Source organism: Pongo pygmaeus, chromosome X, assembly GCF_028885625.2.
Source record: "Pongo pygmaeus isolate AG05252 chromosome X, NHGRI_mPonPyg2-v2.0_pri, whole genome shotgun sequence".
In the NCBI taxonomy this organism is placed as follows: domain Eukaryota; kingdom Metazoa; phylum Chordata; class Mammalia; order Primates; family Hominidae; genus Pongo; species Pongo pygmaeus.
In genome coordinates this window covers 81,407,760-81,479,848 of record NC_072396.2, presented here as the reverse complement: position 1 = coordinate 81,479,848, position 72,089 = coordinate 81,407,760, and the positions used below count along the sequence as shown (strand labels likewise).

The 72,089-nt window shown below is 39.3% G+C and overlaps 1 protein-coding gene and 1 long non-coding RNA gene across 3 annotated transcripts; both read left to right on the top strand.

Annotated features, from left to right (window-relative positions):
- The first annotated feature begins 27,729 nt into the window (after nt 1–27,729).
- On the top strand, nt 27,730–28,981 carry LOC129024314 (uncharacterized). Its single transcript, XR_008497072.1, has 3 exons — nt 27,730–27,750; nt 27,923–28,092; nt 28,901–28,981. It is a non-coding gene; the product is annotated as an uncharacterized LOC129024314 (long non-coding RNA).
- Nucleotides 28,982–33,625: 4,644 nt separating this feature from the next.
- Nucleotides 33,626–70,977, top strand: TAF9B (TATA-box binding protein associated factor 9b). 2 transcript variants are annotated; one of them, XM_054471260.2, is made up of 8 exons: nt 33,626–33,642; nt 61,212–61,337; nt 61,975–62,056; nt 62,646–62,782; nt 62,861–62,995; nt 63,757–63,832; nt 67,293–67,403; nt 68,951–70,977. In XM_054471260.2, exons 2-8 carry the CDS (start codon nt 61,287–61,289, stop codon nt 69,112–69,114), a joined length of 756 nt encoding a protein of 251 aa, XP_054327235.1. In that variant the 5' UTR covers nt 33,626–33,642; nt 61,212–61,286; the 3' UTR covers nt 69,115–70,977. The 2 variants fall into 2 exon arrangements, with proteins under 2 accessions (XP_054327235.1, XP_054327234.1); XM_054471259.2 differs by lacking the exon at nt 33,626–33,642 and adding an exon at nt 59,899–59,944.
- Nucleotides 70,978–72,089: the final 1,112 nt, after the last annotated feature.

The following is a 72,089-nucleotide window of genomic DNA, read 5'->3' as shown; positions in this document are numbered from 1 at the left end:
ATGTAACATAATAAAGTCATTGAAAATGGGTGCATTAGCTAGGTGCAGTGGCTCATGCCTGTAATTCCAGCACTGTGGGAGGCCAAGGTGGGCGAGTTGCTTGAGCTCAGGAGTTTGAGACCAGCCTGGGTAAGATGGCAAGACCCTGTCTCTACTAAAAATATGAAAAATTAGCCGGGTGTGGTGGTGTGTGCCTGTGGTCCCAGCTACCATGGAGGCTGAGGTGGGAGGATCACTTGAACCCTAGGGATGAAGGTTGCAGTGAGCTGACATCATACCACTGCACTCCAGCCTAAGTGACAGAGTGAGACCCTGTCTTAAATAAATAAATAAATAAATAGAAAATGGGTGCATTCCATGGAATACTATGCAGCCATAAAAAGGAATGAGATCATGTCCTTTGCAGGGACATGGATGAAGTTGGAAGCCATTATCCTCAGCAAACTAACGCAGGAACAGAAAACCAAACATGCATGTTCTCATTTATAAGTGGGAGCTGAACAATGAGAACACATGGACACAAGGAGGGGAACAAGACACACTGGGGTGTGTCGGGAGAGAGAGGGTGGGGTGGGGTGGAGAGCATCAGGAAAAATAGCTAATGCATGCAGTGCTTAATACCTAGGTGATGGGTTGATAGGTGCAAAAAACCACCATGGCACATGTTTACCTATGTAACAAATCTGCACATCCTGCACATGTATCCCAGAACTTAAAATAAAATAAAATGGGTGCATTAACATAGAAAGATCAACTCCTTCTCTGTCCTGAAAAAAAAACCCCACAAGATGAAACACAAAACAGAGCTTCATATCTGAAGGCAAAATTCAGACATAGTTGTTGAGTACAGTACTGAGGACAAGAAGACTACTTGGTATATCTCTTGGGATGAATCAACATTTGTGAATAATTAGCAATATACTGTGTTGCAACAGTGGTGTCTAGATGACTAGATACCAGGAAACCAGTTTAAACTGTCTAGACCAGTTTAAAGCTGGACATCTACAATAAGACAACCTCTAATTAGGTTGGGTAGTCAAATTTCATCTTTTTAACTCATAGGGATGGATGCATGCTTATTTTGTTTACACATGACTTCTGAGAGTATTGCAGGAGTTTTAATCAAAGAAAGCAAATAATAAAAATAGTAGCAGTAGTAAGAATAATAACATACATTGCTCTCTTATGACATGCTAGGTACTGTTCTAAACATTATTCATGCATTAGCTCATTTAATCCTTACTATAACCATATGAAGTTATTTCATAAATGTTCATTATGTTATCATATATTGAGCATCTATTCTGTGATTTGCTTGTTCTGTGATTGTGTGGAATGTACAGTATCTTTCCTTTGCCATCCACCTGCCTGCCCTGAAGTTGCAAAGTAAGTTTTTCTTCTAAGGAAGGGCATTTAGAAATAAAACAAATAAGGCAATCAATGTAGGTATTTCCCAAGTTCTGGCTTGTACCCTGTGCATAGTCCTCCACCCTAACTCTTGGGCCTGCTATTATCATCTTGTGGTCAAAACAAAGAATTGACTTCAGATTTTTTTCCAATCATTCCCTAACCTAATTCACTCAGTACCCTATTGTTTTCTATATTTATTTTTATTACTCAGTTAATTCTACCACAGACAAGATTTTTCTCACATACCATCTTAATTGTTTGGTCTTTCAACTCTTGCATAATTCCCACAGAAAATTTCTGTCTAATCTGTGAAGCTCAGGAGAGAAAAAAACCTTTTCTTTTTTGGGGGGGAAGGATAAGGATATTTAATAGCAGCAATATAAGTAAATTTGTTTTTGCCTCTGCATATACTCTTTTTTTTTTTTTTTTTTGCTATTAGAGCATACTTCTTTTTTTTCTTTTTTTTTTTTCTTTTATTATTATTATTATTATTATTATACTTTAGGTTTTATGGTACATGTGCGCAATGTGCAGGTAAGTTACATATGTATACATGTGCCATGCTGGTGCGCTGCACCCACCAACTTGTCATCTAGCATTAGGTATATCTCCCAATGCTATCCCTCCCCCCCTCCCCCCACCCCACAACAGTCCCTGAAGTGTGATGTTCCCCTTCCTGTGTCCATGTGTTCTCATTGTTCAATTCCCATCTTTTTTTTTTTTTTAATTCAGGCTGCTCTCGGATCTGTTAATGAGTCTGGGTGCAAGTGGAGGGTCCAGTTTGCAACTTGGGGTTATGAAACTAACCACTTCAAACACAGTTGTGTGTTCTGAGCCTCTTATGGTTGTTACTCTAAAAATGTAATGACGATTGTAAACTTTCAAATATTTATCCTAACATACATGATAAATTGCAAACTTGGGTTTCAGACATATTTCCTATGAGCTAAGTATAAGAAATTTACTAATAAAAATTTTCTAATAGAGCAAAGTTGAGTCCCTGCAAATAATGATTCTCAAAGCACTCTTACCTGTTCCAAATGAAAGTGAACTAATGCTAGATTTTGAGGAGGCTATTTTGAAGCTTGAAGGCAAGGTCACTTTGTTGGCAAATAGGCAGACTGAAGGAATTATAAGTAGTGACCGATACAGACTGGAGAGTCTGGCTGGATATGGGGTGGTGTTTGTTTAGAATGAAGTTCTTACCTTAAAAACTAGGCCATGGATGGTTGTAGATCAACTAGGGTAAATGTAACTCCATCACCACTGTGAAGATAATCTGTGTTTACAATGGATCTCACACATATTTAAAAGCTAAGTAAGCAGTGCTAATCGTATACATTCAACTGACAAAAAAAGAGAAGCACAATTGAAATTTGGATAACTTTAACCCATTTTATGTGCATGCAAAATAGTGATTTAATAATTCATTACACTTTATTTGCATACCAAATTAATCCAGCTTTAAGAAATGAAATTTTACTATTTTACCATTGCACATTCTTCACGCTGTAATAGTGCAGACTTCCCTTCAACTAGTTTATTTTAAATAGTATAGATATGAAAAGCCTCAAAGAAACCATGAGTCATGAAATTTATTCATTCAGTCACCAAGAAAAATTTTCCTGGGGTGGGCACCTATCTGCTACAATGAATAGAGTGACTGCTGCCAAACTAATGCCTTCCTGAGCAAACAGTCACAAGTACCTAGGTGTGTTCTACCACCTTAAGAAACTCCTTCAGGCTACAGACTCTGAAATGTCCTCCAAAAAAAAGGTAAAAAGATTGATACTGCCAAGCACAGGCCACTCAGGGTGACCAGAGGTATCGGAAATAATATTTTCAATTAAAAATAATAATTTTTGTAAAGTGCATAATACCAGACAAATGCCACCATGCAAATTCATACAAAAGTCAATTTTACAAATAGCTTTTCATCACGTTACACCTTCCCATCCCCCTATCCAACACAGAAGGTTACATATTATAATACTTAGACTTAAAAATTTTAGCTGCTAGTTATAAAATAAATAAAACTGATCATTAAATGCAAATCAAAACCACAATGAGGTACCATCTCACACCAGTCAGAATGGCTATTATTTTATTGTTTTTGTTTCTTAAATTTTATTTTTCCATAAGTTATTGTGGTACAGGTGGTATTTGGTCACATCAGTAAATTTTTTAGTGGTGATTTGTGAGATTTTGGTGCATCCATCACCTAAGCTGTATACACTGCACCATACTTGTAGTCTTTTATCCCTCAGCCCTTCCCAATCTTTCCCCCCAAGCCCCCAAAGTCTGTCATATCATTCTTATGCCTTTGCATCCTCATAGCTTAGTTCCCACATATCAGTGAGAACATACAATGTTTGGTTTTCCATTCCTGAGTAATTTCACTTAGAATAATAGTCTCCAATCTCATCCAGGTCACAGCAAATGCTGCTAATTCATTCCTTTTTATGGTTGAGTAGTATTCCATCTTATATATATATCTACCACAGTTCTTTATCCACTCATTGATTGGTGGACATTTGGGTTGGTTTCACGATTTTGCAATTGTGAATTGTGCTGCTATAAACATGCATGTGCAAGCATCTTTTTCGTATAACGACTTCTTTTCCTCTGGGTAGATACCCAGTAATGGGATTGCTGGATCAAATGGTAGTTCTACTTTTAGTTTTTTAAGGAATCTCTGCACTATTTTCCATAGCAGCTGTACTAGTTTTCATTCCCACCAGCAGTATAGAAGTGTTCCCTGATGACTGCATCCATGCCAACGTTTACTGTTCTTTGATTCTTTGATTATGGCCATTCTTGCAGGAATAAGGTGATATTGCATTGTGGTTTTGATTTGCACTTCCCTGATAATTAGTGATGTTGAGCATTTTTTCATATGTTTGTTGGCCATTTGTATATCTTCTTTTGAGTATTGTCCATGTCTTTAGCTCACTTTTTGATGGGATTGTTTGGTTTTTTTCTTACTGATTCGTTTGAGTTAATTGTAGATTCTGGTTATTATTCCTTTGTCAGATGTATAGATTATGAAGATTTTCTCCCACTCTGTGGGTTGTCTGTTAACTCTGCTCACTCTTCCTTTTGCTGTGCAAAAGCTCTTTAGTTTAATTAGGTCCCAGCTATTTATCTTTGTTTTTATTCCATTTGCTTTTGGGTTTTTGGTCATGAAATCCTTGCCTAAGCCAATGTCCAGAAGGGTTCTTCCAATGTTATCTTCTAGAATTGTTATAGTTTCAGGTCTTAGGTTTAAGTCCTTAATCCATCTTGAGTTGATTTTTGTATAAGGTGAGAGATGAGGATCCAGTTTCATTCTCCTACATGTGGCTAGCCAATTATCCCAGCACCATTTGGTTGAAAAGGTAGTCCTTTCCCCACTTTATGTTTTTTGTTTGCTTTGTCAAAGATCAGTTGGCTGTATTTGGGTTTATTTTTGGGTTCTCTATTCTGTTCCAGTGGTCTATGCACTTATTTTTATGCCAGTACCATGTTGTTTTGGTGACTATGGCCTTATAGTATAGTTTGAAATCAGGTAGTGTGGTGCCTCCAGATTTGTTCTTTTTGCTTAGTCTTGCTTTTGCTATGAGGGCTCTTTTTTAGTTCCTTATGAATTTTAGAATTTTTTTTCTAATTCTGTGAAGAATGATTATGGTATTTTGATGGGGATTGCATTGGATTTGTAGAATGCTCTTGGCAGTATGGTCATTTTCACAATATTGATTCTACCCATCCATGAGCATGGGATATGTTTCCATTTATTTGTGTCTATGAATTCTTTCAGCAGTGTTTTGTAGTTTTCCTTGCAGAGGTCTTTTGACTCCTTTGTTAGGTATATTCCTAAGTATTTTATTTTTTCCAGCTATTGTAAAAGAAGCAGAGTTCTTGATTTGATTCTCCACTTGGTCGCTGCTGGTATATAGAAGAGCTACTGATTTGTGTACATTAATCTTGTATCTGGAAACTTTGCTGAATTCTTTTATCAGTTCTAGGATCTTTCTGGAGGAGTCCTTAGGGTTTTTAAGGCACACAATCATATTGTCAGCAAATAGGGACAGTTCATCTTCTTATTTACTGATTTGGATGCCCTTTGTTTCTTTCTCTTGTCTGATTGCTCTGGCTAGGACTTCCAGTATTATGTTGAAGAGGAGTGGTGAGAGTGGGCATCCTTGTCTTGTTCCAGTTCTCAGTGGGAATGCTTTCGATGTTTCACCATTCAGTATCATGTTGGCTGTGGGTTTGTCATAGATGGCTTTTATTACATTAAGGTATGTCCCTTGTATGCCGATTTTGCTGAGAGTTTTAATCATAAAGGGATGCCGGATTTTGTTGAATGCTTTTTCTGCATCTATTGAGATGATCATGTGATTTTTGTTTTTAATTCTGTTTATGTGGTGTATCACATTTATTGACTTGTGTATGTTAAACCATCCCTGCATCCCTGGTATGAAACCTACTTGATCGTGGTGGATTATCTTTTTGATATGTTGTTGGGTTCGGTTAGCTAGTATTTTGTTAAGGATTTTAGCATCGTAGAATGAATTAGGGAGGGTTTCTTCTTTCTCTGTCATGGTATAGTGTCAAAAGGATTGGCACCAATTCTTTGAATGTCTGGTCGAATTCTGCCGCGAATCCATCCAGTCCTGGACTTCTTTTTTGTTGGTAATTTTTATTTTTTTATTATTTTTTATTATACTTTAAGTTTTAGGGTACATGTGCACAATGTACAGGTTTGTTACATATGTATACATGTGCCATGTTGGTGTGCTGCACCCGTTAACTCATCATTTATATTAGGTACATCTCCTAATGCTTTCCCCCTCCAACCCCACGACAGGCCCCAGTGTGTGATGTTCCCCACCCTGTGTCCAAGTGTCCTCATTGTTCAATTCCCACCTATGAGTGAGAACATGTGGTGTTTGGTTTTCTATCCTTGTGACAGTTTGTTCAGAATGATGGTTTCCAGCTTCATCCATGTCCCTACAAAGGACATGAACTCATCCTTTTTTATGGCTGCATGTTGGTAATTTTTAAATTACCATTTCAATCTCACTGCTTGTTATTGAGATTAGATACATGTTCAGGGTATCTAATTCTTCCTGATTTAAGGTAGGAGGGTTGTATTTTTCCAGAAATTTATCCACTTCTTTCAGGTTTTCTAGTTTATGTGTGTAAAGGTGTTCATAGTAGCCTTGAACGATCTTTTGTATTTCAGTGGTGTCAATTGTAATATCTCCTGTTTCGTTTCCTAGTGAGGTTATTTGGATTTTCTCTCTTATTTTCTTGGTTAATCTTGCTAATGGTCTATCGATTTTATTTATCTTTTCAAAGAACCAGCTTTTTGTTTCATTTATCTTTTGTAATTTTTTTTGTTTTAATTTCATTTAGTTCTGCTCTGATCTTGGTTATTTCTTCTCCTGGGTTTTGATTTGGTTTGTTCCTGTTTCTCTGCTTCCTTGAGGTGTGACCTTAGATTGTCAGTTTGTGTTATTTCAGTCTTTTTGATGTAGGCATTTATGGCTATGAACTTTCCTCTTGGCACTGCCTTCGCTATATCTCGTAGGTTTTGGTTGGTTGTGTCCTTATTGTCGTTCAGTTTAAAGAATTTTTTAATTTCCATCTTTATTTCGTTTGTGACCCAATGCTCATTTAGGAGCAGGTTACTTAATTTCCATGTATTTGCATGGCTTCGAAGATTCCTTTAGAAGTTGATTTCCAGTTTTATTCCACTGTGGTCTGAAAGACTGCTTGATATAATTTCAATTTTCTTAAATTTATTGAGACTCGTTTTATGGCCCATCGTATGGTCTATCTTGGAGAAGATTTCATGTGATGTTGAGTAGAATGTGTATTCTGTGGTTGTTGGATGAAATGTTCTGTATATATCTGTTAAGTCCATTTGTTCCAAGGTATAGTTTAAATCTATTGTTTCTTTGTTGACTTTCTGTCTTGATAACCTGTCTAGTGCTGTCAGTGGAGTACTGAAGTCCCCCACTATTATTGTGTTGCTATCTATCTCATTTCTTAGGTCTATTAGTAATTGTTTTATAAATTTGGGAGGTCCATTGTTAGGTGTATGTATGTTTAGGATTGTGATATTTACCTGTTGGACAAGGCCTTTTACTATTATACAATGTCCCTCTTTGTCTCTTTTAACTGCTGTTGCTTTAAAGTTTTTTTTTTTCTGATATAAGAATAGCTATCCCTGCTTGATTTGGGTGTCCATTTGCATGAAATGTCTTCTTCCACTACTTTATTATAAGTTTATGTGAGTCCTTATGTGTTAGGTGAGTCTTCTGAAGGCAGCAGATAGTTGGTTGGTGAGTTCTTATCCATTCTGCAGTTCTGTATCTTTTAAGTGGAGCATTTAGGCCATTTACATTCCATGTTATTATTGAAATCTGAGGTATCATTGCATTCATCATGCTCTTTGTTGCCTCTGTACTTTGCTTTTTTTGTTTTGTTTTTTTAACTTGTACTTTTCTTCTATAGGTCCTGTGTGATTTATGCTTTAAAGAGGTTCTGTTTTGATGTGTTTCCAGGATTTGTTTCAAGATTTAGAGCTCCTTTTAGCAGTTCTTGTAGTGGTCATTTGATAGTGGCAAATTCTCTCAGCCATTGTTTGTCTGAAAAAGACTCTATCTTTCCTTCATATTTGATGCTTAGTTTTGCTGGATACAGAATTTTTGGCTGATAATTGTTTTGTTTGAGGAGACTGAAGATAGGGCCCCAAACCCTTCTAGCTTGCAGGGTTTCTGCAGAGAAGTGTGCTGTTAATCTGATAGGTCTTCCTTTATAGGTTACCTGGTGCTTCTGTCTTACAGCTCTTAAGATTCTTTCCTTCGTCTTAACTTTGGATAACCTAATGACAATGTGCCTAGCTGATGATCTTTCTGCAACTAATTTCCCAAGTGTTCTTTGTGCTTCTTGTATTTGGATGTTTAGATCTCTAGCAAGACTGGGAAGTTTTCCTTGATTATTCTCCCAAATATGTTTTGCAAGCTTTTAGAATTCTCTTCTTCATCAGGAACACTGATTATTCTTAGGTTTGGTCATTTAACATAATCCAAGACTTCTTGGAGGCTTTGTTCATATTTTCTTATTCTTTTTTCTTTGTCTTTGTTGGATTAGGTTGATTTGAAGACCTTGTCTTCAAGCTCTGAATTTCTTTCTTCTACTTGTTCAATTCTATTGCTGAGAGTTTCCAGAGCATTTTGCATTTCTATAAGTCTGTCAATGTTTTCTGCATTTTTCTTTTTTTTTTTTTTTTTTTTTTTGAGATGGCGTCCCTATCTGTCGCCCAGGCTGGAGTGCAGTGGTGCGATTTCGGCTCACTGCAAGGTCCACCTCCTGGGTTCACGCCATTCTCCTGCCTCAGCCTCCTGAGTAGCTGGGACTACAGGCGCCCGCCACCACAACCGGCTAATTTTTTGTATTTTTAGTAGAGACGGGGTTTCACTGTGTTAGCCAGGATGGTCTCGACCCTCCTGACCTTGTGATCTACCTGCCTCAGCCTCCCAAAGTGCTGGGATTACAGGCATGAGCCACCGTGCCTGGCCTTTTTCTTTAAGTTATCTATTTCCTTGGATATTTCTCTCCACTTCTTGTATTGTTTCTTTTTTGGATTTCCTTGTATTGGACTTCGCCTTTCTCATCTGCCTCCCTCATTAGCTTAATAACCAAGCTCCTGAATTCTTTTTTAGGTAAATCAGGAATTTCTTCTTGGTTTGCATCCATTGCTGGTGAAATAGTGTGATTTTTGGGGGTGTTGACGAGCCTTGTTTTGTCATATTACTAGGGTTGGTTTTCTGGTTCCTTCTCATTTGGGTGGGCTCTGTCAGAGGGAAGGTCTAGGGCTGAAGGCTGTTAAGATTTTCTTTGTCCCACTTGTGTTTCCTTGATGTAGTATTCTCCCCCATTTTCCTACGGATGTGGATTCCTGTGAGCCGAACTGCAGTAATTGTTGTCTCTCTTCTGGGTCTAGCCACCCAGCAAGTCTACCTGGCTCTGGGCTGGTACTGGGGGTTGTCTGCAGAGTCCTGTGATATGAACTGTCTATGGGTCTCTCAGCTGTGGATGCCCTTGCCTGTTCCTGTGGACATTGTGGGGAGGGGGTGCAGTGGACTTCATGAGGGTTCTTAGCTTTGGTGTTTAATACTCTATTTTTGTGCTGGTTGGCCTCTTGCTGGGAAGTGGCACTTTCCAGAGAGCAGTCAGCTGTGGTAGTATGGAGAGGGACCTGTGGTGGGTGGGACCCTAAAACTCCCAAGATTGTATGCCCTTTGTCTTCTGCTACCAGGGTGGTTAGGGAAGGACCATCAGGTAGGGGCAGGGCTAGGTGTGTCTCAGCTCAGATTCTCCTTCGGTGGGTCTTGCTGCAGCTGCTGTGGGGGATGGGGGGTGAGATTCCCAGGTCACTGCAGTTGTGTACCTAGGAGGATTATGGCTGCCTCTGCTGAGTCATACAGGTTGTTAGAGAAGTGGGGAAAGCCAGTGGTCACAGGCCTCACCCAGCTCTCACTCAAACTGCAGTGCCCATCTCACTCCTACCGTGCTCCACCCCCAACAGCCCGGGGTCTGTTTCCAGGCGGTGGGCAAGCCAGGCTTGAAAACTTGCCCCAGGCTTCCCTCCTCTCAGCTGCAAAAGAAAACGGCTTGGTTTTTCCCCTGCCTGTGAAGTCTGCATACCGTATTTGCACCTTCCCTGGAGTTGTGGCCAGGAGGCTTCTCTCCTCCTTCAAATTGTTATACAGTTCAGCTAGAGATTTTCTTCTCCTTGTGGAGTTTTATGCACTGTTCCTCTGGCTGCCCTCCCCATGGATCCCTGCGGTGCCAGGCAGGAATGGCCTGCTTGGGGACCCAGGGAGCTCCCAGGGCCTTTCTGCTGCCTCCTCTACCCCTGTATTTTGCTCCACTCTCTAAATTGACTCAGCTCCAGGTAGGGTCAGAAACTTCTCCCACAAACAGAGCTTCAGTTTCTCCAGTGGGGGGTGTGTGTTCAGGAGAGGAGGCTCTGCCTGTCCCACTTCTGCAGTTGGGGCACTCACAGTATTTGGTGTGTCTCCCGAGTCCTGCAGGAGCAGTCTGCTTCCTTCAGAGGGTCTGTGGGTCCTCTGCTGGTTTGTTTTTGCAGTTGATCTGAAGCTAAATTTCACAGTGCGAGCATCCGTACGCTGCTCTGTCCGAAGCTGCAATCTAGTCCTGCCTCCCGTCCACCACGATGATCCAGAATGGCTATTATTAAAAAGTCAAAAAATAACAGATGCTGGCAAGGTTGTGGAGAAAAAGGAATGCTTATACACTGTTGGTGAGAGTGTAAATTAGTTCAGCCATTGTGGAAGACAGTGTGGTGATTCGTCAAAGAGCTAACGACAGAAATATCATTTGACCCAGCAATCCCATTACTGGGTATATACCCAAAGGAATATAAATCATTCCATCATAAAGACATGTGCACACGTATGTTCACTGCAGCACTATTCACAATAGCAAAGACATGGAATCAACCTAAATGCCCATCAATGATAGACTGGATTTTTAAAATGTGGTACATATACACCATGGAATATTATGCAGCCAAAAAAAAAACAAAACAAAAAACAAGATTATGTCCTTTGCAGGGACATGGATGGAGCTGGAGGCCATTATCTTTAGCAAACTAATGCAGGAACAGAAAAACAAATACTACATGATCTCACGTATAAGTGGGAGCTAAATGATGAGAACACAGGGCCACATTGAGGGAAACTACACATTGGCGCCTTTTGGAGGATAAAGTGTGGGAGGAGGGAGAGGATAAGGAAGAATAATAGATACTAGGCTTAATAACTGGATGATGAAATAATCTGTACAACAAACCGCCATGACACAAGTTTACCTATGTAATAAACTTGCACTTGTACCCCTAAACTTAAAAGTTAAAAAAAGAAATAAAACTTTATACAACATATAACCAATTACATTCAAGTTTTTCACTTTAAGCCTCTAAATAAAGATGACAAATTCTAGGAAAAAAAAGTTGAGGATATTGTGTTTGTTAAAGTACAGTACAGACAACTGTACAATCTCTGACTTACTTGTTGCCTAGTTGTTTGGTGGGCATAGGAATTTCTCCTTCTTCCCCACTTGGGTTTTTTTTTTTTTTTTTCTACTGTGCCTCTCTCAGCTTGCTGTCTTTCAGATTGTACATAACTCTGCAGTCCAGAAGCTATTAGGAGTGGCTGGGTGTGCTCTTGCTATGTCTTCCACTGTATCCCTGACCCCATCTTGGTTCTATCTTTGAGCACATTTCTAAGCTCATCTTACTACTACTATAGCCTCCAACTTATAACTAGCTCCTATAATGAAATTCCCAGGAGAGCCAAAGTCTTAAATTTCCATTGCAATGTAAATACATTACTTGTGTACCCAAAGGCCTACCATCATGGGAAACTTTATTTTTCCCTAAAATGATCTAAGTGGAAAATGAAAAGGAGGATATGGAAGAGTCTTTTCTTCCTTGAGTCTAAACTTACCTAATAGGAAGTCTGCAAACTAAAGAAAATGGACCAGTTGATATTTAAGGTCCCCCTCAGCTCTAATCTACTTGTGATGCAGTGAATTTTGTGGCTTGGCCTGCGACCTACCACTATTTGGAAAACTATTTCTGTAGAAAAATGCATTCAGTTGGGAAAAAAATTACAGAACTTTAGAACTCAGAGTAGGTGTAAGTTGGGGTTTATATGTTTAGATAGCATATTTGAATTGAATTATAAGAAATAAGATATGATTAAAAAGAAACTTTCATATATATGTTATTATATTTTCCATTTTTACCACGGTTAGATATTGCCAATTCAATGTTATAGGAGATTTAGTATGATCACACATCTCAGAACCATGTAGAGTCCCTGAAATAATAGCAGATCTTGTTTGACTATCAGAAACCTAAAATAACAAAAATTCAAGTAGCATACTTAAAAATTATAATCTGTAAGTTATGATGCAGTCTTTCTCTAAGTCTTACTTGATGCTGAGCATATTGTTCTCCTCATATTAGGTGCTTAAATACTGTGATTAAACAATGGACCATTAATTTTATTTTTAACAATGTCACACTTGATCTTTACTTATTGAATTGCTAAAGGAGATTATCAAAGTTTTAACCAGGTAAAGCTTGAAATTAAAACTGTACTAGAGAATGTGTATGTTTTAGACTGACAAATTAAAAAGAATACTTAAATATGCACTTTAATTACTTACTACAGGTTTCCCAATGTTGAAACAACATGACTTTCCATTTTCTGCTTTGCTCTAAAAGTTAAAAAAGAGCAACCCAAAACAAAATATTACATTGGCAAAAACAAGAGAAAGGAGCTAGCTGTCTGTTATGCAACTACAAATACATAATCACCAAGAGTTCTACCAAACACCTAATAGCAATTAACATTAAAATATTTAAAATGCGAGGGTAGTCTAAAGGATATACTATTAAACAAATTTTAACAAAAGTCCCCAGTTTCAATAAAATCATGTTAACTGGTTAGGACTGTAGAATAATTCACAATCTTTTTACTAGCAGGCAACTAGAAAAAATTATGTGGTATACATATTTTGCATGAAAGTCATTTCTTCACGATTTTAAGAAGCAGCTTAGCTGGAGAACCAGAGTATGTAGGGATAAGTACATGGAGGTTAAAGTTCCTTTCAGTTGAGAACTGAAGCTACAGAACACCAAAATTTGTTGTTGTGGTTGCTATTCTCTAGCCTTTAAATGAGATCCTAATAACTAAAGGATATTTTGGTTTTCTGAATGTAAACCAAATTAACATCCAAAGTATAGATGAAAAAGATGGCTGACTGAGGCAGCTGAGATGTGCCTCTTCCATGAAGAGGAACCAAAATATTGAGTAAATTTTGATACTTTAAACAGATCTTTTGAGAGCAAACACTGAAATTTAATAGAGAGGCAATAGAAGACAGTGGTTGAAGAGGGAGGAAGCAGGGCTGCCTGCTCAGTGTTACTGGGTACCGGGAATGGATCCCAGACCCAGACTGGGCTCAAGGAAGCGGCGGTTTAAGGAACCCCAGGCACCACATTCCTGCTGTAGACCTCTGAGATCCTAGCTACAGGAGTTTCAATGACCTCCATAGACCTTTGGACTGGCAGGGGGAGTTGCCTGGAGAATAGGTAGAGGCACTGCTCGAACCCACGTGGAGACAAAAAGGCTTCAGTATGCTGGGCTCCTGCAGCAAAATTGACTGGGTGCCCACTCCCAAGGCTGTGCATCCTGCTCTAAGCAGCTGCAACTCCCGCTGTCTGGTGGGCCAGGAGAGAGTAGAGCCTAGGCACCGTCATACACCCAAGATAGGCCCCACCGCCATTGCCCATTGGCGCAGGACCAAAGTGCATCCCAACCACACTCCCGCACCCCCATCCCCCCGGCCATGTTTGCCGGTCCCTCCCAAGATTGCCTGCCTGGCTGTTCCTGCAGGGGATGCCCACAGCATAGCCTCCATTGCTTATTGCTCCCCACCCCCAGTGTTTTGTTTGTGGCCTGGGTCCCTCCCCCGTCACAGCCAGTGATTGACCTGGAGGGTCCAGGTGACAAATCCACTGGCCTGGCCCCAGTTCTCCAGGACTTGATCACACCACCCAGGGGTATGGGGATAAGATTTGTAGCCTGACCCTGAGTAAGGGAGGAGACTCCACTGTTACAACATAGAGAAGAGTGGTGCATGAGTTGGTATAGTGCCACAGGAGCTGGGCACCACTTCCTTTCTAATACTGGACTGGAAAGATTCTGGTCTGTTAGCCAAGGTTTCTGCCACAGGGCATTTCATGGTCCAGAATGCCTGGAATGGCATAGCAATCTGGGCATGGGAAGCCGGATGCCAGAGCTGCCGGGTCAGGGGTGTGGGAGGTGGGTGGTCCCCACAGCTGCCTGCTGAGCTCAAAACCTTTGGCTGTCCCTCTTCCCCTGAGTGGCTCTGTGACACAACCAGGGGATGCCCCCGTCCCTCCTTGGAGGGTTGTCCTGATGGCCTGAGAGTGGTCCTCAGACTCCCTTAAAGGTTGGCTCTTGCACCCACATTGGAAAGCCTGGTCATGGGCTCACCTGACCTAGCCCCACCCAGCTTTGCCCCATCCAGGTGCATTGGTGAAAGAGCATGTGATGGGACCCCTGGGAGCCTTATGCCCTGCCCATCACCAGGAACACCTGGGTACTTCCCTCAGTAGACAAAAGCCAAGTGAAAATTCCACTGCTATGGCTGCAACTGCCTCTCACCTGCAAGTGCCACCTACTGGCCAGGAGGTCAAACTGCATGGCCCATCACAACTTGTACAGAGCTCAGCCAGATAGTACCTTCAACCGCCGTCTACTGGCCTGCAGGGTAAACTGCACAGCCCAATATAATTTCTGCTGACAGAAATGCACAGCGCTGGGAAACAAGATAAGCCTCCTGAGGTACTTAACTCTGGTCTCTTCAGGAGAGAGTGAGCCTGACCACATGTACAGCACACTCCTACTACAACCTAAAAACAACTAGCATTTCAGAAAACCACTACACTAAGGCTATCTATAACCAAGGAATTCATAAAGAGCCTTGGCCCCCTGAAAGCACATAGAAACAAAACCAATGGGCCTTACCTAACATAAGGAGGGAAAAAAAAAGTCTCACCCTGACAAAAGTGAATTCAAAAGCAAGTGACAGCTTCTATAGATGACAAGAAAACAGCACAAGAACTCTAGCACCATGAAGAAATGTAATACAATCAGGACCACACTAGCTCTCTAGCAATGGATCCTAAAAAAAATGAAAACTTTGAAATGATAGAAAAAGAATTCAAGATATGAGTTATAAGAAAGCTCAATGAGATCCAAGAGAAAGTTGAAAATGAACACATAGAAAGCAGAAAAAACAATTCAGGAGATGAAAGATGAGACAGATGTAACAAAAACAACAGGAAACAGAAATTTTAGAAGTGAAAATTTCACTGAAGGAATTTCAAAACACATAAAAGCTTTAACAACAGACTAGACCAAGCAGAAGAAATAATTTCAGAGTTTGAAAGCCAGTCTTTTGAAGTAACCCACTTGGACAAAAACAAAAAAGAATTTTAAACAATGAACAAAGCCTTTGAGAAACATGGGATTATGTAAAGCTACAAAACCTATGACTTATAGGCATTTCTGAAAGAAGAGATGAAAAAGTGAGAAGTTTGTAAAATATATTTGAGGGAATAATTCAGGAAAATTCCCCTAATCTTCCTAAGGAGGTACACATCCAGACACAAGAAATGCAGAGGACACTGGAAGGTACTATACAAAACAAGCATGTGTTAGGCCGTTCTTGTATTGCTATAAAGAAATATCTGAGACTGGGTATTTTTTTTTATTATTATACTTTAAGTTTTAGGGTACATGTGCACAACATGCATGTTTGTTACATACGTATACATGTGCCATGTTGGTGTGCTGCACCCATTAACTCATCATTTAGCATTAGGTATACCTCCTAATGCTATCCCTCCTCACTCCCCCCACCCCACAACAGCCCCTGGTGTATGATGTTCCCCTTCCTGTGTCCATGTGTTCTCATTGGTCAATTCCCACCTATGAGTGAGAACATGCGGTGTTTGGTTTTTTGTCCTTGCGATAGTTTGCTGAGAAGGATGGTTTCCAGCTTCATCCATGTCCCTATAAAGGACACAAACTCGTCATTTTTCATGACTGCATAGTATTCCATGGTGTATATGTGCCACATTTTCTTAATCCAGTCTATCATTGTTGGACATTTGGGTTGGTTCCAAGTCTTTACTATTGTGAATAGTGCCGCAACAAACATACATGTGCATGTGTCTTTATAGCAGCATGATTTATAATCCTTTCAGTACATACCCAGTAATGGGATGGCTGGGTCAAATGGTATTTCTAGTTCTAGATCCCAGAGGAATTGCCACACTGACTTCCACAGTGGCTGAACTAGTTTGCAGTCCCACCAACAGTGTAAAAGTGTTCCTACTTCTCCACATCCTCTCCAGCACCTGTTGTTTCCTGACTTCTTAATGATTGCTATTCTAACTGGTGTGAGATGATATCTCATTGTGGTTTTGATTTGCATTTCTCTGATGGCCAGTGATGATGAGCATTTTTTCATGTGTCTTTTGGCTGCATAAATGTCTTCTTTTGAGAAGGGTCTGTTCATATCCTTTGCCCACTTTTTGATGGGGTTGTTTTTTTCTTGTAAATTTGTTGGAGTTCATTGTAGATTCTGGATATTAGCCCTTTGTCAGATGAGTATGTTACAAAAATCTTTTCCCATTCTGTAGGTTGCCTGTTCACTCTGATGGTAGTTTCTTTTGCTGTGCAGAAGCTCTTTAGTTTAATTAGATCCCATTTGTCAATGCCTATGTCCTGAATGGTAATGTCTAGGTTTTCTTCTAGGGTTTTTATGGTTTTAGGTCTAACATGTAAGTCTTTAATCCATCTTGAATTAATTTTTGTATAAGATTTTAAAAAGGGATCCAGTTTCAGCTTTCTACATATGACTAGCCAGTTTTCCCAGTACCATTTATTAAATAGGGAATCCTTTCCCCATTGCTGGTTTTTGTCAGGTTTGTCAAAGATCAGATAGTTGTAGATATGCGGCGTTATTTCTGAGGGCTCTGTTCTGTTCCATTGGTCTATATCTCTGTTTTGGTACCAGTACCATGCTGTTTTGGATACTGTAGCCTTGTAGTATAGTTTAAAGTCAGGTAGCGTGATGCCTCCAGCTTTGTCCTTTTGGCTTAGGATTGACTTGGCAATGGGGGCTCTTTTTTGGTTCCATATGAACTTTAAAGTAGTTTTTTCCAATTCTGTGAAGAAAGTCATTGGTAGCTTGATGGGGATGTTGTTGAATCTATAAATTACCTTGGGCAGTATGGCCATTTTCATGATACTGATTCTTCCTACCCATGAGCATGGAATGATCATCCATTTGTTTGTATCCTCTTTGATTTCATTGAGCAGTGGTTTGTAGTTCTCCTTGAAGAGGTCCTTCACATCCCTTGTAAGTTGGATTCCTAGGTATCTTATTCTATTTGAAGCATTTGTGAATGGGAGTTCACTCACAATTTGCCTCTCTGTCTGTTATTGGTGTATAAGAATGCTTGTGATTTTTGCACATTGATTTTGTATCCTGAGACTTTGCTGAAGTTGCTTATCAGCTTAAGGAGATTTTGGGCTGAGACAATGGGGTTTTCTAGATATATAATCATATCATCTGCAAACAGGGACAATTTGACTTCCTCTTTTCCTAATTGAATACCCTTTATTTCCTTCTCCTGCCTAATTGCCCTGGCCAGAACTTCCAACACTATGTTGAATAGGAGTGGTGAGAGAGGGCATCCCTGTCTTGTGCCAGTTTTCAAAGGGAATGCTTCCAGTTTTTGCCCATTCAGTATGATATTGGCTGTGGGTTTGTCATAGATAGCTCTCATTATTTTGAGATATGTCCCATCAATACCTAATTTATTGAGAGTTTTTAGCATGAAGGGTTGTTGAATTTTGTCAAAGGCCTTTTCTGCATCTATTGAGATAATCATGTGGTTTTTGTCTTTGGTTCTGTTTATATGCTGGATTACATTTATTGATTTGCATATGTTGAACCAGCCTTCCATCCCAGGGATGAAGCCCACTTGATCATGTTGGATAAGCTTTTTGATGTGCTGCTGGATTCTGTTTGCCAGTATTTTATTGAGGATTTTTGCATCAATGTTCATCAAGGATATTGGTCTAAAATTCTCTTTTTTGGTTGTGTCTCTGCCAGGCTATGGTATCAGGGTGATGCTGGCCTCATAAAATGAGTTAGGGAGGATTCCCTCTTTTTCTATTGATTGGAATAGTTTCAGAAGGAATGGTACAAGCTATTCCTTGTACTTCTGGTAGAATTCGGCTGTGAATCCATCTGGTCCTGGACTTTTTTTGGCTGATAAACTATTAATTATTGCCTCAATTTCAGAGCCTGTTATTGGTCTATTCAGAGATTCAACTTCTTCCTGGTTCAGTCTTGGCAGAGTGTATGTGCCGAGGAGTTTATCCATTTCTTGTAGATTTTCTAGTTTAATTGCATAGGGCTATTTATAGTATTCTCTGATGGTACTTTGTATTTCTATGGGATTGGTGATGATATCCCCTTCGTCATTTTTTATTGCATCTATTTGATTCCTCTCTCTTTTCTTCTTTATTTGTCTTGCTAGCAGTCTATCAATTTTGTTGATCTTTCAAAAAACCAGCTCCTGGATTCATTGATTTTTTGAAGGGTTTTCTGTGTCTCTATTTCCTTCAGTTCTGTTCTGATCTTAGTTATTTCTTGCCTTCTGCTAGCTTTTGAATGTGTTTGCTCTTGCTTCTCTAGTTCTTTTTATTGTGATGTTAGGGTGTCAATTTTGGATCTTTCCTGCTTTCTCTTGTGGGCATTTAGTGCTATAAATTTCCCTCTGCACACTGCTTGGAATGTGTCCCAGAGATTGTGGTATGTTATGTCTTTGTTCTTGTTGGGTTCAAGGAACATCTTTATTTCTGCCTTCGTTTCGTTATGTACCCAGTCGTCATTCAGGAGCAGGTTGTTCAGTTTCCATGTAGTTGAGCGGTTTTGAGTGAGTTTCTTAATCCTGAGTTCTAGTTTGATTGCACTGTGGTCTGAGAGATAGTTTGTTATAATTTCTGTTCTTTTACATTTGCTGAGGAGTGCTTTACTTCCAACTATGTGGTCAATTTTGGAATAGGTGTGCTGAAAAGAATGTATATTCTGTTGATTTGGGGTGAAGAGTTCTCTAGATGTCTATTAGGTCTGCTTGGTGCAGAGCTGAGTTCAATTACTGGATATCCTTGTTAACTTTCTGTCTCGTTGATCTGTCTAATGTTGACAGTGGAGTGTTAAAGTCTCCCATTATTATTGTGTGGGAGTCTAAGTTTCTTTGTAGGTCACTAAGGAGTTGCTTTATGAATCTGGGTGCTCCTGTATTGGGTGCATATATATTTAGGATAGTTAGCTCTTCTTGTTGAATTGATCCATTTACCATTATGTAATGGCCTTCTTTGTCTCTTTTGATCTTTGTTGGTTTAAAGTCTGTTTTATCCGAGACTAGGATTGCAACCCTTGCCTTTTTGTTTTCCATTTGCTTGGTAGATCTTCCTCCATCCCTTTATTTTGAGCCTATGTGTGTCTCTGTGCGTCAGATGGGTTTCTTGAATACAGCATACTGATGGGTCTTGACTCTTAATCCAATTTGCCAGTCTCTGTCTTTTAATTGGAGCATTTAGCTCATTTACATTTAAGGTTAGTATTGTTATGTGTGAATTTGACCCTGTCATTATGATGTTAGCTGGTTATTTTGCTCATTAGTTGATGCAGTTTCTTCCTAGCCTTCATGGTCTTTACAATTTGGCATGTTTTTGCAGTGGCTGGTACCGGTTGTTCCTTTCCATGTTTAGTGCTTCCTTCAGGAGCTCTTTTAGGGCAGGCCTGGTGGTGACAAAATCTCTCAGCATTTGCTTGTCTGTAAAGGATTTTATTTCTCCTTCACTTATGAAGCTTAGTTTGGCTGGATATGAAATTCTGGGTTGAAAATTCTTTTCTTGAAGAATGTTGAGTATTGGCCCGCACTCTCTTCTGGCTTGTAGAGTTTCTGCTGAGAGATCAGCTGTTAGTCTGATGGGCTTCCCTTTGTGGGTAACCCGACCTTTCTCTCTGGCTGCCCTTAACATTTTTTCCTTCATTTCAACTTTGGTGAATCTGACAATTATGTGTCCTGGAGTTGCTCTTCTCGAGTATTATCTTTGTGGCATTCTCTGTATTTCCTGAATTTGAATGTTGGCCTGCCTTGCTAGATTGGGGAAGTTCTCCTGGAGAATATCCTGCAGAGTGTTTTCCAACTTGGTTCCATTCTCCCTGTCACTTTCAGGTACACCAGTCAGACGTAGATTTGGTCTTTTCACATAGTCCCATATTTCTTGGAGGCTTTGTTCCTTTCTTTTTATTCTTTTTACTCTAAACTTCTCTTCACACTGCATTTCATTCATTTCGTCTTTCATCACTGATACCTTTTCTTCCAGTTGATCGCATCGGTTACTGAGGCTTGTGCATTCATCACGTAGTTCTCGTGCTGTGGTTTTCAGCTCCATCAGGTCCTTTAAGGACCTCTCTGCATTGGTTATTCTAGTTGGACATTCATCTAATTTTTTTTATAGTTTTTAACTTCTTTGCCATGGGTTTGAACTTCCTCCTTTAGCTCGGAGTAGTTTGATCTTCTGAAGCCTTCTTCTCTCATCAAAGTCATTTTCCATCCAGCTTTGTTCCATTGCTGGTGAGGAGCCGCGTTCCTTTGGAGGAGGAGAGGCGCTCTGATTTTTAGAGTTTCCAGTTTTTCTGCTCTGTTTTTTCCCCATCTTTGTGGTTTTATCTACCTTTGATCTTTGATGATGATGACGTACAGATGGGTTTTTGGTGTGGATGTCCTTTCTGTTTGTTAGTTTTCCTTCTAACAGTCAGGACCCTCAGCTGCAGGTCTGTTGGAGTTACTGGAGGTCCACTCCAGACCCTGTTTGCCTGGGTATCAGCAGCAGTGGCTGCAGAACAGCGGATATTGGTGAACAGCAAATGTTGCTGCCTGATCATTCCTCTGGAAGTTTTGTCTCAGACGAGTACCCAGCCATGCGAGGTGTCAGTCCACCCCTACTGGGGGATGCCTCCCAGTTAGGCTACTCGGGGGTCAGGGACCCACTTGAGGAGGCAGAGACTGGGTAATTTATAAAGAGAGGAGTTTTAACTGGCTTACTATTCTGCAGGATTTACAGGCAGCATGGTTCTGGTATATGCTAGGCTTCTAGGTTGGCCTAAGGAAGCTTACAATGGCAGGAGGTGAAGGTGGAGCAGGCACATCAGATGGCAAAAGCAGGAGCAAATAAGAGAGTGGGTAGGGGAGATGCCACACACTTTTAAATGAACAAATGTGAGAACTCACTCACTGTGGTGGTTAATACTGAGTGTCAATTTGATTGGATTGAAGGATGCAAAGTATTGATCCTGGGCATGTCTGTGAGGGTGCTGCCAAAGGAGATTAACATTTGAGTCAGTGGTCTGGGAAAGGCAGACCCACCCTTAATCTTGGTGGGGGGCAGCATCTAATCAGCTGCCAGCGTGGCCAGAATATGAAGCAGCCAGAAAAACGTGAGAAGGTTAGACTGGCTCAGCCTCCCAGACTACATCTTTCTCCCATGCTGGATGCTTCCTGCCCTCGAACATCAGACTCTAAGTTCTTCAGCTTTGGGACTCAGACTGGCTTCCTTGCCCCTCAGCTTGCAGATGGCCTATTGTGGGACCTTGTGATCGTGTGAGTTAATACTACTTAATAAACTCATATATATATGTATATATTAGTATATATATTAGTATATATATGTGTATATATATATAAGTATATATATATGATGTGTATATATATATAAGTATATATATATATATTCTAATAGTTCTGTACCTCTAGAGAACTCTGATTAATATAGATTTTGTTACCAGGAGTGGTTCTAGAGCATCAGAATCTTAAGGATGGAGTTCTTTCATTGATTTGGGGGTTTCTGGAGTTGGCTGCTTAATATGATTAGACCCCAAAATGCAAAGGACTCTACTTCTAATAGTATGGAGAACACTGAGAGGCCATGGCATGAACTGTTTAGAGAGTTATGCAAAATAATGCATTTGACACTCCTGATTCACCACTCATGAGAGGTAAGGAGTTTAGTGACTCTATACATAATACCTTTGACTGTATGTGGAGAACCAAGGAACATAGTGAAGTTGGCTGGTTGCTCCTAAGTTCACTGGACAAAGTGATTAAAGAAAATGATGAATTCAGGGATTCTAACTCCTGGCTTCAGAAGCAGTTACTGAGCCTCCAGTTTGTTCAGATTGCCCTGAGTGAGAGTATTATCTTCTGTAGAGAAAGAGCTAAAATTGTGGAAAAACAGATACAAGCTCCTATCATGTGAGTGGCTGACCTGAAATGAAAGGTGCATGCACAGCCTTGCCATGTGTCTACTGTTAAAGTGAGGGTATTGATTGGAATCGAATAAGACCATGTAACTTGGAACAGGGACTGTGATGAAGCTGGGGACACTGAGCTTATAAACTCTGATGAACCTTTTTTGCCAGAAGGAACAGCTTCTGCACCCCTAGTCATGGCAACACCCCCTCCCCAACCCATGCTGCCATCAGCCTTTCCATCTTTGTCTGAGATAAACCCTTCGCTGCCTGAGGCAACAGTGATGGCCTCCCCTAATGTGGTTGCCAGACAAGATAATGTTTATTTTCCTCAGGAGCCACCCCCAAAATTCCTGTTTGCTTCTAGACCTATAACTAAAATCCCGGCAGGCCCCTAGAGGTGAGGTTGAGAGTGTGACCCATTTGGAGGTGCACTACACTCAAAAAAAACTGCTTGAGTTTTCTAATCTATTTAAGTGGAAATCTGGATAACAGGAATGGGAATGGATATTAAGGGTGTGGGATAATGATGGAAGGAACATAGAGTTGGATGAGGCTGAATGTATTAATTTGGGACCAGTAAGTAGGGATTCTGCATTTAATGTTGTAGCTCAGGGAGATAGAAAAGGTTCTAATAGTTTATTTGCTTTGTTAGCTGAAATATGGATTAAAAGATGGCCCACTGTGAGAGAGCTGAAAATGCCTGATCTCCCTTGGTTTAATGTAGAGGATAGGATCCAAAATCTTAGGGATATTGGGATGGCGGAGTGGATTCGTCACTTTAGACCTACTCATCACAGCTGGGAGGGTCCAGAAGATATATTCTTGACCAATGCCTTGCGAAATAGATTTGTGAGGGCAGCACCTGCATCTTTGAAGAGCCCTGTAATTGCTTTTCTCTGTATGTCAGATCTAGCAGTGGGAACTGCAGTCACTCAACTACAAAATTTAAGTACAATGGGAATAATTGGATCCTGAGGTGGCAGGGGCCAAGTGGAGGCACTCAGCTATCAAAGGCAAGGTAGCTGTGGGTACCGTAATGGACAGCAGAGGCAAAGCAGCAATCAGAATAGTTTGACTCATGTAGAGCTCTGGCATTGGCTAATTAATCATGGTGTTCCTAGAAGTGAGATTGATAGGAAGCCTATTACATTCATACTTAATTTATATAAGCAGAAAACTTCCAGGTCGAATGGACAAAAGACTAATTTTTAAGTATTACAATATGTAACCTTCTATATTGGATAGGGGGATGGGAAGGTGTAACGTGATGAAAACCTATTTGTAAAATTGACTTTTGTATGAATTTGCATGGTGGCATTTGTCTGGTATTATGCACTTTACAAAAATTATTTTTAATTGAAAATATTATTTCCGATACCTCTGGTCACCCTGAGTGGCCTGTGCTTGGAAGTATCAATCTTTTTACCTTTTTTTGGAGGACATTTCAGAGTCTGTAGCCTGAAGGAGTTTCTTAAGGTGGTAGAACACACCTAGGTACTTGTGACTGTTTGCTCAGGAAGGCATTAGTTTGGGAGCAGTCACTCTATTCACTGTAGCAGATAGGTGCCCACCCCAGGAAAATTTTTCTTGGTGACTGAATGAATAAATTTCATGACTCATGGTTTCTTTGAGGCTTTTCATATCTATACTATTTAAAATAAACTAGTTGAAGGGAAGTCTGCACTATTACAGCGTGAAGAATGTGCAATGGTAAAATAGTAAAATTTCATTTCTTAAAGCTGGATTAATTTGGTATGCAAATAAAGTGTAATGAATTATTAAATCACTATTTTGCATGCACATAAAATGGGTTAAAGTTATCCAAATTTCAATTGTGCTTCTCTTTTTTTGTCAGTTGAATGTATACGATTAGCACTGCTTACTTAGCTTTTAAATATGTGTGAGATCCATTGTAAACACAGATTATCTTCACAGTGGTGATGGAGTTACATTTACTCTAGTTGATCTACAACCATCCATGGCCTAGTTTTTAAGGTAAGAACTTCATTCTAAACAAACACCACCCCATATCCAGCCAGACTCTCCAGTCTGTATCGGTCACTACTTATAATTCCTTCAGTCTGCCTATTTGCCAACAAAGTGACCTTGCCTTCAAGCTTCAAAATAGCCTCCTCAAAATCTAGCATTAGTTCACTTTCATTTGGAACAGGTAAGAGTGCTTTGAGAATCATTATTTGCAGGGACTCAACTTTGCTCTATTAGAAAATTTTTATTAGTAAATTTCTTATACTTAGCTCATAGGAAATATGTCTGAAACCCAAGTTTGCAATTTATCATGTATGTTAGGATAAATATTTGAAAGTTTACAATTGTCATTACATTTTTAGAGTAACAACCATAAGAGGCTCAGAACACACAACTGTGTTTGAAGTGGTTAGTTTCATAACCCCAAGTTGCAAACTGGACCCTCCACTTGCACCCAGACTCATTAACAGATCCAAGAGCAGCCCGAATTTACAGTGGAAAGTAAGGATTTTACTATCAAAAGCACCTGATCATGTTTTTATAATTTAAAAATACTCTTCCTACAGTGTCTTAAATTGTATAGAATGATACATGCCTCATCCAACTTATTTCCCTAGCACTTTGTATTATTCATAATAATCTTTCCCTTCTATATACCAAGCATCAAGGAAAATTGAGAAATGTTTGTAAGAATTTCAATAATTACCTCTCTCACCACTTCTATTCAACATAGTGTTGGAAGTTCTGGCCAGGGCAATTAGGCAAGAGAAGGAAATCAAGGGTATTCAATTAGGAAAAGAGGAAGTCAAATTGTCCCTGTTTGCAGATGACATGGTAGTATATCTAGAAAACCCCAGTGTCTCAGCCCAAAATCTCCTTAAGCTGATAAGCAACTTCAGCAAAGTCTCAGGATACAAAATCAATGTACAAAAATCACAAGCATTCTTATACATCAATAACAGACAAACAGAGAGCCAAATCATGAGTGAACTCCCATTCACAATTGCTTCAAAGAGAATAAAATACCTAGAAATCCAACTTACAAGGGATGTGAAGGACCTCTTCAAGGAGAACTACAAACCACTGCTCAAGGAAATAAAAGAGGATACAAACAAATGGAAGAACATTCCATGCTCATGGGTAGGAAGAATCAATATCATGAAAATGGCCATCCTTCCCAAGGTAATTTACAGATTCAATGCCATCCCCATCAAGTTACCAATGACTTTCTTCACAGAATTGGAAAAAACTACTTTAAAGTTCATATGGAACCAAAAAAGAGCCCGCATCGCCAAGTCAATCCTAAGCCAAAAGAACAAAGCTGGAGGCATCACACTACCTGACTTCAAGCTATACTACAAGGCTACAATAACCAAAACAGCATGGTACTGGTACCAAAACAGAGATATAGATCAATGGAACAGAACAGAGCCGTCAGAAATAATGCCACATATCTACAACTATCTGATCTTTGACAAACCTGAGAAAAACAAAAAATGGGGAAAGGATTCCCTATTTAATAAATGGTGCTGGGAAAACTGGCTAGCCATATGTAGAAAGCTGAAACTGGATCCCTTCCTTACACCTTATACAAAAATCAATTCAAGATGGATTAAAGACTTAAATGTTAGACCTAAAACCATAAAAACCCTAGAAGAAAACCTAGGCATTACCATTCAGGACATAGGCATGGGCAAGGACTTCATGTCTAAAACACCAAAAGCAATGGCAACAAAAGCCAAAATTGACAAATGGGATCTAATTAAACTAAAGAGCTTCTGCACAGCAAAGGAAACTACCATCAGAGTGAACAGGCAACCTACAAAATGGGAGAACATTTTCGCAACCTACTTATCTGACAAAGGGCTAATATCCAGAATCTACAGTGAACTCCAACAAATTTACAAGAAAAAAACAAACAACCCCATCAAAAAGTGGGCAAAGGACATGAACAGACACTTCTCAAAAGAAGACATTTATGCAGCCAAAAAACACATGAAAAAATGCTCACCATCACTGGCCATCAGAGAAATGCAAATCAAAACAACAATGAGATACCATCTCACACCAGTTAGAATGGCAATCATTAAAAAGTCAGGAAACAGCAGGTGCTGGAGAGGATGTGGAGAAATAGGAACACTTTTACACTGTTGGTGGGACTGTAAACTAGTTCAACTCTTGTGGAAGTCAGTGTGGCGATCCCTCAGGGATCTAGAACTAGAAATTCCATTTGACCCAGCCATCCCATTACTGGGTATATACCCAAAGGACTATAAATCATGCTGCTATAAAGACACATGCACACGTATGTTTATTGCAGCATTATTCACAATAGCAAAGACTTGGAACCAAGCCAAATGTCCAACAATGATAGACTGGATTAAGAAAATGTGGCACATATAAACCATGGAATACTATGCAGCCATAAAAAATGATGAGTTCATGTCCTTTGTAGGGACATGGATGAAATTGGAAATCATCATTCTCAGTAAACTATCGCAAGAACAAAAAAACCAAACACCGCATATTCTCACTCATAGGTGGGAATTGAACAATGAGAACACATGGACACAGGAAGGGGAACATCACACTTCGGGGACTGTTGTGGGGTGGGGGGAGGGGGGAGGGATAGCATTGGGAGAAATACCTAATGCTAGATGACGAGTTGGTGGGTGCAGCGCACCAGCATGGCACATGTATACATATGTAACTTACCTGCACATTGCGCACATGTACCATAGAGCCTAAAGTATAATAAAAATAAGAATAATAATAATAAAAAGAAAAAATAAATAAATAAATAAATAAATAAATAAAAAAGAATTTCAATAATTAATAAAAGTTGGAGTATCAATTTCTACATCTTAATTATTTATAATTGTCGTTACCAATAAATTTACCTCTGAATTTGCTTAAGTTCCAATTTTTTTCATTGTATACAATTTGGAAAACATAATAACACATAGAATCTAAGAATGTCTTGTAGAGTGTATAAACAAAATATAAGCAGAATAATTTTAGAGTAACATATAGCTTTAAATATATATACATATGCATACATGTATTTAGCATATATATATATGTATTCCACGTAAAAACAGCCCCTCATAACTTTTTAAAAACATTTTTAGGGCTTCAATGATAATCGTTCCAAAATAAACAGCTTCCTTTTGGAATTGGATGAAGTATACAGTTTTATTTTTAAAAAGCACTTGTTTGTGGATGATTATTAATGTTATGATGAATTTTTATTGTTAACTGTAGCATTTTATGATATTCTAATATTTTGTTTCTATTATTAAAGGCAAAGGTGAAGACTTCGAAAGTTGCTATGTGAGTACCATGAAACAGCACAAGATCCTTGAACTGAGTATTTCTACAAAATACTCATTCAGATTAGCTACCAAAAACAACTTTGGCTTGAAGTATATTTAAATATTTACAATATTTGTCTATACTTCAATAAGAATCTGAGACTAATTTTCCATCTTAATCTATTTTTCAGTGATTTCAGTTAAATAGCAGTCTTCCATACATCAGGAACTATGCCTCCAACACCTCCCCTCCTAAGCTAAAAGAAGCAGGAATCTGTTATTTGTCACTAGACTGGTGTGCCCCAACAGAAACCCAAATGACACTCCTACTTATGTACTAGAAATGGAGGAAGCAGGATCTGTAAGTTTTTCTTTCATATGCTTTAATCTTCAACCTCAGTTTTAGGTATATGTTATATGGATTCCACACTTGAGAAGATTTTTAATTTAGTCAATTTTCTTTCTACTCAATCGATTCATTCAGGAATTGCATGATTCCCAAGTCCCTGTGTTCTGAGGGAGCCAATGCAGAGCCAAGGTTGGGCCAGGAATTGTGTGATTCCTGACTTCGTGTGTTCCAGATGGGGCCAATGCAGAGCTGGGGTTAGGCAATTCTGCACAGAAAGTTCTAAAAGTACTCAAGTCTCTGCAAATTAGCTAGAAGCAGCAGCAGCCATAACAATAGCATAGCGAATCAGAGAAGCGTGTTAGTTTTTAACTTTGGGACTATACCAGACAATCTTGCATAGTCACATAAATCTTCAGCACCTCAACATATTTCTATCCTTTGTTCATATCACTGGATTCCTGATAAGGGTGGGCAGCTATTTCATTCCATCCTGAACTTTCAAGTCTGTACTGAATAGGCTGGTAAATTTGTAAAGCAGCTGTAAATTATATTATATATATTTTACCACAGTTTACATAAAGTAGATAAATGTTGAGAAGTGTTCTATGTTGCAAGTAATGTGCTAAGTGCTTTCACATTCATTATCTCATTAAATCTCCCCAAAGGAATGAGGCTGTCAAAGTAGAAATTATCTCCATTTTTTATATAGAGAAACTGAAGTTCAGAGAGACTAAGGGACTTGCTCAGAATCACCCAGATGGAAAATAAGTTGAAGTTGTAATGCAGGCTTGCCCGGTTCCAAAGTTCATTGTCTTTCTAGGGTTTAGATTTTAAGCCGAAATACAATGGAGAAGAGTTCTCATGCACTATAAGAAGTCTTCAGAGAAGTACTACATACAAGGGTATGTGGCTATACTTTATAAATTTGTGTCATATTTTAATATAAAATTAAACTTTTAACCAGAGAAATGAGTATATTTTGTTTGAAATCAAACCTTATTTTGCATTTAGTTCTTAGAAATGCTCCCTCAACTTACTTTATATTTGCAAACTGAACATTTTCAAATCAGACATTTATTTGCAATGGTCAACCATATCGTCCTCTTTTATTTAAACAGATCTTTGCCTGCAATATGGAAGGAAGAAGCAACCCCAGTGGAAAAGTAAAATATACAACCTGTCCAGATAAAACCGGATGCCCTAGAAAACCATATATAAAGGGAAAGGTCCATGCACACAGTGTAAAAATTGGATGGAGTAAGTAATGTTTTTGTATTTAAAATTTTCCCTCTGTCTTAATATTAACTATTGAGAAGAAATCTTCCTCTCATTGTCCTCAGCTTTATAAAATGTTCTCTTAGTTATTTATATGTGAGATATTCTGCCATATAAATGAGTTTAGTTGTAAACTATATTATTTTTCTAGTTCTCTCTTGCTATCTCATTAATTTGCACATGAACACATTATTGAGCTTTATGTGTCCTTAAATAAGATTACATCTAATATGGAGGCCACAATTAGAAGGCCACATCAATGATAAATGTCAGCTTAAGAATTTATATTCATACAAATTATTTTCTCTCTAAACTAGAGAAATCAACTTTATGGCACACATACTTAGCTTTTCAATCTTTTGCAAATAACTTTACAATATTTATTTAAATGCTTCATTTCTAATATTCCAAACACGTAACTTGAATTATGTTTTATTATCTTTATTAATATGTGGTTATTAATACACTATTGTTTCATGTTTATATTTTTCCTCTGTGAAAAAATGTTTCTTAAATCATGAGATAACATTCCAGTGGGAGACTTTTAAGTTTATTCAAGAATAATTTTGATTTCATTTCTCTTTTCAGAACCATCCAAAGATAATGGTGGAAGACACATTCCAAGTTACAGTTTAGAAGTTAGTGAAAATTCAGATGGTAAGGCATCATGATTTTTAAAAATATTTTATTTTGAAATAGTTTTAGACTCACTAGAAGTTGCAAAAAAAAAAAGGTATAGAGAGTTCCCATGTAAAATCTTCACTCAGCTTCTCCTAAGATTAATATTTTACATAATCATAGTACAATTATCAAAACTAGGAAATTGACATTGAGATAATATTATCACCTAAACCCGAGAAATTACTTGAATTTCTGCAGTTTTTAGTAATAAATCATGTTTACTGACTGATATGATTTTATGGTTAATTCATGGGGCATATATTATTTTACTATTGAAATAGATAACTGGACCAACTTCATTTCCAAAATTGTTATTTCTTAGTGTATACATGAGATATCATGGAAACCGGTAACATTTATAAGCAAGCTGGGCACAGCAGCTTACGCCTGTAATCCCAACACTTTGGGAGACCAAGGCGGGTGGGTTACTTGAGGTCAGGAGTTCAAGACCAGCCTAGCCAACATGGTGAAACCCCGTCTCTACTAAAAATATAAAAATTAGCCAGGCTTGGTGGTGCAGGCTTGTAATCCCAGTTACTTGGGAGGCGGAGGCATGAGAATCACTTGAACCCGGGAGGCGGAGGTTGCAGTGAGCCAAGAGTACACCACTGCACTCCAGCCTTGACGACAGAGCAAGACTCCGCTCAAAAAGATTTTTTTTAAATAAGCTACCTATAAATAAATTGAATAAATTTGCTTTTATCCCTTCAGTGAATCTCTGAAACATAATTTACAGTGGCAACAAAAGGGAATTTCTATATAATCACCTGCAACCTGGTACTGCATAGAAACTGAGAGTCTTTCACACCTCACTTATAGGCCAGACAGGTGGGAAAAGAACGATGGAAAACATTTAAGACTGAAATGAGCTGTATCGTATTACTAAATGTTTTACAAAACTGAACTTGAATTCAGTACAGTCATAAGGTATTTTTTCTTTCTCTTAGCCTTCAGATATATTGACTATTCAAACACCTACTCTTTCTCCTGCATCTTGCTGTCCTCCACCCTTGAATGGTAAGACAAAGTCCAGAGAAACCAGTCTCCTATGCAGTGAGGCTTCTTTGTGTGATTTGTATGACTAAGCCTACATTTCCTGTTTTGTAACGTTTGATTTTTTATATATGAAATGATATTAAAGCAGAACCAGTGATTTTCTTTTAGAATATAATCAAATATTGGTCAGCCAATTGTTTCATTTTTTACTTTGTTCATTTTTTAGACTCCGGGTCTCACTCTGTCACCCGAGCTAGAGTGCACTGACAGTAATCATAGCTCATTGCAGCCTTGAACCCCTGGGCTCAAGCAAACCTCCCTCTTCAGCCTCCTGAGTAGCTGGGACTACAGGCATGCACCGTCATATCCAGCTACATTTTTTATTTTTCACAGAAACAGGGTCTCACTTTGTTGCCCAGGCTGGTCATGAATTCCTGGCCTCAAGTGATCCTCCCATCTCAGCCTCCCAAAGCACTGAGATTACAGGCAGGAGCCACCGAGCCTGGCCAGTTGTTTCTTACTTAGTAATTGAAACCACAAATTTTTTTGAAGTCTGTAAATAAAATTTAAAAATTAATTGACACAAATTACTATATTTTGAGTCTCCTGTTACTTTGTTTTAACAGTCTTCTCAAATTATTTTGTATAATTTTAGAGAAGCACCTTTAAAACTATTTACAAAATACTTTAAATTTGATTTTGTATATTTTTATAGACAATTCTCTTGCTAATGGAAACCCTGAAGCACTTGTATATGTCAAAAAAGCAAACGGTAACCAAGATGACACACAAGGGCACCCTGGCTCTGACGTGAAATACAGATTGAGTAAATTAATTCCTGTAGAATCCACAGTTTCTAGTTAAAAACAGCAAATAGGGATAGAGAAGTTATATCGTTAAGTTGTCCCATTTGTAGTCCATTTCACTTTGGATGGATATATGCTGCTACTTCCCGTCAAGGTGGGAAGTGATCATGCCTGCACAATCATTTGTATGTTTGCTTATTTGTTTGTTTGTAGTTTGGATGTTTCAATGAAGTATGAAACCGCCATCAGTACCAGGCCCTCCTTGTCAATGTGGTACACCTGTACTAACCTGAAAGGGTCCAAAGTGTGTTGTTGTTAGTTGGGGAGTATGTTATCAATTTATTGTTATTAATTTATGATTACTATAAAAGCACAGTAATTTTTTTAGAACCTTTTTTGGAAACTCTGGAACTCCCTAAGGAGTCAGAGTTTAGAATTAGAATCCCACAAATCTTGGATCATGGTTTCTGGAACACACCCAGGACGTAATACTAATGGTATTAGGAAGGCTAAAGCAATACTAATCCTGCCCTACAGACCCTATATTTGAGGAAAGTAATACATTTGGAAAACCAAGTAGAATATCAATAGGTCACTAATTTAATTTTTAAAACTAAAATAAGAGATAAAGTTAAATCAATTTATAGAACTTAGCATTTTTTACAGCTTCATTGGGAAATCTCTGGTCATGTTTGCTTGCATGTAACTATACAGTATGACACATAAGAAATGTGGCTATAAGTTAATGAAGCTTTAAAAAAAAAAACTTTTGGTCAGGCACAGTGGCTTACAACTGTAATCCCAGCACTTTGGGAGGCCGAGGCAGGCGGATCACCTGAGGTCAGGAGTTCAAGACAGCCTGACCAACATGGAGAAACCCTATCTCTACTAAAAATACAAAATTACCCGGGCATGGTGGCACATGCCTGTAATCCCAGCTACTTGGGAGGCTGAGGCAGGACAATCACTAAATCACTTGAACCTTGGAGGCGGAGGTTGCTGTGGGCCAAGATGGCGCCATTGCACTCCAACCTGGGCAACAAGAATGAAAATCCATCTCAAAAAAAAAAAAAAAAAAAAGAAAATAACTTTTTTACATCCATGTGAATATTTTCCCATTCAAACAAAGCTCTTAAAAAAAATGGCCTAATTATTTAGCCATGTAAGTATCTTTAAAATTTTCTTCCCTTTTTCCCAGGCTCTAGCAGGGTATGTGTAGTATTAACAAAAAGCCTTAGTCTCTTAATAATAGATGACAGGTATGATTATATCACTGTATCACTGTATAAAGGCCAGAGAATACTGGGGTTTGTGTTTCATCCCAGTAACCAATAGTAATATAAAGCAACATTAGTATGTATGTTTGCTCTTTTTTAAGTAACTCACTTAAAAATAATTTTAATAAATTTTTAAAAAGCATTCATCTAATATGCGAAATTAGATGATCCTTTTTCTTAATTTTATTTGAGCCTTTTAATGTTAATTATAGTATACTGCCTAATGCTTAATTATTTCTACACTTGTCTGTATCTCAAAGCATTTAATAGATTATAAGCTTTGACACTGAAAGGATCATGTTGTAACTCTCAACAGTATCTAGTATAGTGACTACCTAGAGAAAGAACTCAATTTCTCTGTCTGCTGCATCTTTCAGATTCCTGTGTGCAATGGTGCTGAAATCACTGATTACAGGCTAGAGTGGGGACAAATTGAAAAATCAGTGCACTTGATTTACACACGCCCTTGCTTGAGCTATGAAGTTAAAAGTCTCATTCCTGCAACTACATATTTTTGCAGAGTCCAGGTAAACCTGACAGTTCCTCCAATGTAAACAAGACAACAGCTTATAACCTATGCTATCCACAGTCATAATACTGGCAGCATTTCCAGTGTGGAAACCAGAAGATAGTCACAGACTTCCAAATGTTAGATATTGCTCATATTCGGTGACAATATTCTAAGCTCCTGCACCTGGCATTGAAAGTCTTACATAATCTAGCACCTACTTTCCATTCCACCTTGATCTGCCATTATTCTCTCCACAGTTCTGTGTTTCCCAAATTTCCCTGAACCTAAGAATCATCTGATATGCTTGTTAAAAACACTGACTCCTATACCCTCACTCAGACTTATTGAATCAAAATTTCTAATCCAGAGGTTTGCTAATCTGTATATTTAACAAGCACCCAAAGTGATAATTATCATCAATTAGGAAAAATTGCATGAACTCTCTATTCCAAACAAATAAGTCTACTCCACCATCACCACTAACAAATATGCCATGTGCATTTGTTCATACTGTGCTCTCTGCCTATCTTGTTCCTTAAAATCAAGGTCTTGTATAAATGTTTCCCTGATAACCAAAATGGAAGTGATCTCTTCCTCTTCTGAACTACTAGAACTGTAAGATTCATAACCTGAACTCTGATACTTGACACCTAATGTCCATCCCTCCGATTGCCTTTCATAACTGAAAGTTGTCTTTTTTTAAAAAATCCTTTGTCAGATTTGTTGGGTGTCACTATTTTTTGTGTTGCAAAAAATGCTGTCACAATATGTATTTATTAATTAGGAGGCCATTGCAATAGCCCAAAGGATAAGTGATGAAAGAAGACATATAAATGGCCAACACGTATATTTTTAAATGCTAAACATTAGCAAATCAAAACCACAATAAGATATCATCTTAAACCAGTAAGAAGGCTATAATTAAAAGACAAAGAAGGCCAGGCTTGATGGCTCATGCCTGTAAACCCAGCTCTTTGGGAGGTTGAGGTGGGAGGATTCCTTGAGCCCAGGAGTTCAAAATCAGCCTGGGCTCTGCTGACTGTTCCTTTTGCCATGCAAATCTCTTTAGTTTACTTAGGTCCCAGCTATTTATCTTTGTTTTTATTGCAATTGCTTTTGGGTTTTTCGTCATGAAATCTTTGCCTAAGCCAATGTCTAGAAGGGTTTTTCCAATGTTATCCTCTAGAATTTTTATAGTTTCAGGTCTTAGGTTTAAGTCCTTAATCCATCTTGAGTTGATTTTTCTATAATGTGAGAGATAAGGATCCAGTTTCATTCTCCTACATGTGGCTAGCCAATTATCTCAGCAGCATTTGTTGAAAACGGAGTCCTTTCCCCATGTTATGTTTTTGTTTGCTTTGTCAAAGATCAGTTGGCTGTAAGAATTTGGCTTTATTTCTGGATTCCCTATTCTGTTCCATTGGTCTATGTGTGTATTTTTATATCAGTCCCATGCTGTTTTGGTGACTACAGCCTTATAGTATACTTTGAAATCAGGTAGTGTTATGCCTCTGGATTCGTTCTTTTTGCTTAGTCTTGCTTTGGTTATGCAGGCTCTTTTTTGGTTCCATATGAATTTTAGAATTGCTTTTTCTAACTCTGTGAAGAATGATGGTGGTATTTTGATGGGGATTGCATTGAATTTGTAGATTGCTTTTGGCAGTATGGTCATTTTCACAATATTGATTCTACCCATCCATGAGTATGGGATGTTTTGTGTCATCTGATTCTTTTAGCAATGCTTTGTAGTTTTCCATGTAGAGGTCTTTCAGCTCCTTTGTTGGGTATAGTCGTTTTTTGTTTTTTTTTTTTTTTTTTTTTTTTGCAGCTATTGTAAAAGGGGTCAAGTTCTTGATTTGATTCTCTGCTTGGTCACTGTTGGTGTATAGAAGAGCTACTGGTTTGTGTACATTAATCTTGTATCCAGAAACTTTGCTGAATTTTTTTTTTTTTTTTTTTTTTTTTGAGATGGAGTTTCAGTCTTGTCACCCAGGCTGGAGTGCAGTGGTGCAATCTCAGCTCACTGCAACCTCCGCCTCCCAGGTTCAAGCAATTCTCCTGCCTCAGCACCCCGAGTAGATGGGATTACAAGTGTGCATGACGACGCCTGGCTAATTTTTGTATTTTCAGTAGAGACAGGGTTTCACCACATTGGCCAGGCTGGCCTCGAACTCCTGACCTCAGGTGATCTGCCTGCGTTGGCCACCCGAAGTGCTAGGATTACAGGCATGAGCCACCACGACCAGTCTGCTGAATTCTCTTATCAGTTCTAGGAGCTTTCTGGAGGAGTCCTTAGGGTTTTCAAGGTAAACTATCATATCATCAGGAAACAGGGACAATTTGACTTCCTCTTTACTGATTAGGATGCCTTTTATCTCTTTCTCTTGTTGGATTGCTCAGCTAAGACTCCCAGTATTATGTTGAAGAGGAGTAGTGAGAGTGAGCATCCTTGTCTTGTTCCCGTTCTCAGGGGGAATGCTTTCAACTTTTCCCCACTCAGTATCATGTTGGCTGTGGGTTTGTCATAGACAGCTTTTATTACATTCAGGTATGCCCCTTGTATGCCGATTTTGCTGAGAGTTTCAATCATAAAGTGATGCTGGACTTTGTTGAATGCTTTTTCTGCATCTATTGTGATGATCATGTGATGTTTGTTTTAAATTCTGTTTATGTGGTGAATCACATTTATTGACTTGTGTATGTTAAATCATCCCTGCATCCCTGGTATGAAACCCACTTGATCATGGTGGATTATCTTTTTGATATGCTGTCAGATTCAGTGAGCTAGTATTTTGTTAAGGATTTTAGCATCCATGTTCATCAAGGATATCAGTACGTAGTTTTCTTTTTTGGTTGTATCCTTTCCCGGTTTTGGTATTAGGGTAATGCTGGCTTCATAAAATGAATTAGGGAGGGTTCCTTCTTTCTATATCATGTGGAATAGTGTCAAAAGGATTGGCACCAATTCTTCTTTGAATGTCTGGTCGAATTCTGCTGTGCATCCATCTGGTCCTGGACTTTTTTTTGTTGGTAATTTTTAAATTACCATTTCAATCTCACTGCTTGTTATTGGTCTGTTCAGGGTATCTAATTCTTGCTGATTTAAGCTAGGAGGGTTGTATTTTTTCCAAGAATTTATCCATCTCTTGTAGGTTTTCTAGTTTATGTGTGTAAAGCTGTTCACAGTAGCCTTGAATGATCTTTTGTATTTTGGTGGTGTCAGTTGTAATATCTCCTGTTTTGTTTCTCAGTGGAGTTATTTGGATTTTCTCTCTTCTTTTCTTGGTTAATCTTGCTAATGGTCTATCAATCTTATTTATCTTTTCAAAGAACCAGCTTTTTGTTTCATTTATCTTTCACACTTTTTATTTTTTTTGTTTCAATTTCATTTAGTTCTGCTCTGATCTTGGTTATTTCCTTTCTTCTGCTGGTTTTGGTTTGCTCTTGTTTCTCTAGTTCCTTGAGGCATGACCTTAGATTGTCTGTTTGTGCTCTTTCAGACTTTTTCATGTAGGTGTTTAGGGCTATGAACTTTCCTCTTAGCACCGTATTAGCTGTATCCCAGAGGTTTTGATAGGTTGTGTCATTATTGTCATTCAATGTGAAAAAATATTTTCTTTTTTTTAAGACAGTCTCACTCTGTCGCCCAGGCTGCAGTGCAGTGGCGTGATCTCGGCTCACTGCAACTTTCACCTCCCAGGTTCAAGCAATTCTCATGCCTCAGCCTCCCGAGTAGCTGGGAATACAGGCACCCACCACCACACCTGGCTAATTTTTGTATTTTTAGTAGAGATGGGGTTTTACCATGTTGGTCAAGCTGTTCTCGAGAACTCCTGACCTCAGGTGATCCATCCACCTCCACCTCCCAAAGCGCTGGGATTACAAGCGTGAGCCACCGTGCTTGTCCTGAAAATTTTAATTTCCATCTTGATTTCATTTTTGACCCAATGCTCATTCAGAGGCAGGTTATTTAATTTCTATGTATTTGCATGGCTTTGAGGGTTCTCTTTGGAGTTGATTTCCAGTTCTATTCCACTGTGGTCTGAGAGAGTGCTTGATATAAGTTCAATTTTTTAAAATTTATTGAGGCTCATTTTATGGCCTTTCATATTGTCTATCTTGGAGAAATTTCCACAGGCTGTTGAATAGAATGTGTATCCTGTGGTTGTTGGATGAATTGATCTGTATATATCTGTTAGGTCCATTAGTTCCAAGCTATAGTTTAAATCCATTGTTTCTTTGCTGACTTTCTGTCTTGATGACCTGTCTAGTACTGTCAGTGGAGTACTGAAGTCTCCCGCTAATATTGTGTTACTCTCTATCTCATTTCTTAGGTCTATTAGTAATTGTATTATACATTTGGGAGGTCCAGTGTTAGGTGTATGTATGTTTAGGATTGTGATATTTTCCTGTCGGATAGGCCTTCTACCATTATATAATGTCCCCCTTTGTCTCTTTTAACCACTGTTGCTTTAAAGTTTGTTTTGTCTGATATAAGAATAGCTACTCCTGCTTCATTTTGGTGTCTATCTGCATGAAATGCATTTTTCCACCCCTTTACTTTAAGTTTATGTAATCCTTATTTGTCAGGCCTCTGAGCCTAAACTAAGCCATAATATCCCCTGTGACCTGCATGTACACATCCAGATGGCCGGTTCCTGCCTTAACTGATGACATTCCACCACAAAAGAAGTGAAAATGGCCAGTCCTTGCCTTAACTGATAACATTCCACCACAAAAGAAGTGAAAATGGCTGGTCCTTGCCTTAAGTGATGACATTACCTTGTGAAATTCCTTTTCCTGGCTCATCCTGGCTCAGAAAAGCTCCCCCACTGAGCACCTTGTGACCCCCACTCCTGCCCACCAGAGAACAACCCCGCTTTGACTGTAATTTTCCTTTACCTACCCAAATCTTATAAAACAACCCCACCCCTATCTCCCTTCACTGACTCTCTGTTCAGACTCAGCCCACCTGCACCCAGGTGATTAAAAAGCTTTATTGCTCACACAAAGCCTGTTTGGTGGTCTCTTCACATGGATGCGAGTGAAACTTATGTGTTAGGTGAGTCTTCTGAAGGCAGCAGATGGTTGGTGAGTTCTTATCCATTCTAAAGTTCTGTATCTTTTAAGTAGAGCATTTAGGCCATTTATGAATGTTAGTATTGAAATGTGAAGTACCATTGCATTCATCATGCTCTTTGTTACCCGTGTACTTTTTTTGTTTTTTAACTTAAATTTTTGTTTTATATATAGGTCCTGTGTGCTTTGTGCTTTAAAGTTATTCTGTTTTAATGTGTTTCCAGGATTGTTTCAAGATTTAGAGCTCCTTTTAGCAGTTCTTGTAGTGGTGGCTTGGTAATGGCAAATTCTCTCAGCATTTGTTTATCTGAAAATGACTATATCTTTTCTTCATATATGATGCCTAGTTTTGCTGGACACAAAATTCTTGGCTGAAGATTGTTTTGTTTGAGGAGGTTAAAGATAGGGCCCCAATACTTTCTAGCTTGTAGGATTTCTGCCGAGAAGTCTACTGTTAATCTGACAGGTTTTCCTTTATAGGTTACCTGGTGCTGTGTCTCACAGCTCTTAAGATTCTTTCCTTGGTCTTAAGTTTGGATAACCTGATGACAATTTGCCTAGGTGAAGATGTTCTTGTGATGAATTTTCCAGGTGTTCTTTGTGATTCTTATGTTTGCATATCTAGGTCTCTAGCAAGGCTGGGAAAGTTTTCCTTGATTATCCCCCAAAAATGCTTTTCCAAGCTTTTAGAATTGTCTTCTTCCTCATGAATACCAATTATTCTTAGGTTTGGTCATTTAACATAATCCCAAACTTCTTGGAGGTTTTGTTCATATTTCCTTATTCTTTTTTCTTTGTCTTTGTTGGATTGGGTTAATTTGAAGACCTTGTCTTCGAGCTCTGAATTTCTCCTACTTGTTCAATTCTATTTCTGAGATTTTCCAGAGCATTTTGCATTCCTAAAAGTGTGTCCAAATTCTCCTGAATTTTTGGTTTTTCAAGTTATCTATTTTGTTGAATATTTCTCCCTTCACTTCTTGTATCATTTTTTGGATTTCCTTGCATTGGGCTTTGCTTTCTCTGGTACCTCCCTTATCAGCTTAATAACTAACCTCCTGAATTCTTTTTCAGGTGGGTCAGGGATTTCTTCTTGGTTTGGATCCATTGCTGTTAAACTAGTGTGATTTTTGAGGGGTGTTAATGAGCCTTGTTTTGTCATATTACCAGGGTTGCTTTTCTGGTTCCTTCCCATTTGGGTGGGCTCTGTCAGAGGGAAGGTCTAGGGCTGAAGGCTGTTGTTCAGATTTTTTTGTCCTACTGAGTATTCCCTTGATGAAGTGCTCATCCCCTTTTCCTGTGGTTGTGGCTTTCTGTGAGCTGAACTGCAGTGATTATTGTCCCTCTTCTGGGTCTAGCTACCCAGCGAGTCTACCCAGCTCCTCGCTGGTTCTGGGGGTTTCTGCAGAGTCCTGTGATGCGAACCATCTATGGGTCTCTCAACTGTGAATACCAGCACCTGTGCCGGTAAAGGTGGTGAAGGTTGCAAGCACCCTCCGTGAGTGTTCTTAGCTTTAGTGGTTTCATGCTCTATTTTTGTGCTGGTTGACCTCCTGCTAGGAGGTGATGCTTTCCAGAAAGCAACACAGAAGACAGGTGATTTCTGCATTTTCAACTGAGGTACCAGGTTCATCTCACTAGGGGGTGTCGGAAAGTGGGTGCAGGACAGTGGGTGCAGCGCACCAAGCATGAGCCGAAGCAGGGCAAGGCATCGCCTCCCCCGGGAAGCACAAGGGGTCAGGGAATTCCCTTTCCTAGTAAAAGAAAGGGATGACAGATGACATCTGGAAAATCGGGTCACTCCCACCCTAATAATGCACTTTTCCAACAGTCTCAGCAAACAGCACACCAGGAGATTATATCCCATGCCTGCCTCGGAGGGTCCTACACCCATGGAACCTCGCTCATTGCTAGCACAGCAGTCTGAGATCAAACTGCAAGGCGGCAGCGAGGCTGGGGGAGGGGTGCCTGCCATTGCCAAGGCTTGATTAGGTAAACAACGCAACTGGGAAGCTTGAACTGGGTGGAGCCCACCATAGCTCAAGGAGGCCTGCCTGCCTCTGTAGACTGCAACTCTGGGGGCAGGGCATAGCCAAACAAAAGGCAGCAGAATCCTCTGCAGACTTAAATGTCCCTGTCTGACAGCTTTGAAGAGAGCAGTGGTTCTCCCAGCACAGAGCTCGAGATCAGAGAAAAGACAGAATGCCTCCTCAAGTGCATCCGTGACCACCAAGTAGCCTAACTGGGAGGCACCCCCCAGTAGGGGCAGACTGACACCTCACATAGCCAGGTACTCCTCTGAGACAAAACTTCCAGAGGAACAATCAGGCAGCAACATTTGCTGTTCATCAATATCTGCTGTTTTACAGCCTCCACTGTTGATACCCAGGCAAACAGGGTCTGGAGTGGACCTCCAGCAAACTCCAACAGACCTGCAGCTGAGGGTCCTGACTGTTAGAAGGAAAACTAACAAAAAGGACATCCACACCAAAACCCCATCTGTACATCACCATCATCAAAGACCAAAGCTAGATAAAACCACAAAGATGGGGAAAAAACAGAGCAGGAAAACTAGAACCTCTGAAAATCAGAGCGCCTCTCCTCCTCCAAAGGAATGCAGCTCCTCACCAGCACTGGAACACAGCTGGACGGAGAATGACTTTGACAAGTTGAGAGAAGAAGGCTTCAGACAATCAAACTACTCCGAGCTAAAGGAGGAAGTTCAAACCCATGGCAAAGAAGTCAAAAACTATAAAAAAAATTAGACGAATGTCCAACTAGAATAACCAATGCAGAGAAGTCCTTAAAGGACGTGATGCAGCTGAAAACCAAGGCATGAGAACTATGTGACGAATGCACAAGCCTCAGTAGCTGATGCGATCAACTGGAAGAAAGGGTATCAGTGATGGAAGATCAAATGAATGAAATGAAGCAAGAAGAGAAGTTTAGAGAAAAAAGAATAAAAAGAAATGAACACAGCCTCCAAGAAATATGGGACTATGTGAAAAGACCAAATCTACGTCTGATTGGTGTACCTGAAAGTGACGGGGAGAATGGAACCAAGTTGGAAAACACTCTGCAGGATATTATCCAGGAGAACTTCCCCAATCTAGCAAGGCAGGCCAACATTCAAATTCAGGAAATACAGAGAATGCCACAAAGATACTACTCGAGAAGAGCAACTCCAGGACACACAATTGTCAGATTCATCAAAGTTGAAATGAAGGAAAAAATGTTAAGGGCAGCCAGAGAGAAAGGTCGGGTTACCCACAAAGGGAAGCCCATAAGACTAACAGCTGATCTCTCAGCAGAAACTCTACAAGCCAGAAGAGAGTGGGGGCCAATATTCGACATTCTTAAAGAAAAGAATTTTCAACCCAGAATTTCAAATCCAGCCAAATTAAGCTTCATAAGTGAAGGAGAAATAAAATCCTTTGCAGACAAGCAAATGCTGAGAGATTTTCTCACCACCAGGCCTGCCCTAAAAGAGCTACTGAAGGAAGCACTAAACATACAAAGGAACAACCGGTGCCACCCACTGCAAAAACATGCCAAATTGTAAAGACCATGAAGGCTAGGAAGAAAATGCATCAACTAATGAGCAAAATAACCAGCTAACATCATAATGACAGGATCAAATTCACACATAACAATATTAGCCTTAAATGTAAATGGGTTAAATGCTCCAATTAAAAGACACAGACTGGCAAACTGGATTAAGAGTCAAGACACACAAGTGTGCTGTATTTAGGAAACCCATCTCACATGCAGAGACACATATAGGCTCAAAATAAAGGGATGGAGGAAGATCTACCAAGCAAATGGAAAACAGAAAAAGGCAAGGGTTGCAATCCTAGTCTCGGATAAAACAGACTTTAAACCAACAAAGATCAAAAGAGACAAAGAAGGCCATTACATAATGGTAAAGGTATCAATTCAACAAGAAGAGCTAACTGTCCTAAATATACAGGCACCCAATACAAGAGCACCCAGATTCATAAAGCAAGTCCTTAGAGACCTACAAAGAGACTTAGACTCACAAACAATAATAATGGGAGACTTTAACACCCCAATGTCAACATTAGACAGATCAACGAGACAGAAAGTTAACAAGGATATCCAGGAATTGAACTCAGCTCTGCATCAAGCGGACCTAATAGAAATCTACACAACTCTCCACCCCAAATCAACAGAATATACATTCTTTTCAGCACCACACTACACCTATTCCAAAATTGACCACATAGTTGAAAGTAAAGCACTCCTCAGCAAATGTAAAGGAACGGAAATTATAACAAACTGTCTCTCAGATCACAGTGCAATCAAACTAGAACTCAGGATTAAGAAACTCACTCAAAACCGCTCAACTACATGGAAACTGAACAACCTGCTCCTGAATGACGACTGGGTACATAACGAAATGAAGGCAGAAATAAAGATGCTCTTTGAAACCAACAAGAACAAAGACACAACATACCACAATCTCTGAGACACATTCAAAGCAGTGTGCAGAGGGAAATTTATAGCACTAAATGCCCACAAGAGAAAGCAGGAAAGATCTAAAATTGACACCCTAACATCACAATTAAAAGAACTAGAGAAGCAAGAGCAAACACATTCAAAAGCTAGCAGAAGGCAAGAAATAACTAAGATCAGAGCAGAACTGAAGGAAATAGAGACACAAAAAACCCTTCAAAAAATCAATGAATCCAGGAGTTGGTTTTTTGAAAAGATCAACAAAATTGACAGACCGCTAGCAAGACTAATAAAGAAGCAAAGAGAGAAGAATCAAATACACATGATAAAAAAATGATAAAGAGGATATCACCACCAATCCCACAGAAATGCAAACTACCATCAGAGAATACTATAAACACCTCTACACAAATAAACTAGAAAATCTAGAAGAAATGGATAAATTCCTCGACACATACACCCTTCCAAGACTAAACCGGGAAGAAGTTGAATCTCTGAATAGACCAATAACAGGCTCTGAAATTGAGGCAATAATCAATAGCTTACCAATCAAAAAAAGTCCAGGACCAGATGGATTCACAGCTGAATTCTACCAGAGGTACAAGGAGGAGCTGGTACCCTTCCTTCTGAAACTTCCAATCAATAGAAAAAGAGGGAATCCTCCCTAACTTATTTTATGAGGCCAGCATCATCCTGATACCAAAGCCGGGCAGAGACACAACCAAAAAAGAGAATTTTAGACCAATATCCTTGATGAACATTGATGCAAAAATCCTCAATAAAATACTGGCAAACCGAATCCAGAAGCACATCAAAAAGCTTATCCACCATGATCAAGTGGGCTTCATCCCTGGGATGCAAGTCTGGTTCAACATACACAAATCAATAAATGTAATACAGCATATAAACAGAACCAAATACAAAAAGTACATGATTATCTCAATAGATGCAGAAAAGGCCTTTGACAAAATTCAACAATGCTTCATGCTAAAAACTCCCAATAAATTAGGTATTGATGGGACATATCTCAAAATAATAAGAGCTATTTATGACAAACTGACAGCCAATATCATACTGAATGGGCAAAAACTGGAAGCCTTCCCTTTGAAAACTGGCACAAGACAGGGATGCCCTCTCTCACCACTCCTATTCAACATAGTTTTGGAAGTTCTGGCCAGGGCAATCAGGCAGGAGAAGGAAAAGAGGAAGTCAAATTGTCCCTGTTTGCAGATGACATGATTGTATATCTAGAAAACCCTATCGTCTCAGCCCAAAATCTCCTTAAGCTTATAGGCAACTTCAGCAAAGTCTCAGGATACAAAATCAATGTGCAAAAATCACAAACATTCTTATACACCAATAACAGACAAACAGAGAGCCAAATCATGAGTGAACTCCCATTCACAATTGCTTCCAAGAGAATAAAATGCCTAGGAATCCAACTTACAAGGGATGGGAAGGACCTCTTCAAGGAGAACTACAAACCACTGCTCAATGAAATAAAAGAGGATACAAACAAATGGATGAACATTCCATGCTCATGGGTAGGAACAATCAATATCATGAAAATGGCCATACTGCCCAAGGTAATTTATAGATTCAACGCCATCCCCATCAAGCTACCAATGACTTTCTTCACAGAATTGGAAAAAACTTCTTTAAAGTTCATATGGAACCAAAAAAGAGCCCGCATTGCCAAGTCAATCCTAAGCCAAAAGAACAAAGCTGGAGGCATCACGCTACCTGACTTCAAACTATACTACAAGGATACATTAACCAAAACAGCATGGTACTGGTACCAAAACAGAGATATAGATCAATGGAACAGAATAGAGCCCTCAGAAATAATACCACACATCTACAACTGTCTGATCTTTGACAAACCTGACAAAAACAAGAAATGAGGAAAGGATTCCCTATTAATAAATGGTCCTGGGAAAACTGGCTAGCCATATGTAGAAAGCTGAATCTGGATCCCTTCCTTACACCTTACACAAAAATGAATTCAAGATGGATTAAAGACTTAAATGTTAGACCTAAAACCATAAAATCCCTAGAAGAAAACCTAGGCAATACCATTCAGGACATAGGCATGGGCAAGGACTTCATGTCTAAAACACCAAAAGCAATGGCAACAAAAGCCAAAATTGACAAATGGGATCTAATTAAACTAAAGAGCTTCTGCACAGCAAAGGAAACTACCATCAGAGTGAACAGGCAACCTACAGAATGGGAGAAAATTTTTACAATCTACTCATCTGACAAAGGGCTAATATCCAGAATCTACAATGAACTCCAACAAATTTACAAGAAAAAAACAAACAACCCCATCAAAAAGTGGGCAAAGGATATGAACAGACACTTCTCAAAAGAAGACATTTATGCAGCCAAAAGACACATGATAAAATGCTCATCATCACTGGCCATCAGAGAAATGCAAATCAAAACCACAAAGAGATACCATCTCACACCAGTTAGAATGGCAATCATTAAAAAGTCAGGAAACAGGTGCTGGAGAGGATGTGGAGAAATAGGAACACTTTTACACTGTTGGTGGGACTGTAAACTAGTTCAACCATTGTGGAAGTCAGTGTGGCTATTCCTCAGGGATCTAGAACTACAAATACCATTTGACCCAGCCATCCCATTACCGGGTATATACCCAAAGGATTATAAATCATGCTGCTATAAAGACACATGTACACATATGTTTGTTGTGGCACTATTCACAATGGCAAAGACTTGGAACCAAGCCAAATGTCGAACAATGATAGACTGGATTAAGAAAATGTGGCAGAAAATGTCCCTGTCTGACAGCTGTGAGGAGAGCAGTGGTTCTCCCAGCAGGCAGCTAGAGATCTGAGAACGGTCTGACTGCCTCCTCAAGTGGGTCCCTGACCCCTGACCCCCGAGCAGCCTAACTGGGAGGCACCCCCCAGCAGGGGCAGACTGACACCTCACACGGCCGGCCAGGTACTCCAACAGACCTGCAGCTGAGGGTTCTGTCTGTTAGAAGGAAAACTAACAGAAAGGACATCCACACCAAAAACCCATCTGTACATCACCATCATCAAAGACCAAAAGTAGATAAAACCACAAAGATGGGGAAAAAACAGAGCAGAAAAACTGGAAACTCTAAAAACCAGAGTACCTCTCCTCCTCCAAAGGAACGCAGTTCCTCACCAGCAACGGAACAAAGCTGGACGGAGAATGACTTTGACGAGCTGAGAGAAGAAGGCTTCAGACGATCAAATTACTCCGAGCTACGGGAGGATATTCAAACCAAAGGCAAAGAAGTTGAAAACTTTGAAAAAAATTTAGAAGAATGTATAACTAGAATAACCAATACAGAGAAGTGCTTAAAGGAGCTGATGGAGCTGAAAACCAAGGCTCGAGAACTACGTGAAGAATGCAGAAGCCTCAGGAGCCGATGCGATCAAATGGAAGAAAGGGTATCAGCCCTGGAAGATGAAATGAATGAAATGAAGCGAGAAGGGAAGTTTAGAGAAAAAAGAATAAAAAGAAACGAGCAAAGCCTCCAAGAAATGTGGGACTATGTGAAAAGACCAAATCTACGTCTGATTGGTGTACCTGAAAGTGACGGGGAGAATGGAAACAAGTTGGAAAACACTCTGCAGGATATTATCCAGGAGAACTTCCCCAATCTAGCAAGGCAGGCCAACATTCAGATTCAGGAAATACAGAGAACGCCACAAAGATACTCCTCGAGAAGAGCAACTCCAAGACACATAATTGTCAGATTCACCAAAGTTGAAATGAAGGAAAAAATGTTAAGGGCAGCCAGAGAGAAAGGTCGGGTTACCATCAAAGGGAAGCCCATCAGACTAACAGCGGATCTCTCGGCAGAAACCCTACAAGCCAGAAGAGAGTGGGGGCCAATATTCAACATTCTTAAAGAAAAGAATTTTCAACCCAGAATTTCATATCCTGCCAAACTAAGCTTCATAAGTGAAGGAGAAATAAAATACTTTACAGACAAGCAAATGCTGAGAGATTTTGTCACCACCAGGCCTGCCCTAAAGGAGCTTCTGAAGGAAGCGCTAAACATGGAAAGGCACAACCGGTACCAGCCACTGCAAAATCATACCGAAATGTAAAGACCATCGAGACTAGGAAGAGACTGCATCAACTAACGAGCAAAATATCCAGCTAACATCATAATGACAGGATCAAATTCACACATAACAATATTAACTTTAAATGTAAATGGACTAAATGCTCCAATTAAAAGACACAGACTGGCAAACTGGATAAAGACTCAAGACCCATCAGTGTGCTGTATTCAGGAAACCCATCTCACGTGCAGAGACACACATAGGCTCAAAATAAAAGGATGGAGGAAGATCTACCAAGCAAATGGAAAACAAAAAAAGGCAGGGGTTGCAATCCTAGTCTCTGATAAAACAGACTTTAAACCAACAAAGATCAAAAGAGACAAAGAAGGCCATTACATAATGGTAAAGGGATTAATTCAACAAGAAGAGCTAACTATCCTAAATATATATGCACCCAATACAGGAGCACCCAGATTCATAAAGCAAGTCCTGAGTGACCTACAAAGAGACTTAGACTCCCACACATTAATAATGGGAGACTTTAACACCCCACTAAAAAGTTGGTATGACCCTGGCAAGTATAAATAGAAATGTGACATGTAAGAACTGGGATGTAATCCATCAGCAATACTGGATGTTGGAAAGGAACATGATATGAGAATACTATGTATAATTTTGTTCTGTGTGTATTTAAAAATACTCAAAAGCTAGACAAGGGAAAAGAAAAAGAATGATTAGATGTGTTGATTTTAAAACACTGAGGAAACATCTTAAATAATTTGTATTTAGGAAAATATATGGCTCATTTAAAGATTTATCATGAAAATTATTTGAAATCATATGTGTAATGCAATTGAAAAGAAAAAATAATTGAAGTTTCACAAAGCTGTAGGATCTATCATATTGTTAACAGACTTGATCTATACTATACTAGCTATTAAATTTTTCTATAAATTAAAAAAAAAAAAAAAAAGAAAATGTGGCACATATAGACCATGGAATACTATGCAGCCATAAAAAAATGATGAGTTCATGTCCTTTGTAGGGACATGCATGAAGCTGGAAACCATCCTTCTCAGCAAACTATGGCAAGGACAAAAAACCAAACACCACATGTTCTCACTCATAGATGGGAATTGAACAATGAGAACACATGGAAACAGGAAGGGGAACACCACACACCAGGGCCTGTTTGGGGTTGGGGGAGTGGGGAGGGATAGCATTAGGAGATATACCTAATGTTAAATGACGAGTTAATGGGTGCAGCACACCAACATGGCACATGTATACATATGTAACTAACCTGCACGTTGTGCACATGTACCCTAAAACTTATACTAAAAAAAAGAAAGTGAAAAAAAAAAGAAAAGTAAACTCTATACACTGCTGGTAGAAACACAAATTATTAAAGCCACTATGGAAAACAGTATGGATATTTCTCAAAAAAAAAAACTCAGTATCAAGGCCTGGATGACATGAGAGACTATTATGCTAAGTAAAGTAACTGAGGAATGGAAAACCAAACATCTTATGTTCTCACTTATAAGTGTGAGCTAAGCTATGAGGATGCAAAGTCATAAGAGTAACACAATGGACTTTGGGGACTCTGGGGGAAAGGGATAAACTACAAATAGGGTGCAGTGTATACTGCTCTGGTGATGGGTAAACAAAATCTCACAAATCACCACTAAAGAACTTACTCATGTAACCAAACACTACCTGTTTCCCAATAACCTATGGAAAAAAAGAATTGTTTTAAACCACTAGGTCATTCACATGGTATGGTTTCCTCATACATTAGACCGAGTTTCAACCTCACTTATTCCATTGAGGAATACATTTGTTTGATCCTGTGCTCTATTTTTAGAGTTAACTATCAGCCTGTGAAATGGTCTGAATACATTCAATTTCAGTATGTTTATAGCAGCACAATTCACAATTGCAAAAATATGGAACCAGCCCAAATGCCCACCAATCAACGAGTGGTTAAAGAAACTGTGCTATATACGTATATGATTGAATACTACTCAGCCATAAAGGAATGAATTAATGGCATTTCCAGCAACCTGGATGGGATTGAAGACTAATATTCTAAGTGAAGTAACTTAGGAATGGAAAACCAAACATCATATGTTCTCACTCGTAAGTCGGAGCTAAGTTATGAGGATGCAAAGGCATAAGAATAATACAATGGACTCTGGGGACTCAGGGTCCAAAGGGGATAGTGATAAAAGTCTACAAATTAACTTCAATGTATACTGTTCAGGTGATGGGTGCACCAAAATCTCACAAATCACCACTAAAGAACTTACTCATGTAACCAAATACCACATTCCCCAAAAACCTATGGAAATAAAAAATAAAAATGTAGAGTGGCTGAATAGATAAAAATAAAGCAAGACCTAATAATCTGTTGCCTACAAGAAACACATTCCACCTAGAAAGACACACATAGACTGACAATAGAGAGATGGAAAAAGGTATTCCATGCCAAGGGAAACCAAAGAAGAGCAGGACTAGCTGAACTTACATTAAAAGAAATAGGGTTCAAGACAAAAACTACAAAGAAGGTCACTATATAAAAATAAAGGGGCCAATTCAGCAAGAGCTTATAACAAATTAAAATATATATACATCCAACACTGGAGCACCCAGATTTCCAAAACAAATATTATTAGAGCTAAAAAGAGAGATAAAGTCCAATATAACAATAGCTGGATACTTCAACATCCCACTTTTAGCATTGGACAGGACTTCCAGACACAATATCAGCAAAGAAACATTGGACCTAATCTGTACTACAGGACAAATGAACCTAATAGATATTACAGAACATTTCATCTACAGAACATTTCATCAGCTGCAGAATACATATTCTTCTCCTCAGCACATGGATATTCTCAAGGATGTACCATATGCTAGGTCACAAAACACACCTTAAAATTTAAAAAAATGAAATAATATCAAGTTTCTTCTCTGACCACAATAGAATAAAACTAAAAATCAATAACAAGAAAAATTTTGAAAACACATGATAATGAAACCATAACAGACCAAAACCTATGGGATAAAACACAAGCAGTAGTGAAAAAAAAAAAGTTTATACCTACATCAAAAAAGAGGAAAAAATTCAAATAAACAACAACAATCCATATTAAAAAGAACTAGAAAACAAGACAAAACCAAACCCAAAATTAATGGAAAGATAGAAATAATAAAGATTGAAACAAATAAAAATTAAATGAAACTGAAATTAAGAATACAAAAGATTAATGAAACAAAAAGTTAGTTTTCTGAGATGTTAAACAAAATTGACAAACCTTTAGTCTGACAAAGAAAAAAAAAGAGAAAAGAGCCAAATAAATAAAGTCACAGATGAAATAGGAAACATTACAACTAATACTGCAGAAATTCAAAGGACCATTAGTGGCTACTATGAGCAACTATATCCCAATAAATTGGAAACTATAAAATAAGTGGATAAATTCCTAGATGCATTCAACCTACCAAGACTGAAACATAAAGAAATCCATAACCTGAACAGATCGATAACAAATAATGAGATCAAAGACATAATAAAAAGTCTCCCACGAAAGAAAAGCCCAGGACCTGATGGCTTTACTAATTAATTCTATGAAATATTTAAAGAACTAATATCAATTCTACTAAAACTATTCTGAAAAACAGAGGAGGATAGAATACTATCAAACTCTTTCTACGAGGCCAGTATTACTCTGATACCAAAACCAGACAAAGACACTTCAAAAAAAGAAAACTACAGGCCAATATCTTTGATGAATATTCATGTATAAATCCTCAACAAAATACTAGCAAACCAAGTTGAACAAAACATTAAGAAGATCATTCATCATGATCAAGTGGGATTTATCCCTGGGATGCAAAAATGGTTCGACAAACACAAAGCAATCAACGTGATAGATCTTAGCAACAAAATGAAGAATGAATACCATATGATTATTTCAATTGATGTTGAAAAAGCATTTGATAAAATTCAACATCCCTTCAGGATAAAAACCATCAGAAATCTGGGTATAGAAGGAACATACCTCAACATAATAAAAGCCATATATGACAGACCCATAGCTACTATCATACTAAATGGGGAATAACTTAAAGCCCTTCCTCTAAGATATGGAACAGGACAAGGATGCCCACTTTCACTACTGTTATTCACCATAGTACTGGAAGTGCTTGCTAGAGCAATCAGACAAGAGAAAGAAATACAGGGCATCCAAATTGAAAAGGAAGAAGTCAAATTATCCTTGTTTGCAGATGATATAATCCTATATTTGGAAAAAATCTAAAGATTCCATCAAAAAACCATTAGAAGTGACAAATTCAGTAAAGTTGTAGAATACGAAATCAACATACAAAAATCAGTAGCATTTCTATATACCAACAGTAAACAATGTGAATAAGAAATAAACAAAAAAAGTAATCCTATTTAAAATTGCCACAAATAAATTTAAATACCTAAAAATTAACTTAAGAAGGTCTATTAGTCCATTTTCACACCACTGATAAAGACATACCCGAGACTGGGCAATTTACAAAAGAAAGGGGTTTAATGGACTTACGGTTCCACGTGGCTGCAGAAGCCTCACAATCATGGTGGAAGGCAAGAAGGAGCAAGTCATGACTTACATGGATGGCAGCAAGCAAAGACAGAGATTGTGCACGGGGACTCCTCTTGATAAAACCATCGGATCTCCTGAGACTTACTCACTATTGTGAGAACAGCAGGGGAAAGACCCACCCCCATGATTCAATTACCTCCCACTGGGTCCCATGCACAACACGTGGGAACTGTGGCAGTTACAATTCAAGATGAGATTTGGGTGGGGACACAGCCAAACCATATCATTCCAACCCTGGCCCCTTCCAAATCTCATATCCTCACATGTCAAAGCCAATCATGCCTTCGCAACAGTCCCCGAGTCTTAACTCATTTCAGCATTAACTCAAACGTCCACAGTCCAAAGTCTCATCTGAGACAAGGCAAGTCCCTTCTGCCTATGAGCCTGTAAAATCAAAAGCAAGCCACTTACTTCCTAGATACAATGGAGGTACACGCATTGGGTAAATACAGCCATTCCAAATGGGAAAAATTGACCAAAAGAAAGGGGCTATAGGCCCCATGCAAATCCAAAATCCAGCAGGGCAGACAAATCTATAGCCTCCCTCCCGGCTGCCTTCACAGGCTGGCAGTGAGTGTGCAGCTTTTCCAGACACACAGTACAAGCTGTCAGTGGATCTACCATTCTGGGGTCTGGAGGACAGTGGCCCTCTTCTCACAGCTCCACCAGGTGGTACCCCCGTAGGGACTCTCTGTGGGGACTCTGACCCCACATTTCCCTCCCATACTGCCCTAGCAGAGATTCCCCATGACAGCTCCATGCCTGCAGCAAACTTCTGCCTGGAGATCCAGGCATTTCCATACATCCTCTGAGATCTAGGCAGAGGTTCCCAAACCTCAATTCTTGACTTCTGTGCTCTTGCAGGCTCAATACCATGTGGAAGCTGCCAAGGCTTGGGGCTTGAACCCTCTAAAGCCACAGCCCAAGCTCTACATTGACCCCTTTCACCCATGGCTGGAGTGGCTGGGATGTGGGGCAGCAAGTCCCTAGGCTGAGCACAGCACAGGGACCCTGGACCTGGCCCACAAAACCACTTTTTCCTCCTAGGCCTCTGGGCCTGTGATGGAGGGCCTGCCCTGAAGACCTCTGTCATGCCCTGGATACATTTTCCCCATTGTCTTGGGGATTAACATTCAGTCCCTTGTTACTTATGCAAATTTCTTCAGTGGGCTTAAATTTGTCCTCAGAAAATGGGATTTTCTCTTCTATGGCATTGTAAGGCTGCAAATTTTCCAAACTTTTATGCTTTTCTTCCCTTATAAAACTGAATGCCTTTAACAGCACCCAAGTCACCTCTTGAGTGCTTTGCTGCTTATAAATTTCTTCCACCAGATACCCTAAATCATCTCTCTCAAGTTCAAAGTTCCACAAATCTCTAAGGCAGGGGCAAAATTCCACCAGTCTCTTTGCTAAAACATAACAAGAGTCACCTCTGCTCCAGTTCCCAACAAGTTCCTCATTTCCATCTGAGACCATCTTAGCCTGGACTTTCTTGTCCATATTGCTATCAGCATTTTGGGCAAAGCCATTAAACAAGTCCCTAGGGAGTTTCAAACTTTCCCACATTTTCCTCTCTTCTTCTGAGCCCTCCAAACTGTTCCAACCTCTGCTTGTTACCCAGTTCCAAAGTCACTTCCACATTTTTGGGTATCTTTTCAGCAGCACCCCACTTCTGGTACCAATTTATTGTATTAGTCCATTTTCACACTGCTGATAAAGATATACCTGAGACTGGGCAATTTACAAAAGAAAGAGGTTTAATTGGACTCAGTTCGACGTGGCTGGGGAGACCTCACAATCATGGCAGAAGGCAAGGAGGAGCAAGTCACATCTTACATGGATGGCAGCAGGGAAAAAGAGAGACCTTGTGCAGAAAAACCCTAGATTTTTAAAATCTTCAGATCTCATGAGACTCATTCACTCTCACAAGAACAGTGCAGGAAAGACCCACCCCCATAATTCAGTCACCTCCCACCGGGTTCCTCCCATGACATGTGGGAAATGTGGGAGTTACAATTCAAGACGAGATTTGGTTGGGGACACAGCCAAACCATATCACTACCCAAAGAAGACTATGTCAAGGCATTTAATAAACAGAACCCCAAAGGTCAAGGACAAACAAAGGATCCTAAAAGCAGCAAGAGAAAAGAAACAAATAACATACAATGGAGCTGCAATACATCAGGCACCAAACTTTTCAGAGAAAACCTTACAGGCCAGGAGATCTGTAAGGTACAAGCAATCTACAGATTCAATAAAATTTCCATCAGTATACCAATGACATTCTTCACAGAAACAGAAAAAACAATCCTAAAATGTTTATAGAACCAATAAAACTCCAGAATAGCCAATGCTATCCTAAGCAATAAGAACAAAACTGGAGGAATCACATTACCTGACCTCAAATTATATTACAGAGCTACAGTTACCAAAACAACATGGTATTGGCATTAAAACAGACACATAGACCAATGGAACAAAGTATAAAACCCAGAAACAAATCCACACAAATACAGTGAACTCATTGTTGACAAAGGTGCCAAGAACATACACTGGGAAAAAGACACTCTCTCCAATAAATGGTGCTGGAAAAACTGAATATTCATATGCAGAAGAATGAAACTAGACTCATATATCTAAGACCTGAAACTATGAAACTACTGAAACAAAACACTGGAGAAATTCCAAAAGGCATCAATCTTGGCAAAGATTTATTGAGTAATACCCCACAAGTCCAGGCAACCAAAGCAAAAATAGGCAAATGAGATCACAGCAAGTTAAAAAGCTCCTGTACAGCAAATGGTACAACCAACAATGTGAAGAGACTACCCACAGAATAGGAGAAAATATTTGCAAACTACCCATCTGACAAGGGATCAATAACCAGACAATATAAGAAGCTCAAACAACTCTATAGGAAAACAATCTAATAATCTGATTTTAAAAAATAGGCAAGAGTTGAATACACATTATCAAAAGAAGACACAAAAATGGAAAATGTATATGAAAAGGTGTTTGACATCATTGACCATCAGAGAAATACAAATCAAAACTACAATGAGATACTATCTCATTCCAGTTAAATGGCTTTTATACAAAAGACAGGCAATAACAAATGCTGATGAGGGTGTGGAAAAAAGAGAGCCCCCTACACTGTTGGTGGGATTGTAAATTATTAATACTGAACCACTATAAAGAAGAGGTTTGGAGGCTCCTCAAAAAACTAAAAATAGAGTACCATGTAATCCAGCAATGTGACTGCTGGGTATATCCAAAAGAAAGAAAATCCGTATACCAAAGAGATGTCTGCACTCCCATGTTTGTTGCAGCACTCTTCACAATAGCCATCATTTGGAAGCAATCTAAGTGTCCATCAACAGAGGAATGGATAAAGAAAATGTGGTACCAAAACAAGGATGCCCTCTCTCACCACTCCTATTCAACATAGTATTGGATTCCTGGCCACAGCAATCAGGCAAAAGAAACAAAGGGCATCCAAATAGGAAGAGAGGACGTCAAACTGTCCCTGTTTGCAGATGACATGATTCTGTGTCTAGAAAATCCATAGTCTCAGGCCAAAAGCTCCTTTAGCTGATAAATAACTTCAGCAAAGTTTCAGGATACAAAAATCAATGGACAAAAATCACTAGCATTTCTATACACCAACAACAGTGAAGCCAAGAGCCAAATCAGGAATACAATGCCATTCACAATTGCCACAAAAAGAATAAAATACCTAGAAATATAGCTAACCAGTGAGGTGAAAGATCTCTACAATGAGAACTCCAAAACACTGCTTAAAGAAATCTGAGATGATACAAACAAATGGAAAAACATTCCATGCTCATGGATAGGAAGAATCAATATTGTTTACATGGCCATACTGCCCAAAGTAATTTACAGATTCAATGCTATTCCTATCAAACCACCAATGACATTCTTCACATAACTAGAAAAAAATGTTTTCTTTTTTTTTTTTTTTGAGACAGTCTCACTCTGTTGCCCAGTCTGGAGTGCCATGGTGTGATCTCGGCTCACTGCAACCTCCGCCTCCTGGGTTCAAGCAATTCTCCTGCCTCAGTCTCCCGAGTAGCTGGGATTACAGGCACCCACCACCGCACCCGGCTAATTTTTGTATTTTTAGTAGAGACTAAAAATCTCTACTAATAGTGGATTTCGCCATGTTGGCCAGGCTGGTTTTGAACTCCTGACCTCAGGTGATCCACCCGCCTCGGCCTCCCAAAGTGCTGGGATCACAGGCATGAGCCACAATGCCTGGCCAAAAAAACTATTTTAAAATTCATCTGGAACCAAAAAAAAAAAAAAAAAGAGCCCAAATAGCCCAGGCAACCCTAAGCAAAGAGAACAAAGCTGGAGGCATCACGTTACCTGACTTCAAACTATACTACAGGACTACAGTAATCAAAATAGCACAGTGCTGATACAAAAACAGACACATAGACCAATGGAACAAAATAGGGAACCCAGAAATAAGGTCATACACCTACAACCATCTAATCTTCAACAAAGCTGACAAAAACAAGCAATGGGGAAAGGACTCCCTATTCAATAAATGGTGCTGGGATATCTGGCTAGCCATAGACAAAAGATTGAAACTGGACCCCTTTCTTATACCATATACAAAATCAATGCAAGATGGATTAAAGACTTAAATGTAAAACTCGAAACTATAAAAATCCTGGAAGACAACCCAGGCAATACCATTCTGGACATAGGAATGAGCAAAGATTTATGATAAAGATACCAAAAGCAATTGCAACAAAAGCAAAAACTGACAAATGGGATCTAATTAAACTTGAGAGCTTCTGCATTGCAAAAGAAACTATTATCAGAGTAAACAGACAACCTACAGAATGGGAGAAAATATTTGTAAACTACGCATCTGACAAAGGTCTAATATCCAGCATCTCTAAACAACTTAAACAAATTTACAAGAAAAAAACAACCCCATCAATAGGTGGGCAAAGGATATAAACGGATACTTTTCAAACGAAGACATACATGTGGCCAATATGTATATGAAAAAAGCTCAATATCACTGATCATTAGAGAAGTGCAAATCAAAGCCACAATGAGATACCATTTCACACCAGTCAGAATGGCTATTATTAAAAAGTCAGGCCAGGCACAGTGGCTTATTTCTGTAATCCTAGCACTTTGGGAAGCTGAAATGGGCAGATCGCTTGAGCCCAGGAGTTAGAGACGAGCCTGGGCAACATGGCAAAACCCCACCTCTACAAAAAGTACCAAAATTAGCTGGGCATGGTGGCACACACCTATAGTCCCAGCTACTAAGGAGGCTGAGGTGGGAGGATCGCTTGAGCCCAGGAGGTCGAAGCAGCACTGAGCTGTGAGCGTGCCTCTGTAGTCCATCCAGGGTGACAGAGTGAGACCCAGTCTCAAATAAAAAGAAGTCAAAAAATAACAGGTGTTGGCAAGGTTGCAGAGAAAAGGAAACGCTTATATACTGTTGGAGGGAGTATAAATTAGTTCAACCATTCTGGAAAGCAGTGTGGCGATTCCTCAAAGAGCTAAAAACAGAACTACCATTTTACCCAGCAATCGCATAACTGGGTATATACCCAAAGGAATATAAATTATCTACCATAAAGACAAATGCAGGCCAGGTGTAGTGGATGCCTGTAATCCTACCACTTTGGGAGGCCAAGGCAGGTGGAACACTTGAGGTCAGAAGTTCAAGACCAGCCTGGCCAACATGATGAAACCCTGCCTCTACTAAAAAAATCGTAAATTAGCCGGAAATCACTTGAACCTGGGAGGCAGAGGTTACAATGAACCGAGATCACATCACATCACTACACTCCAGCCTGGGCAACAGAGCAAGACTCCATCTAAATATATATATATATATACACACACACACATACATGCATGTGAATGTTCATTGCAGCACTATGCACAACAGTAAAGACATGGAATCAACCTAAATGCCCATCAATGGACAGATTGGATAAAGAAAATGTGGTACATATACACCGTAGAATACTATGCAGCCATACAAATGAACAAGATCAGGTCTTCTGGGAACATAGATGGAGCTGAAGGCCATTATCCTTGGCAAACTAATGCAGGAACGGAAAACCAAATACCCCATGTTCTCACTCATAAGTGGGAGGTAAATGATGAGAACTCATGGACACAAAGAGGGGAACAACAGACACTGGGGCCTACCTAAGGCTGGAGGCTAAGAGGAGGGAGAGGATTAGGAAAAATAACTATTCGGTACTAGGGTGGCAAAATAATCTGTATAACAAACCACTGTGACACAAGTTTACCTATATAACAAACCTGCACATATACCACTGAACATAAAATTAAAAAATTTTTTAATGTGGTACTTATACGCAATGGAGTACTATTCGGCCATAAAAAAGAATGAGATCCTGTTATTTGCAACCACATGGATGGAACCGAAAGTCATTATGGTAAGTGAAATAAGCCAAGGACAGAAATACAAACATCACATGTTTTCATTTATTTGTGGGATCCAAAACTCAAAACAATTGAACTCATGGACACAGAGAGTAGAAAGATGGTTACCAGAGGCTGGAAAGGATAGTGGGAGGGTGGAGATGCAGGTAGGTTTATGTGTACAACAAAATAGAAATGATGAATAAAACCTGGTATTTGCTAGCACAACAGGGTGACTATAGTCAATAATAACTTAATTGTAAATTTTAAAATAACTAAGAGTGCAATTGGATTGCTTGTAACACAAAGGATAAATGCTTGAAGAGATGGATACCCTATTTTCCATGATATGATGATTTCACGTTGCATGCATGCATCAAAACATTTCATGTACCCATAAATATATACACTTACTATATACACAGAAAAATTAAAAATTAAAAATATATATAGATAGCTGTTTGTCTTATATTTACATTCCTTTTAACAGTCTTATATTTCTGTATATAAAGAATACACAATATGACGTACAAAATTTAAATGTGCAAGAGTTAAATTGTACAGAGGACAGAAATATAATGAAAAATATTGTTAGATTTTTCTCACACATATTATTTAACTTATCCTACTATTAATTACTACTAATGGCCACTGTTTAGTCCTAGTGTTTTGTTTAAATAGCACTTACGTAACAGAAAATAATACATAAAAAACATATAATTTCAAGTGAACACTTATTCTTAAGTAATGATACATATGGACAATTATTTATGTTATGGGTTTTCTTCATCTAGCACATCTATGTCCTGGGTTGGCTCTCTGAAGGTTGGCCACCCTAAGACTATAGTACCATTCTAGTGGGAGGAAAAATATATAAACAAGATACTATTTGTAAATTGCACAGAATAGAAACTGATAAACAATGGTGCCTTCTGTGAAAGTGACATCAGTGGCCGGAACAGGTGAGAGAGGTTTTCTTTTACTAGGGTATTTTAAAGTAGTCTTAAATGTTGTACCCTGCAAATATACCACGTATTTTTATTTTATTTTATTTCTTTTTTTGAGATGGAGTCTCGCTCTGTCGCCCAGGCTGGAGTGCAGTGGTGCAATCTCGACTCACTGCAACCTCCACCTCCTGGGTTCCTGCGATTCTCCTGCCTCAGCCTCCTGAGTAGCTGGGACTACAGGCCTGCGCTGCCATGCCCGGCTAAATTTTGTATTTTTAGTAGAGACAGAGTTTCACCACATTGGCCAAACTGATCTCAAACTCCTGATGTTAAGTGATCCGCCCGCCTCGCTCCCAAAGTGCTGGGATTACAGGCGTGAGCCACCATGCCTGGTCCCCACCTATTTTTAAATGTACCTTGCAAATATTCAAAAGCAAGGGACTGTTACTAGTTTTACACAGAGGTTGGCCACAGTTAAGAGTGGGGAAAGGCACTAGCTCAGCGTGGGAGCACGTGCTCTCACTGGAAACAATGTATTGAGAACACATGGTTCTTGGGGCGGAGGTGGGGGTTCCTGCCCAAACTTCAAGATGGCGGCCAGGTGGACGGCTGATTCTGATGAGTCTGATGAGGTGAGCTGCGCCACAAAACTGAAGGGCCCGCTAAGCCTGGGAAATTAGTATGTATTTGTGTATGTGTTTGTGAGGAGAGCCACTGGAGGGTTTTAAAGAAAATAATGATTGGATTTATGACTGAAAGGTCCGTCTAGCTGTGTAAGGAATGTGGGGAGACTCTATTTGGGGACCATATTTCTGTAATCTTGGTGAGTAAGGATGTTGGCTTGGACTCGTTAGCATAGTAGCACTGGATGGAGATGTGGAGACATGCATAGAACTTTGGGAGGTCACCCGGACAAGACTTGTTGCTAGATTGAGTGTGGATTGTGAGGGAAAGCGCCAACATGGCTGCCTGCTCCGTTTCTGGCCTGGGTGAGTCACGGTTCCTGTTCCTGAGATGGAGAATCCTAGGGCGTTGGTGGATGTGGAGGGTAAGAATGCGTTATCTGCGACATTTTAAGCCAGAAATAGTTAACTGATGCACATTTTTTGAAAGTCACTGGGGCTGGATGGTAGGTTCTCACGAAAAGTCATTCGGGCTGTTCTGTGGAGGAGGGGCTGGGAAGGGTGTAACTGGGAGGCAAGGAAGGGTCCTGTGTTGGCCTCAGCGGGGAGACAGGAAGCTGCTCCAGGGCCAAGAGAAACTAGAGGGTCTCTAACGGGCCGAGTGAAGGCTTTAGTTTTTCATCAGTGTGAAATGGGCAGCCATGGTAGGGCTTTGAGTGTGACAAGGGCTGACCAAAGTCTTGCTGTGGGGAGAGCAAGCTATTGGGTAGGATTGTCAGATTTAGCTAATAAAAATCCGGGACACCCGGTTAAATATGAATGTCAGAACAATTATTTCGTAGCATAAGTATGGCCTGTGCAAATCTGGGATATACTTATACTAAAAATGTATTCCTTGTTGATGTGACATTCAAACGTAACGGGTCCAACTGTGTTGGACCAAGCAGCCCTAACACCGACTGGGTCTGGAATTTCGGGAAGCCGAAAGGGGCAAAGGTGGTAGCCGTGGAGGTGTGAGGAGGGACCCCTGCAAAGGTGAGGTTGGCCCGCTTGGTGCGCTTTGCCGGGAAACAACTCTGGGAAGTCGAGCTTCTCGGCCCCTCTACTTCTTTCAGCCCCCAGCAGGCTCCACGGGGAAGGATTACCTGCCTCTTCCAATCCTGAGCTCGGGCGCCCGAGCGTGTCTCTTCCCCTTGCCAGCGGCTTGCTGAAATTCCCGCCCCCGGCGGCTGGCACGTAACCCCGCCTTCCGTTTCCCTCCTCCCGCTCCCTGCAGGGGTGGAGCCTGAGCGAGGAGCCCGCGAGCTCGCCTGTCTCCTCTCTCTCCGCGGATGACGAGTGGCTGGATAACATGGAGTCGGGCAAGATGGCGCCTCCCAAGAACGCTCCGAGAGATGCCTTGGTAAGTGCGAAGGATGAGCAGCGGAGCGCGAAGCCAGGTGCAGCCAGGGACCTGCGAGGCAGGGCCACGCTGAGGGCCTGAGGGGGGGCTCGCACGCTCGTTTCAGTCTAGTCAGGGCCGTCAGGAGAGGGTGATGGGGATGCGCCCTGGCCCCCGGGCCCCTATCTCGCCGCTTGGGCCAAGCCCTGCCAGAGGGTCGCGGTCCAGCGGAGCTTGCGGAACGGCTGCCAAGCTTTGTGTCCTGGGCTTCGGGCCCCTGTCTCCCCATCGTCTCTAGCTATCTGCCAGCCCTGACTCCGCGTCCAGGATTCTGATGCTAGCTTAACCCGCCGCCACAGCCAAAAATGACAACCAGCTGGATGGAGATACTTACCTCTGCTGGGGAAGCTAACTTCTGTCTTCTCTTTGCCCCACACCCCGCCCCCAACCCCGCCAAAAAATAAAAATAAAAGTTTTCTGCAAAAGCGTACTATGCGATTTGGTGTGATCACTGACTCACTTGGGAGGGCAAGGGTGAGTAGGACTTTGGAGCCCAAAGAAGGGGAACCTTGTATCATAAATATAAATACTACCCTTCAGTGCAGCCTTGATTTCCAGTACCAAATTCTGCATCTGGTGTTTTTATTTGAATCCACAGGTGATGGCACAGATCCTGAAGGATATGGGAATCACAGAGTATGAACCAAGGGTTATAAATCAAATGTTGGAATTTGCTTTCCGTAAGTTAATGAAACACCAAAAACTTGCCTAACTTGTAAACTTGAAAAGATATTTTTATTGTAAGAACATTTTCTTTTATTTTCTTTTTTGAGACAGGGACTCGCTGTTGCCCAGGCTAGAAGGCAGTGGCGCGATCTTGGCTCACTGAGGCCTCCGCCTCCTGGGTTCAAGCGATTCTCATGCCTCAGCCTCCCGAGCTGGGACTACAGGCACTTGCCACCACGCCAGGCAAGGTGTTGTGTTTTTAGTAGAAAGGGAGTTTCGCCATATTGCCCAGGCTGGCCTCGAACTACTGACTCAAGTGATCCGCCCATCTCGGCCTCCCAAAGTGCTGGGATTACAGGCGTGAGCCACCACGCCCAGCCTTGTAAGAACATTTTCAACCAAATTATGTTAACAGTTAGTATCAGAATTCAGCCTAAAGAATTAAAGGAGCTCAAGCTATGGGACAGTAGTATTCACACTGTGATACCTGTTTAAAACTGATCATATAGACAGGACAATTACTTATTAAAATCATTAAGACAAGTAGCCATAAATATTAAGCTGTCTTCATATGTTTAAGAAAAGATTGTTTTGTTCTTAAAGGTTATGTGACTACAATTCTGGATGATGCAAAAATTTATTCGAGCCATGCTAAGAAACCTAATGTTGATGCAGATGATGTGAGACTGGCAATCCAGTGTCGTGCTGACCAATCTTTTACCTCTCCTCCCCCAAGAGATGTGAGCAAACTTTGATTTGAAGTTATTTTTACTTATAATTTTTTAAACTGTAGTTCTAATAAGGATTTTTTTTTTAAGTTTTTACTGGATATCGCAAGGCAGAAAAATCAAACCCCTTTGCCACTGATTAAGCCATATGCAGGACCTAGACTGCCACCTGATAGATACTGCTTAACAGCTCCAAACTATAGGCTGAAGTCCTTAATTAAAAAGGTAAGAAATTTTAGTCAACTTTTCTTTTTTTAAAAGGTGGAATATGATAGGGGACTTTGTGAAAAGCAAATTCCTGTAGCTAGTATAGTAGATTAAAGGTTAAGATAACTTACTGGAATTTTTTTAATTTTAAAAAATTTTCGAGCTAGATGGAACTTTATTGTTCATCTAACTCAACAGTCATTTTTCACATCAGGAAGCAGGGCCTGAACTCATTTATGAAGTTAGTAGCAAAGCTAGGACTGATTCCAAGCTTCATAACTCCCATTCTTTCCACTATATCATAGTTTTTTAGTGAGGCCTAATAACAGAGGAAATGATACCATCAGGAATTAGGCCAGCTTTCTAAAATATGACATAAAGCTCTCCCACCACTGAAAAAGTTCTCCCCATAATAGGCTGCCTTTTCTGAAGTTCCACTATAAGAGTTTTATTCTTTTTTGGGTTAAGAAATTGACCAGTTAAGATTAAAAATCACAAAGTAGTTAGAGTCTTAACTTGAATGGGGATAACAGCTATCTTAAACTTTAATACTGCATAAGATTATATACGTATTCATATCTATTTTTATATAGATAAAGACATGTATATATGTTTATGCAAACCCCAGATTAAATGTTGGATTTAGAACACTGAGAGAACAAAAACAGGACTTTCTTGCCGTGGATTATCCATAATCATTTACATCAGCAATCCTAATTTCATTCCTGGTAAATTTAGGTGTCACATCTTAATATTAATTTGTTTTTTAAATCCCCTAGGGACCTAACCAAGGGAGACTAGTTCCACGATTAAGTGTTGGTGCCGTTAGTAGCAAACCTACTACTCCTACTATAGGTAAGTGAGAGGAGACAATGGCATTTCTGGCTGGTAAAGCAGTGCCTCAGCACTTGGTTTTGAACTATAATGCAAGTCAAAAAGTGAATCAGAAATTCTTGTGTATGTGTTACTATTAATAATTTTACTCATCCTCTAGTAAAGCTATAAACATACATGTTACTGGATTTCAAAATGAGAAAGCCACAAGGAACGTCTGATCTCAAATGAATATAAAATAGGACATTGCCCCCATTGTTGTTGGTATAAACTCTGATACCAAAAACAGGAGTTTACTCTTAGCTATGTACTTTACGCCTTCTTTAAGGTGCCACACACACTTATGGCAGTAGACTACTTATTAGAAATTTAAATTTCGAAATAAATTGATAAGAGAATACAGTAGAAAGAAGATTAAGGTGTACAAAAATCTTAAGGATCTCAAAGAAAAAAATTGTTAATACTAACCTTTTTAAAACATAGTACTGATTGTTTTAGATTGGTCAGTGGGAGCCCCTTCAAGCTGTTTCCTGTGTCCTTTTGACATATCTGCATCATTCTGTGATCATTTCTTGCTTTCTGATGCAACAAGATGTTCCAAACTCATCTTTATATTTTTCTGCCCAGGTCCTAGAATCATCCACTTGTCCAAAGAGCTCTGGTTCCTTTTAGTGGAGAATGGTATTTAGAAACCATTATTTGTTTCTTTTTAATATCGTTGTTTAGATAATAAGGAAAACAAATAATGGACTTAGAGTTCCTGTTTTTTTTTTTTTTTTTTCCTACGTTCCTGCTGGGTTTCTTGCATAGTCTGGTAATCAAAGTATTTTCAGAAAAGTCCCTTTTCACCAGTATTAATTTATTGGCTCTTATTGCTTATAACTTGAGTCCTGTAGCTGTCGTATAGCTCAGGTATAAGCAGCATTTGATTTCTGAGGTGTGTAAACCCTCTCTTCATATTCTCAGGATGTAAATTTGCATTTCAGGCATTGTAAAACCAGTTTGGTATAGTATTAGTTGTACATGTCTAATTACCTACCTGTGACCTTTGTGGACAGAAATCTGCATTATAATCTTTGTAAAGTTTCATCATATACTGTTTGTCTGTGGGTTCACATTACTTAAATGAATACCAGCTTTTTTAAACCCCTAGGCTGGTAATCAGTTTCGTGTGTTAGGCAGGTTAACCAATTTTAGTTATCAGTTGTGATTTTTATTCCTAGCTAGACATTTGTTGTACATACTTCAGAGATTGTTAAAATCTAGAGTCAGGGCACTGCCAAAAAATGCCTGATAGTTTTAAAGATGCAAGTTTTTTTTTTGTTTGTTTTTATTTTTTATTTTTTGAGACAGAGTCTCGCTCTGTCACCCAGGCTGGAGTGCAATGGCACAATCTTGGCTCACTGCAACCTCTGCCTCCTGGGTTCAAGCAATTCTCCTGCCTCAGCCTCCCGAGTAGCTGGGATTACAGGTGTGCGTCACCACACCAGGCTAATTTTTGTTTTTGTTTTTGTTTTTCAGTAAAGACGGGATTTCAGCATGTTGGCCAGACTGGTCTTGAACTCCTGACCTCAAGTGATCTGCCTGCCTCAGCCTCCCAAAGTGCTAGGATTACAGGCGTGAGCCACCACGCCAGGCTTAAAGATGAAAGTTTTAAACTTGAAAAAAATTAAAATGAGTTGGCCAGGTGCGGTGGCTCACACCTGTAATCCTAGCACTTTGGGAGGCCAAGGCGGGCCTATCACTTGAGGTCAGGAGTTCAAGAGCAGCCTGGCCAACATGGTGAAACCCCGTCTCTACTAAAAATACAAAAATTAGCCGGCCATGGTGGTGGGTGCCTGTAATCCCAGCTACTCGAGAGGCTGAGGCATGAGAATTGCTTGAACCCAAGATGCGGAGGTTACAGTGAGCCAAGATCATGCCACTGCACTCCAGCTTGGGCGACAGAGTGTAAGACTCTGTCTCAAAAAAAAAAAATTAAAATGATTTATATAGACTTAAGACCTGAGTATTTACTCTGTTCAATTGGGGGAGGCTCCATCTACAGTCTAATGTGTTCAGTTTTAAAGCCTGAACTCCATACCTACTTAAATGTATTAACAATCCTTAGGCCAAGAAAACATCCACCTACTGTGAGTTTTCTTTTTTCTTTATAAAATACTTACATTGCTTCATTACGCTTCACCAAATTCTTTGAACTGATCCTTAATACATGGGAAAACTTACCTAGGGATGGAGATATTTTAGAGGAAGGTCTCACCTTCTGTGTTTGGGAGAGAAAGCAGTAAAACCCGGATTTCTCGGTACCTTTGGGCTTTATTCCCTTAGACTTTCTTCACCTTTGTCTCTAGAAATGATGATAATTGTAGTGTCCTCAGCAACTCTATCTCTGGGTAGACTGCTGATTCCAAGGGGGGAAGGGATGTATTGGAAAGCCTGCATCCTCAAATGAAAAATTGGAAATGGATACATTTCCATAAATGTATTTTTTGAGAGAGCAATGATGTCAGTATATATATTAAGTCTTCGAGTCTTGCAAAATACATTTATTAAGCAAACATTTGTTGAGTACCTATTAGGAGCAAGGTAAAAGAGCCATGTGCTCACAAGGATGAAAAATGTTAGCCAAGGCTTGTAATCTAGTCAGTGAGATAAGATAATAATAATAATGACTCCTATGACGTTAAGGGAACTTCAGAGGCAGGATATAAGACGTTTAACTAAGAAAATTAAGGAAAGTTTTATAAAACGGGGTAGTATTTGAGTTGTACCTTGGAATAATGGGTAGAATTTAGATGACTGGGGGTTTAGACTAGGTTATCTCCAAGATATTTTTCTGCTTAAAAAGTATCTGAACACAGAAAGGGAATAAATTTTCTGGGCCCACCTGGAGACCTCAAGGGGTGTATTTGATCTCTGCTTTAGTTTCATGGGCATAGATGACATCTTCTGATTCTCAGCAAGTGACCAAGATTAAAAGTGCCAACTAAGGTAATAGAAAACCTGGGTCTTTATTCTGGTAGGTTAAACTCTTATCTTTATGTCTTCATCCAGCTAAACCTCAGTGCTTACTATGTACCAGATGCTGTTTGAAGAGTTTTACAGGGATTATTTTTACTTAATTTTCACAATAATTATATGAAATGGGTGATATTATCCCCCATTTTACAGAGGAGAAAACTGAGGCACAAAAATTTAAATAACTTGCCCAAGGACACTCAGCTAGTAGGTGAGAGCCTGGATTCAATCTCAAGAAGGTAGGCTACAGAGCCTACATTCTTTACCACTATTCTATACTGAATTTTGTAACATCTAAACAAGCTTGTAAATTTTTTTAAGGTTGTTTTGCTCTTATTTCTAATGACTTTTTCCTCACCTTTTATTAGTTTCCCTTGCTTTGAAGATAGTTTGCGGTAAGCTGAGTAGAATATAAATCTGTATAAGTCACCTAACAAATATGGTCTGTTTATTGTAACTACAGCAACCCCACAAACGGTGTCTGTCCCAAATAAAGTTGCAACTCCAATGTCAGTGACAAGCCAAAGATTTACGGTGCAGATTCCACCTTCTCAGTCCACACCTGTCAAACCAGGTAATGTGATTGGGGGTGGGGGACAGAATTTGTGAATAATTTGAAATTGTAGAACCGTTTGTATTCCTATAGCAAGAGGTAAATTGTTTTAATACCCAACAGGAAGGTGGCAGTAATGCTGCAAATGAGGGTTCTTCAGAGGGACCTATGAGCCCTCTAAAATTCTGTGAAATTTTACATAAAGTAGTCTCCCCCCTTATCCTTGAGGGATTGTTCCAAGACCCCCAGTTAGATTTACAACCTTTAAAGTTAAATTTATAAACTTTCTAAATTATAAGGTTTAATTTATAAATTAGGCACGGCAAGAAATTAACAATTAATTAAAAAAGAACAATTACAACAACATACTGTAATAAAGTATATGTGAGGTGATCTCTCAAAGTATCTTACTGTACTGTACTCATCTATTTTTGGATCGCAGTTGACCACAAGTAGCTGAAACTGCAGATAAGGGGGGGCTACTATATATGTAACGTTTTGGGGAGGAGGGAAAGAGTATTCAGTGTGTTCATCAGATTTTCAAAGAACACCGTCAACTAAACAGTTAGGTTCCACAAATCTAAGGCATCTTCAAGGAAAAGCAGTTAAGGTAACAGCTCAAGAAAGCGACAAAACTTAGTGATGAATATGTGTATGCAATCCAGAACATAAACGTAAATTCAAATGAAATTGTACCTTTACTTCATAGGATACACACACACACACACAGATTGGAATAAGTAGAATTCTGTCATAGCAGTTTACTAATGTGTATGTCTAGATTTCATGTCTTCTGAAACCTAACTGCACACAATAAGCAACTTATGTAAAATACTGGCCTATTAGGGAAGTGATTCCTGACCTTGAACATAGGCCTTTGTTTAGTATGTTGCATGATGAATCCAGTGCAGTTTCCCATGACTAAATTGAAATTCTAGGTTGTTAAAATACAACAGAACTTCTTCAACCTTGTACTAGATATGTTTGATTTAATCTTTATCTATACATAGATCAGAACATCACATTATATCCCATAAATATACACAATTATTGGCAAGGTGCAATGGCTCACACCTGTAATCCCAGCACTTTGGGAGACCGAGGCGGGAGGATCACTTGAGGCCAGGAGTTCGAGACCAGCCTGGCCAACGTGGTGAAACCCCGTCTCTACTGAAAATACAAAAATTAGCCAGGTATGGTGGCACACACCTATAATCCCAGCTACTTGGGAACCTGAGGCACGAGAATCACTTGAACTCAGGAGGTGAAGGTTGCAGTGAGCCAAGATCATGCCAGCTTGGATGACAGAGCGAGACACTGTCTCAAAAAAATAATAATTTAAAAATAAATACACAATTATTATTTGCCAATTAAAAATAAAGATTTTTTAAAATTTAATTCAACTCATTGCAGTATAAGTACCTATGTTTCTTCTATGATATAGTTGCACTTCATGCTATTGAAATTCGTATTAGAATTACATTCAGCTTTGTTGTATACTTTTTATCATATGTTTCGGATTCTGGGTAATTCATAGCTTGGTTTTGGGGGGTCTTCTCTGTTTACAGTTCCTGCAACAACTGCAGTTCAAAATGTTCTGATTAATCCTTCAATGATTGGGCCCAAAAATATTCTTATTACCACCAACATGGTGTCGTCACAGAACACGGCCAATGAAGCAAACCCACTGAAGAGAAAACATGAAGATGATGATGACAATGATATTATGTAAGGAATATAGTCTAGTCTAGATGCATTTCAAAAGGAAAGTTGGTTTTGAGCCCAGCATACTGAACTAGAATATTCTAGATCTTGTTTTACCTTAAAAGACTGAAATGTAGCTGCAGTATTTTTCGTCAGTTAAAACTGTTAGATCTCTTCAGTAAACATACAAATGGGTTTTTCAGTAGGCTTCAATTACAAACAGTTAAGTACTTGTTTGTTAATAGTTTCGTTAATGTTGAGTCCTAGTATGGCAATTCTGTTTTTGAGACACTTTTCTGCCTTCTATCACTGATAGCAGCACTTAAGTTTCAGGTTCTACAACCTAGTCAGCAGGTTTATCTTTAACAGCATAATTTCTGATCTACATTTAAATACTACTTTATTTTATAAGGTAATATAGTTATTTACTGTCACTAGCTTTTTTATTTTTACCAAATCTCTCAATATAGGAAACATTTTTTGGAAAGGGTGGATTTAGAGAGATTCTAAATCCATTTTGAATGTATTTGTTTCTTTGACTTCCTTAACTCCCAAACTCAACTCCCTTTCTAGATCCCATTCATTTTCTGCACCTCCCCCATAGGCTTGTTTCTCTCCATGGCTGTTAAATGTAAAAGGCCATACCTGGAATTTTAAAAATATTATTCCTGGTAATACAGCTCAGTGTCATTTTCCTATTTTTAAAACATGCTCTACGTGCCTAATGTTTTGTGATTCACTTTAACCTGATGGTTTGCATTTGCTGTTTTTCACTCTTATGTCAGAGCAGTTGGGTTTTACCCCTTAGTTTTTATACCTGTTTAAGCTTTACTGTGCTTTTGACAGGTAGTTTTGGGTCAGTTATATTCAGTTTTAGTATTGTATTCCAAGTTGATAACTCTTCCATGCTTCACATTTCTAAATTTAACAGAGATGCTGTAGCTTAAAACATGTTTTGATAAGTAATTACACTGGACCTAGGCAAAACCACTGAAGAACAAGTGTTCCTTTTTACCATATACATATTATGTTTTGATCACTGCTGCTTGAGCCCCGCTATTGGTATAATTCAGATCATTTTAGCTTGTTGCTGAGGATGTCACATATAGGACAGGATCAAACCTGAAAATAAGACACTAATGGTTCTCCATCCTCTATAAGGCCAACAAAGAAAACAAATTAATGTGACGTAACTTGCATTTATGTGCACTCTGCATAGGTTTCCCAATAATACTGTAATGTTGCTGAACACCTTTCCCTGTTTTCCATTTATACACATATTAAAGTCATATTGGGAAAGATGGCAAAGCTTTTGAGAATATAAACACACCTGTTTTGTTTTTCTTAAGTTCAACATACTTTTGTAGAATTTGTAAAATAAATGTTCATATCATAATTTAGAATTTATAGCCAAGGATCCTCAAAACAGAAGTTTCATCTTAGGATAGTGCTTGATATATCTAAGAAAGTCCAGTAACAGAGAAGAAATGTCTCAAATGTCTCATATCAGTTTTAGTGTTTTTCGGTATTAAGGAAAGGTAATATAAAAACAGGTAAAATGTATAAAAACAGACCCGACCAACATCATAGGAGATAAATATTCATTATATAGCATAAGATATTATTACTTGAATGTTCTCAGGGAGGCAGCAAGTCAGAAGGCCTAGGTTCTAGTCCTAGCTCCATCATTTACCAACTGTGTGACCTTACTTCACCTTTTAGCCTTGTTCTCCTCACTAGTAGTAGGAAAGTAACACCTACCTTGCCTACCTCACAGGGCTGTTGTGAGGGTTCAATTGGTATATGTGAAAATTCTTTCAAAATTGTAAAGTGCTATATGACTATAAAGAATTATTACATTTGTTCCAAGGTTAATAAAAATTTGAGCTTATCAGTGTTTTCATGTTTTAGGATTCAAGGGAGATGAACAAACCCCAGTAACTCTGATGGCCAAAAGCCATTAAGATTTGTTTAATGGTTATATATCAGAAAATCACTTGCTTTTATCTAGAATCAGCATGTGACACCATCATAGTGAAGCAAATTGAAAATGAGTAGAAGAATATGGGTTTAAATCTGTTGTCCTTCACCTTCTAGGTAGAATTTTTAAAAAATATGTGCTGATGGTAAATGGGATGAGGACACTGTTATCTCCAGTTCTTCCTTTTATGGGTAGCAAACAAGCATCTATGATCTGAGTACGAATATAGCCAGCATGGGGCGGGGGGAGAATGGAAGATGTGATGCACACTATGTTCTAAGGGATCCAAGGTGACGGAATATTCAAGAGGCAGGAAAGAAAACACTAATCAACTACAGAACAGCAGGTATGCCACCATTTACATTTTAATATATTTATATACAGATAGATAGATATACACACATGGGTATGCTCTTTGAGTCTCACTCTGTTGCCTGGGCTGGAGTGCAGTGGCGCGATCTCGGCTCACTGCGAGCTCCGCTTCCCAGGTTCATGCTATTCTCCTGCCTCAGCCTCCCGAGTAGCTGGGACTACAGGCGCCCGCCATCACGCCCAGCTAATTTTTTGTATTTTTAGTAGAGACGGGGTTTCACCGTGTTAGCCAGGATGGTCTCGATCTCCTGACCTCATGACCCGCCCGCCTGGGCCTCCCAAAGTGTTGGGATTACAGGCGTGAGCCACCGCGCCCGGCCTCTTTATGTATATTAAATAGCCTTAGATTGAAAGACACTGGTCTTCCAGAGGTTGCTTCTGGGGAGGGAAACTGGTAGGTAGGGGACTGATGAAGGTGTCTTCATTGTATATTCCTTTTTGATCATGTGTTAACCCCTGTGCTAGAGGGAAATTTTGGAAAGAAAACAGAAAACACTGAGCTAAAGAACCAAATTGTTCACTTACGACATGCGAATTATTTTTTTCTGCACATAAACACATATATAGTCTAGGGTTAAAGGTGAATTTACAACTTAAAGCATACACCTTTGCAATATTTTACCAATAATTCATAATTCCAAATTAGAAAG

Bases quoted from the DNA above. Each gene is read 5' to 3' on its own strand.
- TAF9B (XM_054471259.2), top strand. From the start codon at position 59,903: ATGGCGGCCAGGTGGACGGCTGATTCTGATGAGTCTGATGAG. The intron at 59,945-61,211 runs GTGAGCTGCGCC...CGCTCCCTGCAG, and splicing joins ATTCTGATGAGTCTGATGAG to GGGTGGAGCCTGAGCGAGGA. The intron at 67,404-68,950 runs GTAATGTGATTG...CTCTGTTTACAG, and splicing joins GTCCACACCTGTCAAACCAG to TTCCTGCAACAACTGCAGTT.